The 72,089-nt window shown below is 36.3% G+C and overlaps 3 protein-coding genes across 5 annotated transcripts; all 3 read right to left on the bottom strand.

Annotated features, from left to right (window-relative positions):
* Window positions 1–22,456: 22,456 nt before the first annotated feature.
* Window positions 22,457–41,542, bottom strand: LRIT3 (leucine rich repeat, Ig-like and transmembrane domains 3). Its single transcript, XM_006188933.3, is given in 5 exon segments — window positions 22,457–23,712; window positions 25,302–25,607; window positions 38,157–38,629; window positions 41,426–41,457; window positions 41,459–41,542. Coding segments are annotated over 5 exon segments (2,019 nt in total). The 3' UTR covers window positions 22,457–22,588.
* Window positions 41,543–42,702: 1,160 nt separating this feature from the next.
* On the bottom strand, window positions 42,703–61,073 carry RRH (retinal pigment epithelium-derived rhodopsin homolog). Its single transcript, XM_006188932.3, has 7 exons — window positions 58,593–61,073; window positions 52,910–53,100; window positions 51,098–51,197; window positions 50,416–50,569; window positions 49,339–49,507; window positions 45,495–45,673; window positions 42,703–44,041 (listed from the first exon to the last, which is right to left on the bottom strand). The coding sequence occupies exons 1-7, from the start codon at window positions 58,696–58,698 to the stop codon at window positions 43,927–43,929; spliced, it is 1,014 nt and encodes a 337-aa protein (XP_006188994.1). The 5' UTR covers window positions 58,699–61,073; the 3' UTR covers window positions 42,703–43,926.
* A 989-nt stretch (window positions 61,074–62,062) lies between these two features.
* On the bottom strand, window positions 62,063–70,599 carry GAR1 (GAR1 ribonucleoprotein). Of its 3 annotated transcripts, none has more exons than XM_032461764.1 (7): window positions 70,464–70,599; window positions 69,579–69,813; window positions 67,942–68,096; window positions 67,412–67,471; window positions 64,423–64,561; window positions 62,745–62,813; window positions 62,063–62,379 (listed from the first exon to the last, which is right to left on the bottom strand). In XM_032461764.1, the coding sequence occupies exons 2-7, from the start codon at window positions 69,799–69,801 to the stop codon at window positions 62,366–62,368; spliced, it is 660 nt and encodes a 219-aa protein (XP_032317655.1). In that variant the 5' UTR covers window positions 69,802–69,813; window positions 70,464–70,599; the 3' UTR covers window positions 62,063–62,365. The 3 variants fall into 3 exon arrangements, with proteins under 3 accessions (XP_032317655.1, XP_032317652.1, XP_032317661.1); XM_032461761.1 differs by lacking the exon at window positions 70,464–70,599 and adding an exon at window positions 70,150–70,437; XM_032461770.1 differs by lacking the exon at window positions 70,464–70,599 and adding an exon at window positions 70,019–70,113.
* Between the last annotated feature and the right edge of the window lie 1,490 nt (window positions 70,600–72,089).

Below are 72,089 nucleotides of genomic sequence, written 5' to 3'. Positions count from 1 at the left end.
CTTTGCTCTTATTATATTTATTAAACTGTGAAGTAGTATCTTCTTTCCCTCTTCTACTTTCAGATAGAAATTATTTGACTGGAAAGCTGTACAAAATAGATGATGGAGAGAAAACATTTGAGTAAATGGTATATTTTTAAATTTTCAAATAATAGAGACACAAAGTTGCTTTCACTTGGTTTTTCTCAGCCTGACTTCCAATTGAGATGCAGTCACTTTGTATTTTTATTCAAGTTCAATTTATATAAAGTGAACAGATCTTCAGTGTAAAATCTGATGAGTTTTGGTAAAAATATATACACATTAAACTAATACCTCAAGCAGATATGAAATGTTTCCATTACTGCCAAAATTTCCCTTGTGCTCCTCTGCAGTCAGTCCCACCCACGTCCACAGGCAACCATTGTTCTGATTTCCATCATCATAGGTTAGTTTTATCTGTTCTTGAGCTTTATAGAAACGTAGTCCTGCAGTAGGTTTGCTTTTGTGTCTGACTTCTTTTGTTCACCATAATGTTTTTGCTGTTCACCCATGTTGTGTGTATCAGTACTACATTTTTTTTTAATTGCTGGGAAGTATTCTTCTGTATGAATAGATCAAAATTTGTTTGTCCATTCTCCTGTTGATGGACATTTGGATTGTTTCCAGGTTTGGCTCAATGACTGTTTTCATTTCTCTTCAGTTAATACCTAATTGCTGGTTCACAGGGTAGGTACATGTTTAACTCCATAATAAGCTGCCAAACATTTTTCCAAAGTGAGTGCTCCATTTTATACTCTCACAGGCAATGCATGGGAGTTCCAGGTGTTCCACATCCTCACTGGCATTTGGTATTGTCAGTCTTTTTTAATTTTAAATATTTTAGTAGGTGTAACAGAATATTACGTTGCAATTTTAATTTGCCTTTCCCTGATGAATAATGGTGATGACCATCTTTTCATATGTTGATTGATCATTCATGTATCTTCTTTTGTGAGATGTCTATTCAAATCTTTTGCCTGTTTCTTCATTGTGTTTTTAATTTTTTTAATTGATTTATAGATCTTTACATATATTTTGGATATAAATCTGATCTATGTATTATAAATATGTAAATACATATGTCAGATCTACGTATAAGAAATATTTTCTCCCAGTCCATGCTTATCTATTCATTTTCTTCATACTGTCTTTTCATGAGCAAAACATTTTAGGTTTGATTAAGTCCAATTTATCAATGTTTTTCTTTATGGATATGCTTTTTGTCTGTGTTAACTCTAATAAATTGTTACCTGCTTTAATCTCTCAATATATTCTCCTATTTTTTTTCTAGGCACATTTAGAGTTTTAGCTTTTATGTTGGTGTTTGTGATTCATCTTTATTAATGTTTATATATATTATGCGAGATTGAAGTTTATTTTTCTCCACACATATATTCACTGAATATACAGTTCAGTTTGGGAAGAACTGATATTCTTAAAATATTAAGCCTCCTAATCTATGATTATATACTTCTCCATTTATTTAGGTCTTCTTTAATTCTCTCATCAATGTTTTTGACTTCCCAGTGTAGAGCTTTACATATCTTTTGTTAAGTTTATTTGTATTTTATGTTTTTTGAATGCTCTTACAAATGAATAATTCTTCAATTTTATTTTCTAGTTGTTTGTTGCTCTTTTACAGAAATAAAACTGAGTTTTATACGTGGACTTTGTATCCTGCAACCTTATTATATGAGTTTTTTCACTGAGTCCAAAGCCTAATATTTTGCCCACAATACCAGAGGTAAAATTAAAAATAAGATACAAAATCATTTTTTTCCTCAAACATCAGCTATCTTTACTTGCCATCAGTCAGGAGCCACTATCAGGAAAAAGATGAGAAAGAAAAGCTTCCATCACGTCCTTATGAAAAGTAGACATGACTCCATTTTATGGAAGGTAAATTTGGGGTTAGAGAAGTTAAGGACCTTGCCCAAAATCTCAGAGCTATTAAGTGAAGATCTCCTTCAGACAAAAACTCCATGTCTGTCTGACTCTAGAGCGTGAGCCTAAACCACTACTCTCTAGGGCTTCTTTTATGTTACTAATAATGCTAAGATGAGTGCCCATCCCTCAAGCTGGTCCTGAGACCGGGACACCGACAGGAGCATAAGGGTTATCACAGCCATTCTTCTCTTCTCTTTTGCCAACTTCTTTGGTGTCTATGTTTAAAATTCCACTTGGTGAGATCTCTTTGGCTGCTGGTGAATGCCATAATTTGTGTTGGAAAATGAAGTAGCCTTTTTCAGTGATCCATAAAGGTATGCCTGGAGATAATATGAAAGAGAGGCAGTCATTAAATTAAGTAACTAGATGTTCTGATCTTCAAGGAAGTTAAAATCAGTGCTCAAGACAGAGAAGTCAAATGTGAGTGTAGGAAAACAACCTCAAGAATGAATGCAAGTGAGTATCTTGTTTGTGCAATAAGCAATAAATGGTGTTATTCCAAATTTTACACAAAGACTTTAAGTATATTGGAGAAAAAAAAGAGGAAGGAATTTAGCTGTTTTTGCTGAGACCAAGACATTCCTGGGGCAATTAAAACACTGAATCTCAGATCCTGTGATAGCTCACTTGAATTAAGTTTGTGTCAAGGGAAGGATCCGTTCTCATAGGTCACCTGTGGCTCCAATTTCCCTGGGTGCATTCACGTGTTCACTTTAGCCCTTTCATGAAATGTGCCTGCTAAACCAAGAATAACAGAATTATGTAACTCTGGCATTGTGCAGATGAAACCTCTGAAGTGCAACGTTTTTAAACTATACATCAGAATCTGACTGCCTTTTTTTTTTTTAATTAAATGGAACATTACATTGTTTCCACAGAGTAAAGGAGAGAGCTGTAATCTTCATAATTCCCTCAGAGGAGATTACCAGGTGTATATACAAGTAGAATCACAGCCTCAGACTTCCCATGTGTGCTGGGGCAAGAATAGCTGAAATTATCATACCTGGGTCTGAGGCCACAGCTTGTCCAAAATGTAACTTCCAGAAGAAAGAATCTATTTATAATTATGACCAAAATGAACAGGACTGAGGTTTTTGACTGCCTGGCCTATTCACAATATGACAGACTTTGGCAGATTCCTGGATTATATTCTTATTCTATATGTTGAGAAATGATACGTTTTGTTTCCCCCCTAGTTGGTAAACGGTTAGTTTAATATTACACATACGTTCATCTCATATCAAAATAAGTCTGACCTTTGAAGCCAGCATGCATTTGGTGCAACCCTTTTAGCAAGCAATTTGGCAACACATTTCAGAGCCATAAAAATATTCATAGGCGTTGACCATGTAATCTCACTCCTGGCAATTTCTCCCTAAAGGAATAATCTCTCCACTAAAAAAAGAAGTTATAATCATACAAATAGGTATTATAATGTTATTCATGGTAGCAAAAATTAGAAATAGCTTTCATTTACAACAAAAATAGTTAAATTATTATGAGAATATGATATAGTCATTAAAAAGGAAATGTTTACCACAATATTAACAGAAAAACACACTATCTCTTATCTATCCTACAATTACAGTATTTATTATTTCATATAACAGATAAGAAACACAGAAAAATTGAAAATAGCTTATTTGACCAGCAGTGAGAGTATGGGTTTCCCCCCTTTTTAATTTAAGATTGTGTTGTTTAAAGTTGTAATTTTAAAGGTGACTTAGTAAATTCACTGACCTTCAGATAAAGAGCATTAAGTTCACTTCTCTTATAACCTAAAAACCCCTCAGGTCTGCTGCCTCTGATCGTGCTTACCTTCTGACTACCTTATTTATTAAAAGGAAGATCACACTGGGAGTGTAATTCCCTTAGGATGTTTCCTTGCCTCCAGCAAAGCCACACTTAAACTATTCAAAATTCTATCTGGAATTCAAGACCTCCTAGGTAAGGATCCTCTATTGAGTCTCACTAGATCGTGTCATGAACGTTTGGGAGTCCAAAACATACATTCTGCTTAAAAATTGAGATGTAAATTAAGATAAAATAATTCTCAAAAAAAGCTTGGTTTAAAATTTCAAATCTCTGTATTGCCCATTGTTATCAAATTAATTTTAATCCATCATATTACATATTTCCAGCTTCGGAAGAGAAACACAAAGCCTCAACACTACGGATTTTCCCTGACAATTACTAATAAAGTAGATGTTTACTTGACATAATTATTGAAGCTAGGCATGTGTGGGTAGAAACATGAGCTTAATTAGTACTGTTTTATATGATAATTTCATATTTCTACCTTACTAAACTAGGAAGTTTCCCTTCAGTCTATTTTTTTTTTTTTGATGTATATGTAGGGATTTACTAAAGCATTTCCTTCAAAATTCCTTTTAAGGGTTGGCCCACCATTGTGTCTCTTCAAGATGAGATTTTCCATTACTTCTTATCAAGCTTGTCTGTTTAATAGTATTAAATGTTTCTCTTTTCTTCAAATGAGGGTTAAAGTAATAATGTAATGTGATTATGAATTTTTAAAACAAGTTTCCATGGGGAGTGTTTCATGTGTAGCAAGTATTAGATATGTAATAGTCTTGATCCACATCTGAGTCTTCAAGAACACTTGGTCTCATGACTCACCATTCTTTGAGAAAAAAGCAAATGCTTAGAAAAGGAAGCATAGCCCCCAGGAGGGTAGTCAAATATGGATTATATTGGCCTAGGGATTAAAAGACAAATGCAGGGCTTTGGGCTGCAAATTGAAGATTTTTTCATTTATGGGGGAAAGCATATTTTTTTATTTCCATATTTACTGAGAAAAGTACAAAAAACATAGAATCAAATAAAAAATTGGAAATCATTTTTAATGTATCAATGATAATTCATATATGAAAGTTTACAGGATTGTCTGGATTTAAAAAGTATTTATAATAGGCTTGGAATTTATCTGAAGGAATTGGTGGTGTTTGACCCTTTCTTGCAGCACTACAGGAATCAGTTTCTACTTCCTAACTCAAAGAACTCCTTTACTCTGAGGAAAATGTCAACTACGTTAATTAACTCATGATCACATAACCAAGAAAGCTTGAGCTGGGAATAGTACCTGGATATTATAAATTTCCCATTTCCTTTTATGACTCTAAAGTTATTACTGCTTGGTGACTGGCTTGTTTTTATTCAAAGTTATCTCAGAGGGAGCTACTCCAAGTCTCTTACCAGATTCCTAAGTCCTATGACCAGCCATACATCTTGTCAATACAGAGATAGTGCCTGGCATAGAGCAGACACTCAGTATATCTTTGTCAAGTAAAGAAATGAATGACTAGTAGGTTAAAAGTAAAAGGAATAGGAAACATCTTGTAGTGCCTGTGTGTGTGTGTGTGTGTGTGTGTGTGTACACATAAATATAAAGACTATCAAAAATCTACCCACAGGCAAATAGTTTCCAAAAACTCAATAATGGCAAAATCCTCCACGTGCCTGATAGTTTTGTCTTACCCTCATGGAAGTCTTTCCTAACATACAGCATCAATCCAAGGTAAAAACCTGCCTGATTCATTTGGAAAATTCTGAGGAATCCCTAAGAGGAATGGAGATGTATCACTTCTACCCTAGAAGGAAATGAGGCCAATGTACCCATGTGAGAAGCCCTGTGACCCCACACAACCTCCCAGCTGCCCAGGGAGAAAAGCCAACGTGTGGATGTCAACCTCGAATGCCAAGATGAGAGAGAGAATCTGGCGTGTGGCATCTGAGTCCCATAGCCAGAGACACACCCTGTTTTCTATCACAGCTGTCCGTGCTGTTCTTGGATGGGGACAAGGAGGAGGCTGACAGAGAGCAAAGTTGGAGGGCACAGGAGTGAATTTGGTGCCTGGGCTCACTTCAAATTTGAACAAATTGATTTTTGCTAGAATTAGTCCACTTTAAACTGGAACTTCATTTGATGGCTCTGTTCCTATTTTTTCCAGCAGGCCACACTGCTTGGAGCCATTCACACTGATTGACCCTGTACTTGACATTCACCTGGAAGTTACTGATAAAAACAATAAACAAATCAAGAGTTAGAGAACACTGCGGTCACCAAAACCCAATAATAGGCCTTTTACTTAGTTTGCTGTAAACATGCTATTTATTCTGAAGTGAATAAAGGAAAATATTCAACACCTAGCAATCTATTTCATGCTTTTTTAATGTTACTAACACCAAGTTAATCACATTCCGAAGAAGGGTGACATTTCTGGGACACAGAAAGAATAGCATTCATGGCTGTTTCCCCAGTGAGATTTACTGCCTGCAGCCAAGAACATCCAGTTGACTGCTTGAAAGAATGTATCTCACCTGAATCCCCTTGCATTGCATAAATTTGTTTTACACTGATTATGTTGAGCCAAATTCTATTGGACATTTAGTCAGCAACTCTTAACCAAATTCTGTTCTCCTAGTTTAATAGCTGGCTTCAGATAATTCACCGGCACGAGAGGAAGGAAACCTGGAGACCAAAAGTGGCTCTGACCTTGAATAAAACATTTACCTTTCTTTCTGGGTGTTAGTTTCCTTTTCTGTAAATTAAGAGGGTTGTACCAGATGACTTCTATGGTGTCTTTAGCTCAAAGATAGTATGTGCTATGATTGTCAGTGTAAGGGACTTCCAGTTACAGTTCATCGTTCATCCACTGAAAGGAAGAGAGGACAGCATTTCATAAGGAATCATGGAGAGCCAACCTCAACATTCTCTGTTACCAAAATAAGGAAAATGATGCTCACAGAACAAAGGTGCCCCAGCTAGATAGTGGCAGAACAGGCTGAGACCCAAAACTCTGAGGTATTGTCAGGTACTTCTACACTGTGCTGCCAAGCACAGTTGTCAGATCTCCTGCTGAAAATGGAAGTGTGACATTAGCTAAGGAGTGGAGGAGTCAAATGTCCTCCGTTCTCTCTGCTCTCATTGCTCTTTGCTAATATGTCTCCTAGCATTGACCACATTGCATTGTAATTACCTGGGTGCTTCTTTGAACAACAGACACACACATACTCCCCCGACAGGCACTTATGCACACTTTAGATTGCGAATTCTTTGCAGACTTTGTCCACTGCAAAGAGTTTTACACGTGGTAGGCACCCCATAAACGTTTGCTGGATATCACTGAGTGAAACGCTTCTATGAGAATGTATGCGAGGCTGGGGGTACCAATATTTACCTCTCCTCTGCTCCTTGTTCTATTCCCCTTCCAGATTTTGCTCCAAAAGCCCATAAACACAAACCACTGACACCTACATGGAGATCATGGTGACAGTCTTATTATTGGAGGTGCAGTAAATCTCAGCATACAAGATGCCCACGTGAAGGTTGATTAACAAACAATGACTGGATTCAAGACAAAAAGAGGCTTCATGCTTCCTTCTATCCTTGGGAGACACCCAAACAAAGAACTAGATCCACAAAGAGATTGAGTTTGCGGGAGACCACAAGCTGCCTCGGTAGTCATCCACACAGCCACAGAACAGACAAGTAAACCTGTCCTCTGTCCCAGCCGGGGTGTGCACATCACACGAGACCAGATGCCACAGAAAACATCTGGTCCCAACCAATTCACGAGGTGGGCAGTGGGGGAGGGCGGGTCTCCGGTTTGTGAGGACGCTACCTGGGACCAGGGCCAATTGATGCCTGACTTTCACCAGTCACATTAGTAGCTCCTCTTTCTTTGAAGAAAAGGCTTGAAGAAGGGGAGAGGAAAAAATAGAAAAAAACAAACACAAACAAACACCAAAAGGGTTCACCATAATACCTCCTTGCATTAAAATATCAAGATGGGAAAATAGACTCCCCCTCTTGAGAAGGATACAATGATTTAAATTGTGAAGAATTTAAATCAAATAAAATGTTTAAAATAAAATCCTTTTAACAGATTGCTACTGTTGTATTGGCTTTACAACTTGAAAGTTATTAAGAATATTTAGCTAATTTATATGAGCCCATTATTAATTTTTACTTTAGGATACATTAATTTTCCTTTATAGAAGTAATACATAATTATGCCAGAAAATTTGGGAAATTGAAAAAACAAAACAAAACAGCAAGAGGGAAAAAATTATTGCCCAAAGTCCCTACCATCTGAAGGCAACAACTTATAATGAATGCATTCTTCCTACTTTTTTTATAGGGCTGTGGTCATATAAATGGTAAATTTTAACTTAAAAAATAACACGTGTGTTTTCTGATGATAAAAGTAATGTGTATTCATTGTAAAAAAATTCTTGACAAATACGGAAAATAAAAATCACTCTAAAATCCACAATTAGTACACTATTACTTTATAGAAAGGAAAATGAAAAATGGCCACACCTGTGCTAAAGTTTTGCTTTACAAAGCTCTTAAAAAAGTCTCTGATTTTGAGTCTGCAAAGAAATCATAGTAGAAAGTTAAACTTCTAACATAAGCTTCTATAGTTATACCTCTAAGATAAATTTACAACTTCTAAGGTAAATTCCCTCCCTTGTGGGAAATTATTCTGAAAACTTTTTAGCACATCACTTTCTCAAATTTCTTAAACCCATTGTTTACACAATAGACCTAGAAGGAAGTGAAGATTATATTCAACCCAATGCCAAGTCCTAGTGGCTTCTCTGGGCTGTAATCTGAATTGATTATATAATCTAAACTGATTATAGCCCAGAGATGGGAAGGCTTTAAAACCAAAATTTAGAGACAACTTTATTTGAATCATGGCTAAGCTTTTAGCAAATCATATCAGTGAGGCATCATTAAAAGGCTGTAAGACAGTGGTCTCATCCTCAGCTGTGCATTATGTAATCACCTGTGGAGCTTTTAAAATCCCAGACAGGTAGGCCCAGACCAGTGAAATCAAAATCTCTGGGGGCTGGCATCAGCATATTTAAAAGCAGGTGATTCCAATGTACACTCAAGGTTGAGAATTCTGCTCTAGGGAAAAATCATCGCACTCCCACCCCCAATAATACTCAGAATGTATAGAATGTCTTTCACCTAAATGGCCAACACATCTGTCATACACTTGTCCCATGGTGTAGATTTGCAATAACCAGAGACAAAGTACATTTTTTGTCTTCCAATTGTATAATTTTTTCCAATTCTTAGTATAAATGTATTATATTTCAAACATATATAGTCTTATCCTTTTATTGTAAAGTTCCAAGAAATATTTTTAAATTCTCAAAAGATAATTATTATTCTAATAATTAATAATAAATAATTCTAATTCACTGAAATTTTGTATTCTGTGCTCCACTTCACATCATACATACCATACATTAAAATTGCATATAAATTAAAAAATTTAAAGTAAAATACTGCTATAATAAGTACAGAATATCTGGAGAATATATATGCAATTTGGGGATGGGGAGGCCTTTTTAAGCACAGTAATAAGGCTAGAAATAGTGTGAATATGGACTGATTTAACTACACAACAATGTAAAAGCTAAAAAAGACATATAAAAAACAACGGAGGAAATTTTGTGATATATATATAGCAGATTACAGTCACTATCCGTAGTATTTAAATATTTTTACAAATTAAGCAGGCAAAGACCACCAATCCAACAGAAAGTTCCAAAAATAAGCCATTCACTGAAGAACCATAAACAAACAAAATATATGAGCAGATATTCAATCTCAGCAAGAAAAATCAATCAAAATTGAAATAATAAAGATATATTTGGCCACTTATAGTGGTCTCCACTATAAGAAGACCTTGGTGGGGAAATAACTCCAAAATATCCTTTATCCAGATTCACCAGTTGTTAACATTTTGCCACACATGCATCATTAATCTCTTGCTCTCTCCAAATATACACTGAAGAAGAGGTCGCACACATCATAATACATCATGTCCCTTTACACCTCAGTACCACATGTGCATCTTTTATTATCCTTTGTACAGATTTTGTTTACTGCCATTGAGTAAAAAGATAATAACCTAGCTCAGACTTGTTAGATACATTAGTGGATATCAAAACCATGAAACTATTCTCCAAAAGAATTTCCTTGGTCATCATAACATTTATTAAACATCTGGCAAATTGGCAGACGTGGTTGCTTCCTTCTGAGAGTTTGGCTTCTAAAGCTTGACCACAGTGAAGAAACTTGTAGCCATAAATCAAGAACTTTATTTGAATTCCAAGAGGGTACGAGAGGGCCACTTTATCCATGAGCAGGCTGTAATGCACACACATAAGCACGAACACACAGATGCACATGCATATTTAAAGAAGCCAAGAAGCTGGGATACACCCCTTGAGCAATGCTTTGAAAATTAGAACCCTAGGTGTCCAATTTTACTAATGTGCAAATTGCTAAAGTGAAATAAGATTCTGCTAAGGGTAAAAGGATATCAGGATTGGCAGCAGAATGTGGGCAGGGAGGTGAAAGAGTCCCAAGGAAAGAGAATTCAATGAATGTTGAGTTTGTAAGTATTTTCCTGGGATAAGGAAACTACTCCATTTGTTCAGAAGAAAGAGAATCAGCTGCTTTGTTTGGACCCTGGCTATAGAAGTGGTGTGTTTGGACATATGGCATAGATCATCTTTAAACAAATACCAAAAATGCCTGCCTAAAGCAGTAATAGTCTAATAATATACACACACCACTGAATTCTATCTAGAGATGCACCTTAATTGCATTCATACCAAAATCAATTTTCAATTTTCACTACTTCTCCTTAAATGTTGGTCTGTCCTTAACAAGCTGAGGAACCTGATATAATCACTTAACATTTATTAACGTTCTGGCGTCTTTTTCAGTGTAAGTTAAACATATGAAAAATGATGATAATCATAAGCTCTGACAACCTGAAGAAAATAGTTTCATAACAGATTTCTATCTATAATTCAGAAGTGAGGCTTTAGCTGAGTTTCTATTTCCTACCTTCATTCTAATCTTTGATCTACTAGCTTATGTTTCTTTTCCTTTTTTTGCCTTTTTTAATTTGAAACAATTTCAAACTCACAAAAATGTTGCAAGTGAAATCTAAAATGTCCTTTATCCAGATTCACCAGCTGTTGACATTTTGCCACATTTGCATCATCAATCTCTTGCTCTCTCCAAATATATATTGAAGTTTGGGTTGCACACGTCATAATACATCACACCCCTTTACTCTGCAGCAGTACATATGCATCTCCTAAGAGCACAAATACTGATTTTTTTCTCTTATATCACCTCAGTACAGCTACTAAGGTTAAGAAATTTAATATTAGTGTAATACTTTACCTAATCAATCATCCTTATCCCAACTTTATAAATTACCTCAATAATGTCCTTTATACTTTTTTTCTCTTCAGAGTCCAGGCTAACATATTGCATTTAGCTGTTTTTTAGTCTTTGTTCTTCCTTTATCTGGAACAATTCCTGCTGTCTTTAATGACATACTTTTAAAGAATACAGGCCAATTATTTTCAAGAATGTTCCTCAGTTTGGGTTTATCTGCTCTTTTCTCATGATTTGATTCAGTCTACTGCATCCTCAGCCAGAATTACCACGTAAGTGATACTGTGTCCTTCTCAGGAAATTGAATATAGAGGCAGGTTATGTCTGTTGTCCCCCATCAGTGATGTTCATTTTGCTCTCCTGTCAAAGGATTGTTCTGGTCATCCACTGTATAGTAGCTTTTTTTTTGTCCCATTGCAATAATGAACAATCTGTGGGAAGATATAGAGAACCATGCAAATATCCTGATCCTCCTCAAATGGTTCCCCTGGGTTTATCATCTATTGATGATTCTCACCCAAACCAATCTATCCTACGATGATTACAAAATGGGACTCCTGATTTATCATTCAGCTTTCTGCTGTAAGGAAGAGCTCCCACTTCTCATCTGTCTGTCTGTCTGTCTATCTATCTATCCATCTACCTACCTACCTACCAACCTACCTACTGCTGTCTACTTATATTATCAGTAATGACTCATGGATTTCTACTTTATTCAGTGAATTACAAACTATTACTGTCTTTAGTTTTATGCTTAAATTTTCCCAGATTTAGTCAGGAGGAGAACCTTCAAGCTAGACTCAAGGGAGCTTTTGACATTGCCCTATCACTTTTCTGAGCACTTCCTTATATTCTGGCACAAGACGTTACAGGTTCAAATCTTGCCTTCCCTACCAGTCTTGAAGTTGGCTATTTCTCTTTCTCCAAGGAACTCTGGTTCCTCTTAGTGTGGTATAGTATTTAGAAGGCAAGATTTGGGATAGGTGTGCTCATTACTATTGGAGTGCAGTTGCTTCTAGCTGTTCAGAAGGGAGAACTAAGTGGGGGCAGGGGTCACATATGTACATAGATGAGATAGACAGATAGACAGAGATAGAGAGCTATAGAGATATGGATATGAAATAATCAGTTCATACCTTCAATTCCACATTCCAATCCACCCCACAAGGCTTTTCTTTGCCTTTCCCTATTCCATGTTTGTATCTTCCTGCATAGCAATCATCCTGCTTTCCAAGAATATCAACTCATTCACTCATGTACTTATTCCCACAGTGCATAAGAAATAATTTTAGAATTGCTACATCTATAATACTCTAAAAAGCAAACCAAAAAAAAAAAAAAAAGAGTTCAAGATTCATTTGGGCGTTGTTCTTTCCCCTTAGTCTGAGAGTATATAGTAAAAGGACTGTATTCAAAGATATTTGGAGTTTGCAGATACTAACTACTATATATAAAATAGATTAACAACAAGGTGGTACTGTAGAGCACAGGGAACTATATTCAGTATCTTATAATAGCCTATAATGAAAAAGAATATGAAAAGGTGTATTTTTATACTTTTGATGATGTTAGAACATCCTAACAATGATTAAGGGCACAGGGAACTATATTCAATATCTTGTAATAACCTATAATGAAAAAGAATATATACACATATAACTGAATCACTTTGCTGAACACCAGGAACAATGCTGTGAATCAGCTATACTTCAGTTTAAAAGAAGACTAAGGGTTGTCTTTCTCTTTGTTCAAATTTAGTTTGATATCTTTCAGGAGTAATTTTCCCTCATACAGATTTTGAATATTTCACATTTCACTTATTTCCAAATATTTTAGATTTCTTGCTTTTGTAAGCAGTTTTCTTTTCCAAAATATCTATATTGGTTATTATTTGCATATACAAAAGTTATTACTTTTGGTGTGTTAATTTTATTAACCTTGCCATCTTGCCGATTTCTTTTTTTTTTATTTTTTATTGAAGTGTTGATTTACAATGTTATTTTCAGGTATACAGCAAAGTGATTCAGTTATACAGCAAAGTGATTCAGTTATAAATATACCTATGTATTTTTTTTTTTCTTTTCAGATTCTTTTCCATTATATGTCATTACAAGAAATTAAATATAGTTCCCTGTGGTATACATTAGGTCCTTCCTTGTTGTTTATCTATTTTATATATAGTAATGCATGCCTGTTAATTCCCAACCCCTAATTTACCCCTCCCCACCCTTTCTCCTCTAGTAACCATAGTTTGTTTTCTATGTCTGTGAGTTTGTTTTGGGTTTGTAAATAGAATCTGTATCATTATTTTTAAATTCCACATATAAGTGATATCATATGACATTTGTCTTTCTCTGTCTGACTTACTTCACTCAATATGATGATCTCCAAGTCCATCCATGTTACTGCAAATGGCATTATTTCATTCTTTTTTTATGGCTGAGTAATATTCCATTCCATATATGTACCACATCTTCTTTATACATTATCTGTGGACAACATTTAGGTTGCTTCCATGTCTTGGCTATTGTAAACAGTGCTGCTATAAACACTGTGGTGCATGTGTCTTTTTGAATTACAATTTTCTCCAGATACATGCCCAGGAATGGGATTGTTGGATCATAAGGTAAATCTGTTTTCAGTTTTTTAAGGAACCTCCATATTGTCCTCCATAGTGGCTGCACCAACTTACATTCCCACCAACAGTGTAGGAGGGTTCCTTTTTCTCCACATTCTCTCCATCATGCTGATTTCTTTTATTGTTTGAGTTGTTTTTATTACTAATTCTTTAGGTTTTCTAGCATTACTATCCTGTCATCTACAAATAGAGATAACTGTACTTCTTTTTCTGTTTCAATTTTTATATCTTTGTTTTCTCATGTCTAATTGAGTTGGTTAATATCTCCAGTACTATCTTAAGTAATAGTGGAGATAGTAGGCATTCTTTTGTTGTTCCTGACATTGATGGGTGCACCTCTGTATTCTCATATTATGTAAAATGTTGGCTTTATATATGAATGTGTGTGAATATATACATGTATATATACACACACACATATACATGTGTATATATACATCAAATGTATGTATGTCTACCCTAATCATATCAATGGTGTTTCACATTTCCCAATCAATGATCTATGAGATGTGAGTATCATGTATAAAGCAAGTATCCACCCATTTTTACTTTCTTCAGAGCTTTTATTAGGAATGAGTGTTCAATTTTTTCAAAGGCTTTTTCAGAACTATTAATGTATTAATGATAGTAGTTTATATTAATAGATTTTCTAACATTGAATTATCCTCATATTTCTTTATAAACCCTTCTTGGTCATGATGTTTTCTTAATGTAGCGTTGAAATTCGTTAATTCAAATTTTATCTTGGATTTTTTGCATCAATATTTTCACATATGGGAGTGGGTATAGCTCAGTGGTAGAGTGCATGCCTAGCATGCTTGAGGTCTTGGGTTCAATCCCCAGTACCTCCACTGAAAAAAAAGGCCCACCTTTGGGTACCTAAGGAATAAAAATTCTTACATGATATATTTACCTGAAATTTTCTTCTTTTTAAACTACCTCTATCATATTTAGATATTAGTGTTATACTCACTTTGTAAAAAGAATTTGGAAGTTTTCCTTCATTTTCTCTGAAGCAATTTAAGTAGCACTAAGACTATCAGGTCTCTTTCTGCAGGATTCCCCTGTCTTATCTGGGCCTAGTGACCTCTATGGGATCACTTCTTAATAACTTTTTAAAATTTTATTATAACTGCTCTTCTTAAGCTTTCTATCAACACTTGGGTCCATTTGGTAAATTGTATTTCCTATGAAATGATACATGTTATCTAGGTTTTCTAAATTTTTTACATATAGTTATGCAAAGTAGTATTTTATGGCTTTATGTACGTGTCACATGAATTTTTTGCTGATCACTGCTTTAAAAGTATCTCAATTTTTATTTGTAGATTTTAAAATTCTCAATGTTTTTCAGAAATTCTGAAATTTCTGCTTAGATTTTAGCTTTGACTCAAGCGTTAATAGTGGACGATCTTTTAAAAATTTCTTAGTGGGAGGTTCTACTTGGTGGATTGCAGATGGTCATACATTTTTTACACATCTCCACTGAGAGGTGGGGTCTATTTACTTCCCCACTTGATTCTGGACTGTATTGTGACTTTTTAGATCAATAGAATTTATAGAACAGAATACACTGTTATGGATGTATCTTATAATAGGACTATCAGTTGCTGCGTTGGTCTGTTGAATCCCTGTATCACCACATAGCAGTCTGACAACTCAGCTAGAGAGACCATGGGCAGAGCCCCGAAACTACAGAGAAGGAGAGGGACCCAGCTAAACCCAGGTTCCCACTGTATTAGAAGCATATCGTTCAACTCAAGCCACCCCAGCTGACACCAGAGGATCAGAAATGAACTACCCAGTAGAGCTTCTTGCAAATTCCTCACCCACAAAATCATGTGCAAAATATAGTGTTTTATACACTACAACACTACATTTCAAGCCCTAAGTTTAAACCTCTTAGGATAAAGGGAAAACAGCTTTTTATCTTTCATAGCCTTAAAGGCCTGCATAACTGTGTAGAAGATTCTTGGCTTGCATTTTCTTGCTCTGATTTTTCTGAAAATGCAGCTCTTCTGTATGTGGCTTTTTAGAAGTCTGATAGCAGCCTAATTTCCTTAACTTTATAACTAATTTGATCTTTTTGCCTGGAGGCCATGAAGCTGCTTTTCTTTGTCTTTAAAGATGAATAGTTTTCATCTTTCTCTATTTGGTGCCTTGTGTCTTGCTTCCCCTACCCCCTTAATTCCCCTTGGGTTTTAGGAAGGCATGCATTTTGTTATTGTTGTTTTAAAGGGTCTTTTAAAATGCCTTTGAATCTCTTTTCCTACTTAACATTTTACTATCTGGTCTGTAATTCTTAAATTGTATCCTTTGACTCCCACATATTATTTATATAGCAGGCAGTTATCTTTCCTACTCCCCTATTTCTCTCTTCCTTCTCCTCCCATTTCTTAGTTGCATTCTTTCTACTCTGTCAGGACGTACAATGCTCACATACTATCCTTCCACCCATATACCTATTTTTGTTTCAGTCTTTGTTTTACAGTTAAATGTATGAAATGATTGATGTCAGTGCATTTGCCTTAATCTGCAACTCTCGCCCGGACTTCTTTCCTTTCTCTTTTTGCCGTGTCTCTGAAGGGTACCACACTTCTTTAACTCCTTCTCCCCTAGAAACAACGCTTTTCCCAGGCTTCCAACTCTGATTCCACTCACTTTCAAGCCCCTTTCCTGTAGCTCGTGCTGTGAACTACCAAGTCCCAGACCTGAGGTCAGTATATTTGCATGTGTCTGTCTTTCATTTTCTGGGTGTGATTTTTGTCTTGGCTTCAGCTGTACTCTCAGCTCTCCTCTTTCTTGCAGTCTCTTAAGCCTTCCCTCTCTTGCTCTCTGTAACCCCTAAGTTTGCAGCAATGGGAGGACATCTGTTGGAATTTGATGTTTATTTCTCTTACAGGCAATCTGAAGTTCATGGTATTCTCTATCTCCTACTGATGCTAAAAATATGGTCATGTATGTTTTTATTTGCATTTTTTGTTAAACTAATAGGCTCTTCTGGGAGGGAAGGATGCATGGAGGTAATAGGATTCAGGTGGTCACCATTTTCCTTCAGACTTGCTATCTTGCTTTTTGAGATGTTTTCTCTCAAAATTCTTCTGTACTCCTAACCCTTCTTTCTTTGCTCATAGGAATCACAGAGAATGTGATAAGGAGCACAACATCAATGGAAATTTATGTAATTACTTCAAGAATTTAACTCCTTGCTACTGTCACAATGTTAAACACTTGGGAAATTCCATAAGATAAAAACAACTAGCAACTTAATAAATGATATATTAAAATAATGGCAATGATAGGAAAATTGCTGCTTTTCTGTAAGTACTTAACTACGTTGATAAATTATATCAAAATAATACATTAAAACATTTTTCCTGAATAGTTAAGGAATGAGTCATCAGTGTTATATCCTACACGAAGGAGAAGAAAAATTACAATGACTCTCTCATCCAACCACTTAGTTGAAATTAACTGCATGAAAAGAGGACAACACAAACCTATCCATTGTGCATAGCCTAATTTTTCCACTGTTTAAGCAAATCAACAGTCAGGTATTTGCATACAATATCAATTTTTTATAAATTAAACAAAAAGAGACCCCTTTTTCAATACAAATATTAGTGTTCTCATTCCACTGAAACTAACGAATACACTTTTATTGATTTTCCTTTCTTTCTGCTATAGCCCAGATCATTGACCTTTTAGTCTGCAATGTCCTTCAGTGTGCCTTCTGCATCATTCCTGACTTCTGGAATGCCCAGGAATGTCCTGAGTAAATTTATGACAATATGGCTTACTCCACTGTTTTCTGACTCTGGTTGTTAGCCAGAAAAAATTGTTGTTTGTTTGTTTTTAATGTGGAGCCATCCTCCTTTGTAATCCCAAAATTGCTTCTATATCCATTGCAAAGAACAGTGTTTCTCAAAGTCATTACATCACCTGCATCATTCCCATGGGTTGAGTGTCAAAATGCAGTTTCCAAGGCCCCAGGCTGCTGATGGAATTTCTACCTGTAGAGCCCAGGAGCCTCCATTTTAACAACCTACCCAGATGCTCCATAGCATAGGCCTCCAGCACTAAGCTCCTAGGTCTCCCCACAGTCTGTGCTCCAGGTCCTTAACCCTTTCCTGCATGATAAAGTTTCCAGATGCCTGGTGATCTTAGTTGCCTTTCTATAGATAGTCCACAGTTGTTACCAGGGTCCTTCTTGATCTCGCACCCCAAATTAAACCTGATCCTGTAGAAATGGCCTATTAAGGCAGAGTACAGAGGGCCTCTTACCTTCCTTGATCTAAATATTACTTAGCGTAACTTAATGCTAGCATTTTTAGCAACTACCATACATAACTCTGTTGTTTCATAGAATGACTATTCAACTAAAGTCACAGATTTTTTTTTACTTGAACACCCGTATTTATGCTAATCCAAACTCAAAATTTTACATTTATCCCTGTTAACTTTAATATGCCATCTTCTTAAGATAATTTTGAAGATTTGGTTTCTTCGTCTATCATATAAATGTGTTCCCTGATGGCTTCACACCGCATGAAATTGTCTCTAGTAGAAATCCACAGGTCTCTGTCCTTTACCCTATTCTATGTGGAGCTTTTATAATCTACCTGGGTGAAAATAAGGAGAGCACCTCTGGGTACTCTGCACCAAGATGTTCAAAGGCACAGAAATGCCAGGCTTTCCTAAAGAAATGAGAGGGAATTATTTTATATTTTTTTAAATGATGGCGTAGAACGCAAATTCACATGGTTTTTAATCAAGACAGAGTAATTCAGAGAAATATCTCTTTTCCAGCAGCCACTTAGGACAGTTGCCCTGGTTTCTCCAGATGTACATGTTTACTTTCCCTTTCCATTAGGAATATTCCAAAAAAAAGTTTGACATGCACCAACATAAGGTGCTCTGTTTATTTTGTTCTCTGCAGAGTTGAGAAGTCTATTTACAAAAATGCTGAATTGAGTAGAGTAAGGGCACTCCACTACAGAATTTTTCGTAATATATAAAGCCATTTCTAGACATTTTTGAGAGGAGGCAACCCGTATGACTCCAACAAGTCAAGACAAACACTGGTAACTAGCTGCTATTTAATTTTCAAGCAGCCCTTTGATCTATCTGCCTAGTAACCTTATAAAAAATAAACCATATTAACTTATCAAATTTTGTCCTAGGTTGACATTTGTTGGCTCCTAGTGACCATAGCATTCATTTCTGCATGCTCAAAAACAAGCCTTTAATGATCTGTTGTAAAATCTGCAAACATGAATCAAGTTGTCTATAATTTCCAGAATCCACTCTGGTCCTTTAAAAATAAAGAAGAAAGTTACCCATCTGTGGTCTTGCATTATCTCTCCTATTTGTCATGACTTTTTGAAGACTACCAAACAGCAGCTCTGAGATTATAGCTGAAAATTCTGTTACCACCCTGGTACATAATTTATCTGGCCTCATTTTAAACATCTTGGAGTTAGTTCACTATTCCTTAATCTACGTTGGGCTAAGATTCTCACTTTTTGTAATTTGCTCTCCATATTCAGTTTAAAAACCAAAGGGAAGGAAAGAAGGAAAGAAAGGGAAGGGAAAGAGAGAAGGAAAAATAGGAGTTAAATGATGCTGCTACTTCTCTCATATACTTTCCTTTATCATCTCTAAGCATCAGACTTATTATTTCCTTGTTATTTTTGACCAAAAAAAAAGCCTTACGTTTCCTTCTGGTCAACTTTACCATTTTTTTTTTTGATCCTTAATTTATTTGGGGCCTTAATTTATGACACTTTTATAATAGATTTACTAATTTCTACATTCATCCTTGGCTACTCTCCTTTCTTTATATCTTTTGTACATCTCATTTGAAATTTGAGATTACTAAACAGCCATTCAACTTTCCTGAGCTTTCTCCCATTTTATTAGAATCATTTCATAATTATTCAGCGGAAGTTTGCATATGTGTGTGTGTATGTGTGTGTGTGTGTGTGTGTGTGTGTGTGTTTTAATCTCCCTTTGTTAGCCATAATCCCTTTTTGAGACTCAAGTCCCTGGGTCAAAATTTTGTTCTTTGAACTTTTTGTAAAAGTTTCCCCAGGCACCTGTCTAGCTCTATTCAGGGTTTGCCTTTCTGACCATTATAAACTATTAGCCTGGAGTTCTCAACATTTTTTATGTCATAGCACATCACTGATAACAGCCTCACATGTGACACACCCTCGCCACATATCCCAAGTTTTACAAACCTTAAATATATTTTGTCTGAAAGTAAAATAACGTAATCATATTTACTTACCACATCTATTGCTACATATCATTTATGACTGCTCATCACAGTGCATACAGTGATGTCAATAAATGGGCTGTGGCTTCTGTGGAATTCCATGCTGTTTGCTATAATGTCAAGTCTTTCTCTCCCACTCAAGGAAGCATACTGGTAAGAACATAAAAGCAATGATATCATCAAGATAACCCTGACCACGCTCCAATTTTTTAGAAGTACATGATTTACAATTTAATTTCTTCTACTCTGTGTAACAAATTACTTGCAACTCACCTCATCTGCCAAGTCTAAGCTGAGGGTGACCGAGGTACTTTCTTCTGCTGTTAGCATTTCTCCACACCAACAATTAGCTTTTCCTCCTTGGGCAAAATTAAGTCCAGGCTTCACTTGATTTTGATTCTGAGAGCAGTCAGTAATTTATCTCATCAGGATGGTGTGAGTCTCCTTTCTTGACCAATAACTTGCCTTTGTACAATCTGGGCATCTTTTGGCTCAGTAGTCTGTAACATTCTCCCACAATTATTTCTAATGTGGTCCTATTTTGGCAGTCTGTTTATATGAGCCTTTTAAACATGGCAGTGAAATTCCATGATGTCTTTAGAATAGAGAAATGTACATTTTTGCAATCTTTCAATTTAAAATAAATGATCTAACATAAATTGAAGCTTAACACAAAACTGCCTGCAAAAGGTATTTTTCTCAAAAATTCTAACAATGAATACTGTACTTAAAACCGTCAGATCACTGGACAATGCACATAGTGAAGAAAGCACCAAGGACAGAGAGGCTGGAAAGGAAAGCAAAGAACACAAGCAAGGGAGATTTTGGAGTTCTGCGCAGGCCATCCAGCCACGCTGGTCTTCTCTAAATACACAGATTGTGGCTAAGCTAGAATTCTCTTTTTCTTTTTAATTAAAAGCCATTTGGAATGAGCAGTTTTTCATTCTCAGGCTGCTTGTATTATAATTTCCACAATGTGTTACATTAAAACCAATTTGTTTCTTACACAAAATACAGTATTTTCTTAGAACTTATTTCTCAGCATATTTCAGGACTCCTGACATACCTTTATAAATTTGTTCTATATTCCGAAATCTTCAATGGAAAGGGAATATAATCTTTAGCAAATATGGTGAAAAACTTCTTCAAAAAAACTCTAAATGTTATTTATGAAGCCACTTTCCTAGATAATCATATGACCCAATCCAATTCAATTTCCCTCATGTTTTCAACCTAGAGCTTGACTAAAGAAATCCACTGAATCTGCTCTTTCAAAATCCTAAAACATCCTTTTTAGATCTAAAAAAGACTTTTGAAGGGAAGGGTATATAGCTCAGTGGTAGAGTGCATGCCTAACATGCACAAGGTCCTGGGTTCAATCCCCAGTACCTCCATTAAAAAAAGTCTAGTCACCCCCACCTTCCAAAAAAAAAAAAAGAAAAAAGAAAGAAGTTAAAAAAAAAAAAAAGAGCAGGTCACAAAAAATAAAATAAAAATAAAAAAGACTTTCAAAGTTCTTCCCTTGATCCAGGTATAACAAAACATAACATGGCAAAAGACAAACAGTTTAGCTGTGACCCTTTGGCTACTTGAATATCTTCTGTAAAGAAAGAAGTGATGGAAGTAAGGGAGAGGGACAGAAGAAAAGAGGGAAGGAGGAAAGAAGAATAAATATCAAAATATTAAAGATTACTTTTAAATGAGCACATTTTTTAAAAGACTCATTCAGTCTGTCAGCAGATAGATAGGAATGTAACAGTTATTGTTCTTTCAAAGTGGTCTCACCATCATGATTCTCTTTTTAAACTTATTTTTGCTAATACCTGTATTTCCAAGAACAAGGGAAATTTTTTTCTTACTTGCAGTATGAATACCACTACACAGTATTGTAATGCATCAGGTACCAAGAGCGGAGCCCTCCCTGTCCAGGGGCTGCATTTAACCTTAGTGAGAGCAAAAGTCTGTATGATCCCACTTCCACCTGCTAGGAAGTGCAGCAAGTGTGCACAGCAAATGCCAAAAAGCACTTTGAACAGGAATGAACGTCAAGGCTTGGCTGGTTATCCTCATCTTTCTTCACTGTCTCCAAAACTATCTTTAAAATTCAGAGTCCACTTTTTCACATGAATTAATTTTTCAGAACTAAAACATTATCTTAAATTGTATTATTAATTTAGCACTACCCTAAGAATTATTTCTCTGAACATATTCTACACAACAAAAATCAAGATTATTTGTTTTTCCAGTTCAGAACTTTCATGACTTTTTTTTAAAAAACACGCTTAAAAACACTCCATTTGTGATTTTCATGAAGGATATGAAAGTGTCCAAAGGTCATCCAAACAGAGGGTCAACTATACCTTTAGATCCTTAATTTTGTGGAAGAAATGTTGTGGAGCTCACATGGGCCTGAGCTGTAAGACTTTAGCAGTAAGACTCTGGTCCAGAACCCTCACTTTTAAAAGTCCCGAGATTCCACACTTGACCTAGAACAAAGCAGCAATTTTTCTGAATTGTCTCTGTGCCTTCGCGTCCAAAATTCCCCTACACTTTGAGACCTGGGGGACAGAGTCTCAAATTGGATGTAAGTCTCTTTTGCCAAATCATCTTCCCAGAAGGATTCTGATGCACACTGCAATTTGCAAACTTTGTACAACAAGAAAAAAATCAATGGCAAGATAATGACACAGGCAGCACCACTCACCACCATAAGGAAAAACCCTTGAGAATCACCTTCTTCTTCAACTCTGTCAGTAGAAAAGGTGATACACTGGTCTTTCTGGGGAGGCATTCCTTTTGGACAGACACATGCTATATATTGCCGACCAGGCAACAAGCCATTTATGGTGACCTGGTTCTTGCTGGAGTCTGCATTAAGCAGCAGCAGGTCCTTCTCACCATACTTGGAATACAACACGGTCACTTCTGAGTTCTGTGTGGTGTTAATGGTGTTCCACGTCAAAATCACACTCTCTTTGGTCTCACTGACCACCTGGAGGTTTTCTATTGTGGCATTCGTCTCCATAGGCAGGGCTCGATCCAGCAATGCCGACTCTTCTCTTTTACTTGCACTAGCTAGGGGAAGCTTACCGCCACCTATCTCCACCTTTAAATTTCTTTTTCCATTTGGGCGGAATGACTGCCACCTGGCCATGGTGGTGCTTGTGGAAATTCTAGTTCTTAGAGTTGTGGTTGAAGAAACAGGGGAGGAGAAGAAAGGAGATAAGGAGAAAGAAGCGGTGGAGGGAAGAGACGAACTAGAAGTAGGAAGAAAAGTAGAAGAAGCCGGGGAGGAAGGAGAGGAGGAGTAAGGCCACGGAGAGGATGATGAATCAGGCAGAGATGTAGATCTTCTAGATCCTGGCTGGACCTCTTGCTCCAGGTGATCCTCAGTTCTTCTTTCAGAACTGTCTGATGATATAGCCGTTGTGACGACACCAACCACTGTCACAGTAACCACAGCTTCTGACATCCCAGCCAAATTTTTGGCCTTACATTTGTAATCCCCAGCATCCATGTAAGAAATGCCTGTCAAGCTTATTATGGACCATCTGACTCCCTCCCCTGGAGATTCCTGAATTACTGGAAAAAAAAAAAAGCACACTCTATGAGAAGAAAGAAAGAAAAGACTCAAGCAACATGCTGACTGAAAAGGAAGCAATATTTGGTTCTATATGCGTACTTCTCACAAAAGCCAAGAGGGAAATGACCCACTGTAAGTCTCTGATAGCAGGCGATGGTTCTGTAAATTGTTTATGTGAAAGTCTAGGACATGCTGGGTGCCATGAAGTCTGTATGGGAAGTGGTATTTTAAAAAGACACAGGCTGAGAATTAAGGAACTTCTGCCTTGGTAAACTTTTGTTCACTAAGTAGTATGTGATTCTAGATAAGTCGATTAGTGTCCTTAGGCCTCTGTTTCTACATTTTTTAAATAAGAGGATAAGACAAAGATCAGAGATCTCTTCCAATTCTAGCTCACTGTGATTCTGCAGATGTTTATCACAAGACTTTACTTAAATATGTCTCAAAATATTTTTTCATCGTGGTAGAATGCCATTTATCCACACAGTCAGAAAGTACAGCAGATCATTTTCTGGCATGGAGGAGTCATAATTTGTATTCTTAGTAATTTTCCACTGCATATTTAATTTAGATAAACTAGTAAACCATGGGGTTTTTAAATTTGTATAATAATATACAGTTTTTGCAAAATTGGGATTTTACTTTCCTAAACACTAAAATCTGAACATATTTCCATTCTGTCTTGATTTCTGAAGCTTTCTGAAAAATAATAACATACCGAGTGATATCTCAGTAGCCAGAATTTAACTCAGTACCGTAAACTGTGGGCTATTCACTCTATCTATTTGTAACAATATTAGGCCTTGACTTTTTTTTTTTAACTCAATCAGATTTCATTATTTCAACCTCAATTTAAATTTAATTTGGAAGAGTTTTAAACTATATTCCTTTAATCATCAGACTACCACTGTTGAAACTAAGGCCAAAGCACTGATTTGGTCACAGTAGGATCTAAAAAGTCTAGGTAATCAACATTTCTAAAAATTATACTTTTGCCTCATAATAAGGTTTCTATGTAATTTATTATTTAAATAATCATTCAAAAATAAGAAATTTGTATGAAATTCCCTTAAAGAAATCATCATGGTTATACATTTTAAAATGAGCAGTATCCAAGATGATGGAGCAAAGATAAAGACAAAGGTCTTATCTGCAACCATCCATCCATAGCATCATGTTGTTCTCCATTTAAGAAAAAATCAGATTGTCTAAACTCATCTATGGAGGTAATTAAGTAAACTGAGGAAAATATTAACCAATAAAGTGTTCCTTTCAAATTTCCTTCATCCAACAATCTTGGCATATCTTAGGAATTCAATTTTCATTAATTTTGTTTGTTTTGGGGGGGAGATAGTTAAGTTTATTTATGTATTTATTTACTTTAATTTTTTTTAAATGGAAATACTGGGGATTGAACCCATGACCTTGTTCATACTAAGCACGTACTCTACCATTGACCTATACCCTCATCCCATTCTCGGCATATTTTAGTAGAAACAACCAGCCAATTTCAAATCTTACAAAAACTTGAGATTAAGTTCAGTCATTTGTAAACTCCTTGTTTCAAAAGCGTGAATTAAGAGGATACCTGTATAATTAACTGGCGAGCTTTCTGGTCTGCTCCACGTGAGCTGTGGGGTGGGGTAGCCAGTGGCATCACACCGCAGCAGAACATTACTGCCCAGAGCAGATGTGATCTGGGTGGCCGAGGTCATCACTGATGGCTTTAGACACTGCTCCAACTCAGCCCGCTGGAACAAAATCCCTGCGAGGCGTTCGGGTTCACTGCAAATCATCAGTGGATCAAGAAGTACTACTGCAGGGTCAGCAACTTTTGACAATGCCATTATTTTGGAAATGTGACAGTCACAGAGCCATGGGTTGTCCTGCAGACCTAAACCAAAAGGGAGGAAAAGGTTGATAAATGTTCTCCTGATAACTTACATTTACATCGCAGCCTTGTGGGATAGCATTTCTGCACTGTGTCCCTAAAAACATAAATGTTTTGAGGGATCAAAGAGAGTCATCTCTCTGTCAGTTTTGCCCTGCACTCCAGCCACATAAATGAATGTAACCTGTCAGTTCAGATCATTAATGATCGTAGCTAACAATGAGCATTTACTCTGTCCTAGGCTCTGTTCTAAGCACTTACCTGTATTACCTCATTTAATCTCAACAATCCTATGAGGAGGTGAATATTATTTCCCCATTTTAAAGATGAAGAAGCTAACAATATCACTAATTATCAGAGAAATGCTAATCAAACTACAATGAGGTATCACCTCACACCAATCAGAATGGCCATCATTAAAATGTCTACAAACGATAAATGCTGGAGTGGATGCGGAGAAAAGGGAACCCTCCTACCTTTGGTGGGAATGTAGTTTGGTGCAGCCATTATGGAAAACAGTATGGAGATTCCTCAAAAAACTAAAAATAGACTTACCATATGATCCAGCAATCCCACTCCTGGGCATATATCTGGAGGGAACTCTAATTCCAAAAAATATATGCACCCCAATGTTCATAGCAGCACTATATACAATAGCCAAGACAAGGAAACAACCTAAATGTCCATCAAGAGATGAATGGATAAAGAAGATGTGGTATATTTATACAATGGAATACTATTCAGCCATAAAAAATAATAAAATAATGCCATTTATAGCAACATGGATGGACCTGGAGATCATCATTCTAAGTGAAATAAGCCAGAAAGAGATAAAAAAAAATACCATATGACATCACTCATATGTGGAATCTTAAAAAAGAAAAAAGAAGATACTAATGAACTCACCTATAAAACAGAAACAGACTCGCAGACATAGTAAACAATCTTATGGTTACCAGGGGAAAAGGGGTGGGAAGGGATATATTTGGGAGTGTAAGATTTGCAAATATTAAATTCTATGTATAAAAATAATAAAAACAAATTTCTTCTGTATGGCACAGGGAACTCTATTCAATATCTTGTAATAACCTTGAATGAAAAGGAATATGAAAAGAAATATATGTATGTATATGTATGACTGGGACATTATGCTGTACACCAGAAATTGACACATTGAAACTGACTATACTTCAATTTAAAAAAAAAAAAGAGATGAAGCTAAGACACAAGAGAAACCAAATAATCTGACCAAGATCATGTAGCTAATCAGTGTCAGAGTCAAAATTTGACTCTGAGAATCCAAGTACCTTAGAATGTCATAAATACAATGATAGAGAGGTTTCTAGGGTATCATGAAAGCATTTATATTATTACAAGGATTACAGGGTACTGAGAGGCACCTAACTCAGCCTGCAATATATTATGATTTTGTGTGATTTTAAAGTATACTGAGGTAGTACAAGTTCTATGTTGCAAAAGGATAGAGTGAGATGCAGACAATGTCAGGAGATAAGACTGGAAAGACTGGTAGAGGCTAGAACATGGCTTGGCATGAATGTCATAGGAGGTGGCCATGGAGGTGCATGGCTCAAATTCCCCTTCAGAGAGAATCAGCAGCAGGGAATACAGCTAGCTGACGGCCTCCAATTACAAGTCCCTTCAGGGTCTGCCTCAGCTTTCAGAACTGCCAGCCAAAGTGTTGTGGCCTTCAAAGAGGCTGGCAGCAAAAGCTTAAAGAAAAGTGGGGAAAATGTTATGAGAAACTAGAGGTAAGAGGAGCCTTGTTATAGAGTGGTAGACAGTTCAGCAACACTGTCACCTGTGGCTAACACAGACAGTAGAATATGTACTCAACAAAATGAATGTTCTAGCTAAGGATATCTGCACAGTGTTGAAACTGCTGCCTGGTGCCTTTTGCTGCTCATAGTAAAATGTAAAGAAGAAACAACAGGTAAAGGAAGGACTGTTAAATGTAAAGGAGCTAAAACTCACTGGATTCTATAATTAAACTGTTTCTTATACCCAACCTCTCCAAAATTCTCAATTTAAGAAAGGGCTTCAGAGCAAAAATCAAATCCAGGGTAGGTGGTTCTGTGAAGTTAGGTGCTCAGATCTCAGAAGGATCAATGATGGTGCTTCAGAGCCTTCAGTCAGACAAAAGTCTCTCAAAGGATATTAAGGATGATGTCCCAGCAGCCTTACATAAAGTCCAAGGTTGGAAAGGGTTTATTTCAAAAAGATTTGTGGTTGTGGAGTGAATTATATATTGATTCTTAAAGAGAAAAGACAAAACTGAAAGTCAAAAAAAATCCAACCATGGTGAAAGATTTAGCTGTTCATTCATAAATTCTAGATTTCTATTTATGCCTACTTTTATTGTAATAGCACTTTGTGACTGATTCATGGTTCTCTGCCAATGTTGGTACAGTTTGCTGTTTTTCATTATCTTCTACACTGGAAATTTCTTTTCTTTCATGGGTAAATTACCTTGACCTTCCTCCTCTTACATTTAGCCCTGTGAATCTACGATCACTTCTCCAATACTGATTTAAATTCTACTCAGCCTAACAACAAACATCAAATTCATTCTGTCATATAATAATTAATATATGTAGGATACTTCATACTTTTAAAACACTTTGACCTGGGATTCCAGATTTTTTCTTTATAAAATAGTAACAACACAAGTTGACAGTTATTGATTGCTTCCTATGTGGCAAATACTGCACTCATCAAGAATTGTAAAAGATCTATGTTTTACCCTGCTTTAAGGTGACAGGCTCATTCCAGTTTGCCATAGTTTTATGGGTGTTGGCAGAAGACACAAGACTCCTAGTCAAAGATGAGGAACAGTTTATGATTTGCAGTTCTGGAAGGAGACATAATTTTTATTATACTGGGTAGTAAGCATTTTTATCCTTTGTTCTGGAGGGAGACATATCCCTACCTTCCAAAGTGGCTCTCTACTCAAACATGCTTGATAGTTCAGAACAAAAGGCAGTCAGTATCTGCCTCTGCTCACAAATCATTATTTTAAGAATGAGAAAATGCTCAGGTAGGTTAAGGGATCTGCCCAAGGTCACACAATCGGATACAGTTAGGATTTAAACCTTGATATCTTGATCTTAAAGCTCCCATTCTCAACAACCGTGTATATGTCTTATATGGACCTCAGGAAGATAGTATGATTCTTCTAATTTCACAGTAGAAGATATTAATGCACAAAGAAATTACTGCCTTGAGTTAGTAGATAGCTTAAAGTCCTGACTAAGTCCCAGGTGTTCAAGGCTCCTGGTCTCACACTTCTTCCACAAGAACCCATCTCTTTGTCACCTAAAAACATCTAGAGCCATGGGTGGCAGCTATAAGTGCTGTTGTCTCCAAACAACAAATGTTAAAGCAGCGATATTTGGAGCATAAATGTCCGCATAGGGAGACATCCAAGAGCTATAACATCAACAGTTTCATTTATGCTTTGAAACTGTTATAAAAATGTATTAATGGTGACACAAAATTCTTTTAAAAAGTTAATCTAACTGGTTATATCTAAAAATCATGTAAACCTGGAGTAAATATTTTTAAATCCTTCAAAAATAAAGTATTTGTTTGAGCTATGAAACATCTAAGGTCAAGAGTATAACATTTAAAACCTGAATAATAATACTGGTCTGAGGGCAGGTCACCTTCAAATGTTTTTTCTTCTGGGGACAAAGGTACAAGAACTCTCTAAAGTTAAACTATTACTTGTACTGCATTCCTTCAAGTCAATGCATCAACCACAGTTGGCAATTTGCATTAATTAATTTATTTTATATAAGTATTCCTGGATAGGGGCAAATGAACTTTGCCTTACTCCTTTTCTAAAAGGATAGTTTTTCATGCATCACAGTAGTTGGATTAAACGTGCTATGCTTTATGAAACATCAGCAATAAGTTCTAGTCCAAAAGCTAATCTGCAGACTCAGCTCTTAAAAGGCAACGACCATGCCTCAGTCAGCTCTGTGGAGGCAGCTGCATTTAACAATTCAAGGGGGTGCCAGAGCAATTGGACATCTGTTTGGGAACAAATAAACTTCAATTCCTACCTCACATTACACTCGAAAACTATTTTAAGATGGGTCATAATCATAAGCATAAAAGCTAAAAATTAATACAAAAGTTAAAATGATAAAGAAAGAATATCTTTGTGATCTGCATGTAGGCAAGTATTTCTTAGATGGGACACAGAACTCACTAACCAAAAAAAAAAAAAAATGATAAATCAGATGTCATCAAAATTTTAAACTTTCTTACTAAAGGCACCACAAAGAAAATGAATAGAAAAGTCACAGACTTGAGAAAATATTCATAATGCATGTAACTGGTAAAAGACTTGTATTCAATAATAGAAAGACAAACAACCTTAAAAATTATACAGAAATATACCAATGGTCAATAAGCAAATGTAAATGGTCAATTCCATTACTTGTCAGGGAAATTCAAACTAAAACAACAATGTGATACCACTCCCTGACATATCCACAACAAAGAATGACTGAAATGAGAAAGACTGACTACCTCAAGTGTTGGTGAGGATACAGAGCAGGTAGATTATGCCAGTAAGAGTGTAAAACAGTACAAACTCTTTGGAAAACTGGCAGTTTCTTAAAAAGTTACATAAATATAGCCATCCTATGACCTAGCAATTTCAATCCTAGGAATTTATCCAAGAGAAATGAAAACATGCTACATAAAGCTTTGCACAAGAATGTTAATAAGCAGCTTAATTAATAATGCTAAAAACTGGAAACAGCCCAGGTGTCCAACAACAGGAGAAAAGATGAACAATTGGTACATTCATGCAAATGAGTATGACTCAGCAGTAAGAGACTACCAGTACATCCAACAACATGGATGAACATATAGCCGAGTGAAAGAAGCCAGGCACAAGAGTGCTTCTTAAATGATTGCATTTACATGAAAAATCTAGGGTAGGAAAATTAACCTATGGTAATAAAAGCAAAAAGAGTAGTTCCCTGGGCTGGGGGGAGATGGACTGAGAAAGGGCACAGGGGAAATTTCTGGCATTATGAAAATATTCGTATCTTGATGAGGGTGTGGTTTTGTGCAGATACATGTTTATCATCATTTGCCAAATTGTACACTAAAGATCTACTGCATCATACCTCAATACCCAAATTTTAAAAAAGTTTAAAAAATGAAAGTGATGTCTTTGGAGATGAGCTGTGAATTTGAAGCTTGACTCTGCCTCTTAACCAGCTGGATAAAGAAGGTGATGACACCAGTGTCAAGTGGAGTAATACATGAAGCTACGAGAGGCTTGCGTAGGGCAAAATGGATCCAAAGGTTCTAGAGCAATAAAAGATGATGGGATTGGGACTGACAACCAAAATCTGTGGGAGTTAGAAGGTGGGAAGAGAAATGATGGTCACAAAATTTGAAATCTGAAAACAATGCATGCTTGGATTGGGCATATTTATAGATCTAGCACAGTGGCTTCATATAGTTCCTCCTGAAGCATGTGCTTACAGTGGTTCTGATATATCTAAACAACAAGCTGATAATTTATGAAAGGGGTTAAGAAGATCAAAAAAAGAGAGAAAGTGATGACAGTTACAGACCCACCTCATGGTTTGTCCTAAAGGCTGAGATACTGCTAGGCAGTCCTCAGAAGAGTGGCTGGCAAGGAGTAAGCCTTAACTGTGTGGATTTGTCTCCTCTACGTCTAGAAAAGAGTGGGCACATCACAGTGACTGAGGAGTGTTTGCCGAACTACATTAATGCCATTTTATAAAATTCTACAGTAATATTCATGGCCACCACTGCCCTTCTGGCAAATTCCGTTCTGAATAGAAGAGCCCATTACAATTGAACAAATGTGGGTACCAGTAAAAAGCACTCAAAAAAGTATTTTATACTCTCTCCCACTGCAGGTTTTTTCCTCCAAGATAAACAGTGTTGGGCCTTAATGGAGTCTGCCTATGTAAATATTTTCTTATTCTTGAGAAAGAGGCCATGGAAATTTACCTGTATTACAAATCAATAATGTAGTTTCATGTTAATTTAAATGTTTACTTGCAGGACACTAGTTTATGTTTTATGGATACATTAAAGGACAATTTTATTAAGTTGATATTTCTATTCATGCAGAAGAAAGGAGGAGTAACTGAAAAGCATCTCCCTAAATTCTTTTTTATTAAATAAATAATGTGATTTAAAGAGATCAGTAAAATAATACATATATGAGGAAAATAAATCTGGTAGTTTTACATTTGTATTAGAGTGGGGAAGGAGTGGGGAAGAACATGGGGTCTAGACTCAAAAGGCAACCAAACCCCAGCTTCATCACTATGTGTGTGGTAAGTGAATTTGGGCAAGTGTTTTAACTTGGGCCTCACTTCTTCATCTATAAAATGGGGATTAAATGGTACTTACCATGGAGTTAATGTGAGTCTAGAATAACTTATATCCATAAAATAAAAGAACTAGGCTTAGCCCTGAGTAAGCATCCCATCAATATTAGCTATTACTGTTACTATTTCAAATAGAACCTGTTAGCAACAATAAACATAAGGCAATAAAAATGAAATGAAAATGAAATGTGTCCCACTATTGTAGTACAGAGGTAAATTCTACAGGGCACCTGGAAAGATATGATTGCTACAGTTAGACACTGACTTCTACCAAATCTAGAGCCAGTTCTCATCACCATATTTTAATGATGAAATTGGAAGATTCAAATGTAGTTAAAATATCAAAACAATCAAACTAGAGAAGTCTTTCTTTATAAGACACTTGCATCTCAGTCATAGCTGCTATGGATTATTGTTGCACTAAAATCATAGCCCCAGACATTGTCTACCTCATAATCTAAAGAGCCATCACATAAACTTAACATTCTCATTGCACTCCTGTTAGCAAGATGGAGTAAGTCCCATCATCTCCATTTTCCAGATGAGAAAACTGAATTTTTTGTGTGTGATTCATAAACATGAACTAGTCTTCTTTTGAGAGGGTAGCACTTCTTTCCCCACTTTGTTACATAGCAGTCATGGCTTTGCTAAGGTCAGCTGCCACACATGGCTGGACATATTTCAAAATATCTTTTGTGATTTGTTATCATGATTATAAAAGTAATGCATGCTCATTGCAGAACATCCTGAAAATATAGAAAAGCAGTAAGATGTCAGAGAATAGTTAACCAGTAAATGTAACTTTTTAGTGTTTTTCTTTGAAAATGTTACAATATTTATGATCATGCTTTATGCACAATTATATATTCTACTTTCTAAATTTAATGTTATACTGAAAATATTTTCATGTTAGTTTTAAAAGAATCTGAACCATTCCTCAACAAAATATTAGCAAACCAAATCTAATAATACATTAAAAGGATCATACACCATAATCAAGTGGGATTTATTCCAGGGATGCAAGGATGGTTTAAGATCCACAAATCAATATAATATATCACATTAACAAAATGAAGGATAAAAGTCACATGATCACTTCAATAGATGCAGAAAAGGCATTTGACAAAATTCAATGTCCATTTATGATAAAAATTCTCAACAAAATGAGAGGGGATGTACCTCAACATCATAAAAGCCATATATGACAAACCCACAGCTAACATCATATTCAGGGATGAAAAGCTGATCCTCTAAGATAAGGAATAAGACAAGAATGCCCACTCTCACCACCTTTACTCAACATAGTATTAGAAGTCCTAGCCACAGAAATTAGGGGAAAAAAATCTAAAAAGGAAGAAGTAAATCTGTCACTGTTTGCAGGGGACATGATACTATATATAGAAAACTCTAAAGAACCATCAAAAAAGTTAAAACTAATACATAAATTCAATAAATCCACATGATACTAAATCTACATACAGAAATCCATGGCATTTCTGCACACTAATAACAAAATTATCAGAAAGAGAAATTAAGAAAACAATCCCATTTAAAACTGCATCAAAAAGAATAAAATATCCAGAAATAAATTTAACCAGGAAGGTGAAAGACCTATACACTGAAAACTCTAAGACACTGATGAAAGAAATTGAAGACAATACAAACAGATGGAAAGATATCTTGTGCTCATGGATTGGAAGAATTAATATTGTTAAAATGTCTGTACTATGCAAAGCTATCTACAGATTCAATGCAATCTAACCAAAATTCCAATGGCATATTTCACAGAACTACAACAAATAATTCTAAAATTTGTATGAAACCACAAAAGATCCCAAGTAGCCAAAATAATCTTGAGAAAGAACAAAGCTTTATGATGATTCCTGATTTCAAACTACACTACAAAGCTGTAGTAATCAAAAGAGTATAGTACTAGCACAAAAACAGGCACACAAATCAATGGAACAGAACTGAGAGCCCAGAAATAAACATACATATATGTTGACAATTAATTTATAACAAAGGAGTAAAGAACACACAAAGGAGAAAGGACAGTCTGTTCAATCAACAGTGTTGGGGAAAAAGCCACATGCAAAAGAATGAAACTAGATCACTATCTCATACCATACATAAAAATTAACTCAAAATGGATTAAAGACTTGAATGTAAGAATTGAAACCATAAAATTTCTAGAAGAAAACATGGGTCAGACCTTACTGACATTGGTCTAAGTGATGTTGTTGTGGATCTGACTCCAAAGGTAAGGAAAACAAAAGGAAAAATAAACAAATGGGACTAAACTATAAAGCTTCTGCACAGCAAAAAAAGAAATCAGCATCAGAACAAAAAGGAAATCTACTAAATGGAAGAAGATATTTGCAAATCATATATCTGATAAGGGATTGATATACAAAACACATAAGGAACTCATACAACTCAACAACAAAAACAAATAAACAACCTGATGACAAAATGAGCTGAGGATCTGAACAGGTATTTTTCCAAAGAAGACATAGAGATGGCTAACAGGCACATGGAAAAATGTTCAACATTACTAATTATTAGTGAAATGCAAACCAAAACCACAATGACATACCATCTCATTACTATGAGAATGGTTATTATCAAAAAGACAAGAAATAACAGATGTCAGAGAGGATATGGAGAAAAGGGAACCCTCATACACCATTGATGGGGCTGTAAATTGGTGTAGCCACTATGAAAAACAGTATGGAGATTCCTCAAAAAATTAAGAACAGAACTGCCATATGACCCAGCTATTCCACTTCTGGGTATTTATCCAAAGAACATAAAAACACTAATTCAAAAAGATATATACACCCTGTGTTCACTGAAGCATTATTTACAATAGTCAAGATATGGGAAAAACCCAATGTCCAACAATGGATAAAGATATGGTATATACATACAATGGAACACTATTCAGCCATAACAAAGAATGAAATCCTTCCATTTTCAACAACATGTGAATGGACCTTGACAGTATTATACTAAGTGAAATATGTCAGACAGAAACAAATACTGTATTATATCACTCATATGTGGAATTCAAAAAACAAACACTCACACCAGTCAGAATGGCCATCATTAAAAAGTCCACAAACGATAAATGCTGGAGAGGATGTGGAGAAAAAGGAACCCTCCTACACTGTTGATGGGAATGTAAATTGGTGCAGCCACTATTGAGGACAGTATGGATGCTCCTTAAAAAACTAAGAATAAACTTATCATATGATCCAGCAATCCCACTCCTGGGCATATATCCAGATGAAAATATAATTTGAAAAGACACATGCACCCCAATGTTCATAGCAGCACTATTTACAATAGCCAAGACATGGAAACAACTCAAATGTCCATTGACAGATGACTGGATAAAGAAGATGCGGTATGCATGTATGTGTGTGTGTGTATGTGTGTTTGTATGTATATGTGTGTGTGTGTGTATGTGTGTGTGTGTGTGTGTGTATACATATATATATATACACACACATATACATATAATGGAACACTACTCAGCCATAAAAAAGAATAAAATAATGCCATTTGCAGCAACATGAATGGACCTGGAGATTGTTATTCTAAGTGAAGTAAGCCAGAAAGAGAAAGAAAAATACCATATAATATTGCTTATATGTAGAATCTAAAAAAAAAAAAAGGACACAAATGAACTTACCTACAAAACAGAAACAGACTCACAGACATAGAGAACAAACTTATGGTTACCAGGAGGTAAAGCGGGTGGGAAGAGATAAATTGGGAATTCAAAACTTGCACCTCTTGGGGAGTGATGGAAATGTTAGCTATCTTGATTGTGGTGGTGGTTTCACTGGGGTATACATCTATCAAAATTCATCAAATTATGCATCTGAAATATGTGTAGTTAATGTATAGGAACCATACCACAATAAAGGTGTTAAAAATAAATAAAAAGTAAAATATGAAAAAACAAACAAACAAAATAAAACAAAAACAAACTCATAGATACAGAGATCTGATTAGTGGTTACCAGTTGCTAAGGAAACTGTTGAGGGGTTGGTGAAATGGATGAAGGGGATCACCTGTATGGTGATGGACGGTAACTAGACTTGTGGTGGTGATTACTTTGTGGTGTATACAGATGTCAAATTATAATGCTGTACATCTGAAACATACAATTTTTTTAAAAGAATCTAAACTCTAAAACATAAAGCTATTTATCTCCATGAACAATGAAATTTCATAACACTTATCCATTTAATCCCTAAGTTCTCATTCAGATTTAACTCACAACTGAAAAATATCACTATTCTAGAAATTATTTCCTCATAGTAACATTAGGAACTAATCATTAGAGAGCTATTAATACCAATTTAGTAATATGATTTTATTTTCTACTATATATCGCCATAGGGTAATTTTATTAGAACCAAGAATTGCTTCCAAAGAAACTTTAAAAAAATACACAGAGAAATAAAATCTCAGTGTTAGTTAAGACAATTTCCACCCGTTAGCTTTGCTCATAAGGATCAAATTAGTGACTAGAATGAAGTAAATAAATACTACAGTATGGGTTTGCATGGTTCCTATCAGAGTGTTTACTTGAAGGACCCTACAACTACTGTTAAATTCAACTAATTTTTTCCATAACCCATCCCACAATACTTCTTTTATTTTTTTAATTAAAAACATTCGAAGGACTAGATAAGTAGTGGGCAAAACATGAAATAACTATATGAGAGAAATTTATGTCACTTTTTCTCTATCTGGCTAATACTCATATTTTAAGTCTCATAAGCATCATAATGCATATACATTTCAAAGAAAGTAATACTAAAGCCATTTAGTGTTGTCACAGTACTTTTTTCCCAGTTTAAAAGTTTTTTGTTGAAGTATAGCTGATGTGTGATATTGTATGTTACAGGTATACAATACAGTGATTCATAAGTTTTAAAGGTATACTCCATTTATGGCTATTATAAAATATACAATACTTTCTTCTTTATAAAAAAAAACTCAAATTTATCTTTTATTTTATTTACACTTTACTTCAGCAGATGCTTGGCAGGCAGTATTGGTCAGGAGGAATTTCTGGCACAATTTCTTAACATCTAGTTGCTTCTCATTCCAAAAGTCTTATAAGTCTTTCACTGGCCAGACACTCAGAATTTCTTTCATCCTTTTGAGAACTACAACTTCTGTAGTCATATGGACATAATTTGTGAAATGAGAACACAGCCTTATTGAGTGAACAAAATTTTAGCAAATCAAACTGTTTGGTCAAAGCCTCAGGCTTGTGTCTCATACAAAAGTGGAAGAGGCCTCACTGCCCACAGATACCACTGAGAAGGGTCTCAGGTCACTGATTTCAATCAGGCAACCACATTTACTGGGCATTCATCATGTGCAGAGTACCCTGAAAGCACTGTGAGAAGATACAAGAAAAGAGAGGGGCTCCCTGGAAGGAGCTGACATGTTAAAGACCCAAGAAAATATCCATAGACCCTAAACAAAGCCAGGATCTAAATATACAAAGCTGCACTGAGAGACCAAGTCCATTAGGACACTCATCTGGGGCCAGTAAAATAACTGGTGTCTCCACTATTTCTTTTTAGATTAAGAAAATTTGGAAGCTATTCTTCCTAATTAAACCACTGCTACCTCATAAAGATGCTGATGCCTTACTCCCACACCTGATGAGCCTCATCAAGAGCTGAAAAGAAACCAGGGCAGAAGGCTGGCCATGGCAGAGTAGGAAGCACGTATGTGCTCACAAGAATCAGTACCAGTTGGTAGATTTTGTCACTCTTCTTCAGGCTCTCTAAGAACAACGTTAGTCACTCAGTTTATGAGGCCAACTCCCTTCCCTGCCCCAACACACACACATACACTGCTGCCCTCACTCCACACATGTGCATGCTCATGCACACGCACACATACACACCCCCCACACAGAGCCATTACACCTTACACAGGGCAGACTGGTAAACTGACCTAGGTCAAATGGTAGAGTACTATTCCATTGAAAATGCAAGTACAGAGTAAAACTCCAAATTCAATGGACATGAAAATATTGAATAAATGAAGGTACACAGAGCAAATTATCTGGACCTGAGAAGCCCAGAGACTCTGAACTTACCGAGAATAATTCTTCTTGGTGAAAGGTCCAGGCTTCTGGACGATATTGTAACTAAGTGGGACCAGCTTTCCAGGAAATCTGGTGGAAGTGTGGTTAATCTGTTGCTTGATAAATCCAAGTAGGCGAGGTTCTTCAGGTACCTGACCGCCTCATTTGGCACACTGGTTATTCTGTTATTGTGCAAATCCAGGGTCCTTAGACGGGGCATGTCCCTCAGAGATGTCCAAGGAAAAGCAGCCAGAGAGTTTCCATCCAAGCGCAACTCATGCAGCTGCTTCAGGTTGTAAAAGCTGCTGGTGTCAAGGCTGACCACAGAATTATAAGTCAACCAGAGGTACTGGAGCTCCACCAGGTAGTAGAAGGCCTCGGCGGGGATTCTACGGACAACGGTCTTCTCTATGCGAAGCTTCACAGTGTCCACAGGGAAGTTCGTAGGTACCTCATTCATATCCAGGTCATTACATAGCACCGACCTAGTGTCACAGAGTGGAAGGAAACCTGCTTTCTGAAACTCATTTGAAGAAATAATACTTATTTGAAACATGCATCAATTTTTCATCCCCTACTCGTTTTTTGAAAAAATCTCTTCAGCCTGGCTAACCTGTTCATTAATGATTCGTCATTATCATCATCTTCTAGGTTGAACCATATGAAATGGTCATTTGAGGTGGTTAAAAAAATCGATCAAGTATCAGCAACTTCATGGGATTCAGCCTGATTGATGGAGCTCTTTATGTGTCGGGCCTGTGCATCGAGGATCACATCCATTCCCAAATTTAATCATCACAATAGCCCAATGAGCTAGATATTGGGTAGTAGGTAAAGGCACCATCTCTAGAGTCAGGCTGACCTTGGTTCAAATCAGCTGCCTCCTTTGTGGCCATGGAAAGCCACTTCACCAATCACTTAACTCATTTTCCCATATGGTACTATTATTGAAACGGATGGAAATTTTTACACCTTCCTGGCACATAATAAGCACTCAATGGGTGTTTGCTACTTTTATCATCAATCTCACTTTTACAAATAAAATAACTGAGGCCCACCAATATTAGGTAACTTCCCAAGGTCACAGAGCTAGTGGTTACACAACTACCTTTCAAACCCATATCTGTCCAACTCCAAACTGCACACTCTTAATCTTTTTAGGAAACAGACCATTTTAAAGGAATCCCTCTTGAAGTTATAAATTGATCCTTTTAAAGATCATACAAGAAGGAAAGAGAGAGAGCAAGAGAAAGAAAGAAAGAAAGAAAGAAAGAAAGAAAGAAAGAAAGAAAGAAAGAAAAAAAGAAAGGGCAAATGTTCATACTAGATGTTTAAAGTGAAGCTCTATTTTAACAATGTGACCTGTGTGTTGCTTTCAGCCTAGAGAATAAACCAGAAACTACAAGTTTATTTATTTTTTACCACTCACTAACTTAAGTAACCTTGAGCAAGTCACATTGTGCTCTTGTTTATTGGCACATGTAAAACAGGCATAGAAAAACAAGCCTGCCCCATGTATGGGTGTAAGGTATGAAGGATCAGAGAATTTAGATTCATTTTAACCTGAAAAAGAAAAGATTTATCTCTCATTATATATTAATCCTCACTGGATTGCTGAAATTGAACAATAAGAAGTGTTGCAAACCATCTAAATTATAATGCATCACATAGTTAGTTATAGTACATAACAATAAAATGGCCATTCAGTAAAACACATCACATTAAATTAGTGAATTCTGAAAGCCAGCCTATAATGTAAAGAGGGAAACAGCAGAAGCCATGAGGTACTGATATGCTGGTCATGTTGTCTCCTCTCTTTAACTTTAGGAGAAGAGCCTACGGAATCCTGGGATTCTCCAGATACACCTGTTACTCTTCACCTCTATTCTGAATCACACATTTCAGTGCTGCTTTATACCAGAATGATCCAGTTTCTCCTCACTCAGTCAGCATTCCAGTACACTGGGATGGGAGGAAGCCTGGACTGGAAGCTAAAAGACCCAGCATCTTTATCAGCCAGTCACTGCAGCAACTCAACACTGTGACCTCAGACAAGTCATTTAGTCTCTATGTGGTTTAGTTTATTCATTTAGAAAATGACAGTGGTCGAACTAGATTATTTCTGGAGTTCTTCTCAGGCATAATATGCTATGAATTTTATAAAATCCACCAATAGTGGGGCCACCATGGAGAAGGAAACATTTCTGTGATTGTTTTCCCCAAAGTAGCCTGGCCTGCGTCATTAACTGTTGCCTATCTTCTGCTAAGTAGGTCTTTAATTTGTTATATTATTCTCACTGTGTTTAGCCACCTAGTGAATATCTCGGAGATACCAAGAGTTAGTAAGGTAAATTTTATACCGTATCAAAACAAACTACTCAAAAACATGTGTTAATTGTTATTTATTTGTATAAATTTGTAAGACATAAATTGAGCAATTCTTTTAACAAATTAAGAGGCTCACTGTTCACTTTAACCGAGTGACAAAAAATCTGATTTTGTTATTAAATATCTTCTCAAAAAAAAAAAAATCGAGGTCTACTATGTTTAGCTAACAAGAGTTTTTTTGCTTTGCATTTAACTTCTATTTAAAAGGACTCATGCACATTATGAATAAGTATTTATTCTCACTTCACTTTTTTTTTCAAAAAAAAAAGTAGATATTAAAGTAACGCAGAGGTTAAGTAATTTCTGTAAGGTCCCACAGTGTCTGCAACACAGAGTTGACACGTTTCTTTCAAACTTCTCTTCTTTGTAAACTCCAATATCTTAAAATGAGAAATTCTGATTAGAAACCTCTCTAATTTCTCTTATGTGTTCTCCTTCCTACTTCCTAAGCTCTATCCAGTTGGCATGAATAATCCTCAAAATGAAATGGAAAACCCTGGAAGCAAATGATCTGGGCATGTCACACACCTTCTGATCGGCCCTGCCCTCATGTGCTTTCTATAATCAGGCTGAGCTGGCCACACGCATTTCAGTGGTTTGACCTCCTGCAAGGTTCGTTTTGTGAATATGAGTGCCATGAATATTCTTGTAACACAGAAAGCGTCTGAGAGTCTCAAAGAATTTGAGGGGCTTTGAAGGAACTAAACTGCTCTAAATGAAAACAGTGGCGGAGTAGGCAACCAGGATTAACACAATTAAATTAAAGCTTATCTACATTAAACCTTCTCTCCTCTGATTTCTGATCAACAGTTTGCTTTCAAATTAAGGCCATCTGGTTTGAGTCCTTTTCCTCGCAATCATTAGAACACTTAATAGCAAGGAGAGAAGCGTACCTCGATCCCATGCCGTCATTTCTGCCGTGAATTGTCACAGGTGCACTGTGAGGGACATGAACAGCTCACTCTTTCCAAAAAGCTAAGCGCAATGCACAGACTTGCAAAGAGACGCATGGCTCCTTTCAGAGGTTATTTGGACAAAAGTTAAAAACCAAATCCTAAGCATTCAGAAACTGGTGTGCTAGCAACACAAACGGCCATTTAGCAACAGCAGATTACACAGGATTAGCTGAGATCTGTAGTTACTTAACCTTCAAGTGTATCTTGCAGCGGATCAATCCACCTAGCCTTTGAATCTGGTTTCGCGGTGAGTTCAGAAGTAACATATTTTAAGGGAAATGAACATCAAACATGTGTCAGGAAAATTACCATAGTTGCCCATACCTAGATTTTCAAAGAAATGCCTATTATATCTCTTTCCTATGGATATAATTGCTACGATACCTCGAAGATACACATAATGTTCAAAATAATTCAATGTCTTAGCAGATGTTAGAAAATGCTGTAGATTATTTGCATGTTATAACATGATAAACTTTACTTTTTGCTTTTTACTGTCATGCATAATATTCAGTTTTATGAAATTTAGCTTTAAAGATAGAAACATGACAAAATTGATTTAGAGTAATTTATATTGCCACATACTGGCTAGCCCCAACAGCAAACTAAGCAAAGTCTAATACCTAGATGTTTTTAGGCAAGATGCCTCAATCCACCACTGAATTGGCAGCACTAAGACTCTAGTGAGAGTTCATCCTGCATTTCTCCCAGGTCATCTCTGTGCAGTGCAGGTTCATCCCAATACATCTGTTTTTTAATGAAGGCCATTATCTCTGTTCAAGAATGTATTTTATTCCAAGCTAGTTGCCTAAGTTATAGGCAATCAAACCCAAAGCTCAACTCTCATGTCAGGCTCTATCAGAAAATAAAAATTAAATTAAATATTTTAAAAACTACCTCCATACACATAGCATAGAGAATCCACAAGAACATTCAAGGATTAAGTTTATAAATATATAAGGTATTTAATCTTCTTTGGGGGTAGTTCTATTCATCATCTTTAAACCAAAAACTTTTTTCTAAAGAAAATTAATTCTATAAAGAGAAGAATATTATGGGAAATACTACTTAAAACAAATACGATGCATATAGAAACAACAGAATCAAAAGAATTTTCTCAAAATAAAATCCTGTGGATTTTCAGGTTCTGAATAATTCATTTGATCATCAAATACTTACTGAGCAAATACTCTGTGCAAAGCACTGAACTAAGTCCTAGGGATACAAAGGTACCACATGTGTGACTGGGCCTCTGATTAAAAATAATGATAACTAGAAAACTTGAAACAATTGACCAAATACATAGTTCTGTAAGAGCAAGATTGCAGTAGTGTAACTTTAGACATGGGAAGAAGCAACAAGCAGGAACCAGTCCCCGGACCATAGCAGACTAGTAAGACAAGCTGGACCAGAGGCTTTTGGCTACCGTTAACAGAGCCTAGTCCAGTAATAGCTCACCAAGGAGCCTATCAACCAAATTGTCACCCAACCTGGGAGTAAGCATTCTTAGCACCCTGGGACAAATTGGTCACGAAATGCCTCTCAAACTTTGGTCAAAATTGTAATCAAAAGAGAGGGGATTATAAAATAAAGAAAGTTGCCCATTATCGTATTCTAACAAGAATCAAGTCATTACCCACTGCTGTCACTGACTGTACAACAAACCCCGAAAAGAATCCAGGGTGAAGATCAGAATGAGACACTTCGTGTTCTGGGAAAACAGGCAGAACTGGCCCTCAGACAGGTATTTTCAGGAGAAAATTTTATGAACCCAGTTTCTTGCATGTTTCCATACTTAGAAAAGCACTAAAAGCATTAACTATCTGTTCCTCATGTAGCCTTCAACCAAGATGTGTGCTGGATTGCACATAAATAGTGGCCTCCCTGCTTTCCTCTCTGGAACAGTCCCCAGAGCTTTCTGAAAGACTGTCTCCTGGGTTGTAATCTTCAGGTTGGCTTGAACAAAATTTTCCGTCTATTTCTTACATTGACTATTGATTAATTGCTCATTAATAAAACAAAAAAAAGGGAAAAAAAGAACAAACATATAAAAACTCCCACTCTGATTAAATTTAATTCTAGTGCCAAATATATGGAAATACATATACATAAAAATGGTAATTAAAATGCAGAGTACATAATCGTATGCAGATTATATTGCTATATAAAATATGTATGTGCATTGACTGACATGTGATTTAAAAGCAATAGTGCTTAATATTCATTCAATTATTTTTGTTAAATAGTATGTTAATAATTGCCAATGCACAAACAGAATAACTATAAACTACATCTGAGGAAGTTTTAGTCTATTAGGACAATACTCTATGTCTGCATTTGATCAAAATTGGCTCATATTTAAAATGAAATTAAACCATTGCAAAAAAAAAAAAAAAAAGGAAAGAAAATGTTTTGATAATGTGTGCTTTCCTCTTATTTCAGAGTCTTCCAGGAGTCAACGGGTTTTGAGGTACATCCATTGGTAAAATACTTGTCATGGGCATTGCTTGGTGAGTCTGACATTTGAACATGGCAAGCATCGCCCTCCGAAACCTACAATAAAAAAGGGAATATCTGGCATTATCTCATATTGACTTGGAACTTTTGAAGTAGTTACAAATATGGCTAAGGTGCCACTACTGCCAATTGGCATCTCCAAATAAATTTCTGCCTCCAACTTGAACATCTCCTATTGAGACCTTTTATAAACGTGTAAAGTATATGGTACAGTTAAAGACCAATTTTGCACCACTGATTATAAACACTGAAGACATTTTAAAAATATTTTATTTATTTTTTGAAATCTTTTGGTGGGAGGAAGTAATTAGGTTTAGTTACCTATTTATCTTAATGGAGGGACTGAGGATTGAACCTAGGACCTCGTGCATGCTAAGCATGTGCTCTACCACTGAACTATATCCTCCTCCTAAACGTTGAAGACATTCAATAAACATCAATAATTATATCTGTTTAGGATGGTGCTTCTAATGTCAATTGCAAGGAGTTATTTATTTGAATTAAGGATATGTATTTCAAGCATTTGTTCTGAGCAAAAGCCTAGTTTAAATTAAGGCTTAAGAATAACTGACCTTTCCAAAAGAATTACCAATAGACTCTGAATTTTAAATGTGTTCTTTATTCTTCTTATGTGGTCTGTTTGGTATTAAAAGTTTTTATGTTTCTGCATGTACCTGTAGCTAAAGCTGCTTTCCCAAACATGTACATAAATACACAAGTTTAATAGAAGCAGCATGGCATTCCCAGATCAAATTACTTCACCTCTACTGAGACTTCAGATCAAATATTTAAGCTGCAGTAGATTGGTTCATTCCATCTTTAAAAAGCAACAGGAAATGAAGTAGTCTAAGCTTCACTGAGAAGGCAGGAAAGAAATTCTTGCTGAGAGTCTCCACAAAGGTGGAAGGGGAAGAATCTAGAATATTCTGAATGACTACATACTCCTGAAGCCCTTTATGTTAGCACTGAATTTCTCTCTTGGATTTGAATGATATGTCTTCCTTCTAGTAAATATACAGCTATGCTATCAACTTAGGGAGTCCCACATTGCCTCGCCTTGTCCATTTTCCAGTAATGGAACCACTCTTCTTTGTAAAACCGACTCCCTCTGTTTCGAATGGGGTAAACATATGAACCAAGCCGAGCTCACCAACAACCTTCCAGGGTCTTTTCTGCCAGAGAGCCCCCTGAGATGAAAGCATCTGGGGATGCTTAGCTGGCAGAACTTGGGTCGTAAGTTACCCGTGATCATCTTGCCTCCACGTGGGAAAAGCCTGTCACAGAACTGGAGCCCTAGACATGTAAGATCCTAAATGCTGCTTTAGTTTCATGAACCAAATAACTTCTACATTAGTTTGAAGTGAGCTTCTGTTATTTACCTCCCTAAAACTTTTAGAACATTATCTGTTGCCTTCTTAACATTCTTTCTGTATATATAATATATATATATATATTTTTTAAATTGAGAAGCATTTTAGACCTGACTTACTTTTTATTAGCAATCACATAAATACAGGGATTGTAGAAGGTAGAAGATTTTGCAAACAGTGGAGCTATGATGGCCATGGAGGGAGGAATCTTCTTTGGGTCACCAAAGGAAGCCCATAAGCACACGATGGAATAAGGGGACCACGCCAGCAGAAACATGAGTATCATTATCACAGACATCTGTAAAAGAAATCAATATTTGCCAAGCCCAATACCTAAAATATCAAAATAGCTACTATATGTAAAGCTGCGTGAAAAAGTATCTAGATTGGACCTTACGTGTATGTCATTGAAGACATAAAGGAAATACTGAATTTTTCCCCTCATTGCACTTTGCTTATGTGCCCAAAGTCATCTATGATAACAAGGACTTGTGAAATGGGTAGAATGTTACACAAATGTAAAGAATGCCCTCTTTCTTTTGGTGAGCTAGGGCAGAATGCAAAAGCTAGCTTTGGTGAGAGGCAGATGAACCCACTCCTAGCCCACTTCCAGTAATTGCGGACTACTGGTATTGTGCTTTTTTTCTCACAGTCATCTGTTAATCTAAAAAATAACTTTCTAAACTCATTCTGGGAAAAAAAAGTCCTATACTGAGTTCAGTGAATTCTAATACAGGCCATTTGAGCTCAATATATAATAAATGATATATAATACATACAGTGCAGATAGTTTTGTAAATGAGCTCCCTTTGCATTTTGTTTAAATGAAAAATTGTAATTTTACATTGTTCCCTTCTGATTGCCCACTAAAATGATAGAAAAGGTATAAAAAGACACAAATCCATAACATCTGAGAATCACAGATTAGACAAAAGCTTTCTAAGAATTAAAACCAAATAACCATTGGACAAGTGGTACATTCCTTATCAGACATGAATGATTTAAAAACAAATTTAAAAAAAATTTCCCAGGAATGAGGGAAAATCAGAGACAAGCTAATCTATTCCTCAGAACTACAGAAGTCTCAGGAATTGGAGTCGACAGCTCTGAATGCAGGGCTACATATGGAATCTAAAACATAAAAATTCATTGAAATCTGCAAAAAGCAGCAATTAGACTTCTGAATCCCCTCCCTATTCAGCCAAGGAACTGCCCCTTCTCCCCTGAAGAACCCCAGAGGGTCTGTAAGAGAGGGCAAAGCAAGGAAACTCAGGCTGGGGGACACTGGACTGGGCTGAGAGCTGGAGTACTGTTCTGAAAAGAGGGGTGCTGCATGCTGCCCCTTCCTGGCACTGAACCGTGAGAATGTGGGTGGATATACTTGTACCTCCCACCCAGGAAGGTGAATCTTCTTGTAAACTGACCAGCCCAGAAGAAAATACCCAGACACAGATCATCAGAAATCCCCCCACTCACAAGACATATCCCAGCAAAAGAGCACATCCAGAACTTACAATCAGCTTTTTAGTGCATCAGTCTTAAATATGCAGGGACAGTCATTAATGACCAGATATTGAGGAAACATACAAACTGACATGTAGAGACCAAAAGGTTCAGGAACTCAGGGGAAACAAAAAATTTGTGATGAACAGAAGGAAAATAAATATATACACAATATCATCACAGAAATGAGAGATGACACACATGCATTAAACAAGAAGAGGCTATCAAAAAGAAGTATAGTATATAAAATAATGCTCTAATTTGAAGATACATGCACCCCAGTGTTCACAGTAGCACAATTTACAATAGCCAAGACATGCAAACAACCTAAATGTCCATCAATGGATGAATGGATAAAGAAGATGTGGTATATATACACAATGGAATATTACTCAGCCATAAAAAGGAATGAAATAATGCCATTTGCAGCAACATGGATGGACCTAGAGATTATCATACTAAGTGAAGTAAGTCAGACAGAGAAATGCAAATATCATATAATATCACTTATATGTGGAATCATTTAAAAAGTATACAAATTAACTTATTTACAAAACTGAAATAGTCTCATAGACATAGAAAATAAACTTATGGTTACCAAAGGGGAAAGGGTGGAGTAGGATAAATTAGGAGTTTGGGATTAACATATATAACATAGATAACCAACAAGGTCCTACTGTATAGCACAGGAAACTATATTCAATATCTTGTAATAACCTATGATGGAAAAGTATCTGAAAAAGAATAATTTATATACATATGTATAACTGAATCACTTTGCTGTATACCTGAAACTGTAAATCAACTATATTTCAATTTAAAAAAGAAAAAAATTTTTAATAAAATAATGCTCTTTATCTTACCTATAAAAGTGAAAGCAGAATTTTTAAAATGCAATGGGAAGGTTGAAATGCATGGTCAGCCAGGCTTTAGGGTGAGGTAAATGAGGCCAATTGTGTGAGTGCAGAGTCATAGCCTGTCGTTATGTAATATTTTATATTTTGTTCAATATAGATCTTTTACATAAATTTTGATTTTTAAAAAATACTGCATTAACTACTGTTTTTCTTTAGTTTTTTGGTGCCTGCTTAAATTTTGCACCCCAGGCTTGAGCCTCAGTCTTCTCAATCCCAGACATGGACATGGTTGAGGAAATCTCTCAGAAAGCAGAAACAAAAACAAACAAAACCAGAAACAGGGATAATGTAGTACAGAATATTTAAGAAAATTAGAAGATAAATCCAGGAGATTAAATACCCAAATAAAAGGAGTTCCAGGAAAAGAGAACAGAAAAAGACAAAATAGGAGGTGAAACTCACCAGAGAAATAATACAAGGAAGCTCCCAGAAGGGAAGATCTAGTCTCTACATGGAAAGCACTCACCCAGTACCCAGCACATGGGTGAATAAAAAGCAACACCAAAACACATCAGCATGAAATTTCAGAAAATTAGAGACACAGAGAAAAATCACAAGCTTCCAGAGGGAACGCAGATGACCAGCATGCTATCAGCCTTTTCAACAGTGACACCAGAAGCCAGGAGACGATAGAGTAATGCCTTCAAAATTCTTTGAACATCATTTTTATACTTAGAATTCCACACCAAGCAAACAATCAGTCAAATACGATAGAATTAAGACATTTTCAGAGGTGTGAAATCTTAAAAACTTTATTTTCCTACAATTTTCTCAGGACTCTACTCCAGAATGTATTCTACCAAATGTGAGGGAGTAAGCCAAGAAAAAGGAAGCCATGCAATCCAGAAAACAGGCGATCTGACCAAGGAGACAGTCCCAGCTGCTGGTAAAGGAGATGTGAGGATTCCTGGGTAGTTGTCTTAAAGAACAGCCAATGAGAGCAAGAGATCTGGGGGTCTCAGGAGGCTAGCTTCAAGGAAAGGATAAAGTCAGTCTAGTCCCTGATGCATTTGAAAATACTAAGAGGAGACTGGTGGAGAGTTTAGATGTGAATTACGTGACAGGTACACAGAACAGCCAGCAAACAAAGCTCAGAGGAGGGGAGAGAGACGGAGGGAAGAAGAGAAAGAAAGAGAAAAGGAATGAATTATTAACTCCAAGGGGAGAAAAGTTATATATAAAAAGAAATATAAATCATAGAGCCCTACAGAGATCTGTAATAAATAAAATCTAGATAATCACAATAATGTAAAGACTCTTGATCTAATCAAATACTAACATTTCACTGACAAGATGAGAAAGAAAGGTCGGTGGTATAAGAGAAATTCCCTTTGTCTATCTACAGAAATCAAGAAATAACAGAAAAAAAAAAAAAACCCCAAAACATCAGATAAGCACATCATTATGAAAGATGATGGCAAATACCAGACAAAAGGGCCAGAGAGTAAGAATCGAGGGTTGGGAAGGTGACTGCTGGGGCCAAGGAACCACGTTCGTGGAAAAGCTTGAGCACAAATATTTTTTAAGGATTTGAATGTCTTACCTTTGTTACATCTACCTGATCTGACCAATCTCTGTTGAGGTACTCAGTGCAGTTACTAGTTGCACGACATTTAATGGATCGAGTGACATGGTAATAGCAGTAAAACATCACTATCAAGGGCACAATAAAATTGATTGCAACCACCATCATGGTATAAGAAACAAAAGATCTGAAAATTTAAAAAGGGAGTAATTAAATCACTACTCGTTCAATGTACTAAATAAATAGAGGAAGGGAAACAGAATAATTATCAGAAATTATACTGGCACTGCCCAGCAGTCATTATATTATTAAATAGCTTAGAAAGTACATTTGACTTTTAGTTCATTTGGACTAGGGGTTGGCAAACTCTAGCCTGTGGGCCAAATCCAGCTTGTGGCCTCTCTTTGTGAAGAACAGTTTATTGGAACCACATTCATTTATATACTGCCTATGGCTGGTTTCACAGGCAGAGGTGAAGAGCTGCAGTGTAGATAGTCTTGCCTGTAAAGCCTAAAATGCTTATTTTTCGACTCTGCACAGAAAAAGTTTAAGATTTAGATTTAGTGCGAGAGTTAGAAATTTTTTATTTGTTTCTCTGAGTCATCTTTCATTTCCTTTAATGAACTAAATTATTCCCCTTTCCCTGGTAAACACGGAAGAGCATCACTAATAAGCAAGCAAATCTTTGCAGTGACAGTGCTTTTGTTGCATAATTCTCGGAAGATGCTTTATCACCAGATCATCTAGTGATCTGGGCTTTCTGTACACTGTCTAGCTCCACTAACACTCTTTTTACCCCTCAGGTTCTACCTCTAAGGTGCAGACATCAGAAGGATGCTCTGCACCCCCTTCTCTGCAAGAGGGGAGAGAGGAAGGAACAGAGCAGGGGGACAAGGGGAGCTGGATGACCTTTCCTTGCAAACAAGCATAATTTACTTTTCTCAACTCATCTTTGGCTAGAATCACATCGTCTGTACCAAGGAAGCCGTTTGCCACGTTCTGCATAAGAAACAATTGATCTGAGTTTTAATTTGAAATGGTGAGAAATGTCTACATTACAAACATTTGATTAAAAAGTGTAAACATGTCTCTTACACATCATTTTGCCGCCAGTTTATGGTGCAGGTGGCCCCAGTAGGATCTGGGGCGTAACCAGCCCACCCAATGATAGGCATTGAAGCCCAAAAGAGGCCATTGATCCAGGCCCCCAGAATCATGCTGATGTAAGTGTTTGTGGTCATTCTTCTTCCTATGAACAAACATGGAATTTTAGAGTCATTTCCCAATGATGAGATTCATATCTTCATTTTGTTTTAACTGATGATTCAAAGTTGTTATCAAGTAGATTCTTTGCAGAGCACTCTAATTCACACAAAGCCTATCTACATGAATTCACATTCTGGAAAAAAAAAAAAAAGACCTTTAAGCTGAAACCTGAATTATAAAAAAGATCAGCCAGAGGACTGGCCTAGGAGAAGAACTTTCCAGGCCTAGGGAAATAGCATCTACAAACACCCCAAAGTGAGAGGATCCTAGACCATGCTGGAAAGGCAGCCAGGGGCCCGGTCATGTGGTGCCTTGGAGGCTGTGTCATAAAATTTAAATTTTATTCTAGGTTTAATAGGTATCATTGAAACTTCCAATCAAGGATTATCAGAGACTGATCATGTCTGTAAGCCATCACATTTACATTTAAAGTGAATGTGTGTTGAGTGGTACCTGGACAAGAAATGGGTTCACTAAGAAAACTAAGGGAAAGCTAAGAGAAGTGCTGTACCTGCATCAGGACGGCAAATGGTCAGGTATCGATCCATGGCCACAACAGTGAGCAATCCAATACTTGCCATTCCAAAAAAGATATTCAAGCCAGCATAAATCTGAAAATCAAAATTGGAAAGAATCCACCATTCTGCACACCCTCCCCCAAAAAATTTACACTTTTATCCCATTGCTAGAATATATTTAAAATACACTGAATTTTTTTTTTTTACTGATTTAAAAATATAACATCTATTGTTAAATGTTAAGTTGTTCAATAAAGGGATTTATAAAAAATACTTTGGGACTTCACTAATCAAACTTTTTAGAAAATATCAAGACTTAAAGTAAAACTTCTATACATACTCTATAAGAGTGCAAAAACAAGCCATAAATTAGGTGCAGTACATATCCAACAAAAGACTAGTGTTCACAAGATAGACAATTCAACAGGAGGAAAAGACAAACAGAAAAACAGGCTATTCATACAAGAGGAAATCTGAATGTTTATGATATAAGATGTACAACCACATTAAATATTCAAAACATGCAAATTATATGATACTATTTTACTACAGATTTAAAAGTCTGACAATCCCAAGCACTGGGGATAATGTAGAGTAACACAAGTTCTCATAATTGGCATAATTATTTTGGAGAGCAATTTGGTCATATTTGATAAAGGTCAAGATGAACATTATCTACAAACCAAACCATCCCTTCCTAGTAATGTACCTAAAGAAACTCTCACATATTGCAGAAAGAGACATACATAAGAACATTTATTGAAAACTTGTTTGTGATTTAAAAAATGGGAACAATGATCAATATTAGGAAAATGAATAAATACATGTGTATGTTCATAAAATGGAATATGTGTAGCAGTTAAAATGAGTGAGTTACAGCTATGTCCATCAACATGCATATACTTCAAAAACATAAGATTGGATAATAGAAGAATAGCATAATAATATAATATATAATATAATATAATATAACATAATATAATAGCATAATGCAAACAATATATTATTTATACAAAATTCAAAACATTCAGACAGTGTCAAGTTTATGAACATATAATATGTAGTAAGATAGAAAAACATTCATGAGAGAGAAAGGAGTAAGATTGTGGATGGTACCGCAACAGACTTCAACAGTATCTGTAAAACTTTATACTATTAAAAAAAAGCAACCTGAAGCACATATTGCAAAACATTAAGATTTGACAAAACTGGTTGGTGCACACATGGGTATTCATTATTTTCTCGTTCTCTCATCTTACCCTCTATATATAGCTTAAAATGGCAAACTGTTAAAAAAAAAAAAAGGCCAAGTCATTAATGCAACTTAACATTAATTTATTTTCTTATCAGTAAAACTCATGGATATATATAATAGGCATTCTCATGGAGAAACTTCCATGGGAAAAAGTCAGCAAATCGTAGTTTAACTACATTACTTATACATTATGATATAGTCATTAAATATTATTTCAAATGAAAGCAGGGTATTTCTTTTTGAATTTGCAACACACAAGTTTTTATTTGAATATGCGTATGTTCACTTTTCTTCTCTAGGTGAATGCTTATTTTTTGTTAGTTTAGTTTTTTTCCTTTGGATTGGGGAAATTTTGAAACTATTATGGCTAGTGATTTCATTTCTCTTGTTAAAGAATGTATTTCCGAGTTACCCCGGAAATTTGCAGAGGACACCGTATCTGTTATCCTACGTGATCTTATTTGATTGAAACTCTTGGAATTTTTTGAAGACACAAATTACATCTTTTTAATCTACTTTATTTTGCTTTGATTCTTAAGATCCCCAATACCTGACATCCTGCATATCCAAATTTCCAACTTCCATACAGATCTGAAGCAGCAGACATGGGATAGCCAATGCTACTGACCCCTATATCAGTAACAGCCAGGTTAATGATAATTGCATTTGTGGGTGTCCGAAGCTCCTTGTACTTAACGAAGATGCCCAAAACTATTATGTTGCTGAGAATACTTATCACACCTGAGAATACAAACAAACAAACAAAAATCACACACTTTGTTAATTTGAATTTGTAAAAGTATTTTTTCACAAATATTTAAGCTCCTTCAAAAACACAGCAAATCCATTTTGGTTTACTTATTTGAAGAGCTCCAGCTGTTTGTAAAACTAGTTGTAGTATCTTCACAGCTCTTTTGTGAAATAGAAATATAAAAATTAAAACACAAAGAATCTGCTGATTTTTAGGATACGTTTTTAGGATGTATGTATGATCATACAATCTCCTTTGGCAGCTTAATTCCCTCCTCCTCCTTCCTGATGCCTGAGGCTCTTCTTTCTCTATAGTTTTTCAAGCCTCAGCTGTCCTAACAGCTCTTTGTCACTTTCTAGCCCTGATCCATGCTCCTATCCCACATCCCTTTTCATACAACTTATTGCCATTAAACGTTTATTGAGCATCTATGATATGTAAGATCATACGATGTTCTAAACTTGAAACTCAACATGTTCAAATCGAATTCTTCATCTCACACACACACATACACACACTCCTCTATAGAAGAACGCACACTGCAAGGTTTGGTCCAGAGAGGAAGTCAAAGCTGGCTTTCAAGTCCACTGAGAAGCCTCACAGGTGATATCACCCTAGTCAAGTCTTCACAACCTGGGATCTGATTCTTAGCCCTGCGGGTCCAGAAACTCAATGTTGTCTGTGCCCCAGAAGTGGCTGGATTCAAGTAGACTGATGACTGAACTTCTTAATCTGAATGCCAGTGTATTAATTTACAAAAAGAAATTGCTGAGTGGACTGGATGTGCCTGACTAATTAACCCCTATATACGAAAAAGGATGCATATGCTTCCCATAAACCAGATGTGGGCCATACTAGGTCCTAATGCTGGGGATGGGGGATGAATAGATTTGAGCTGAGAGAGGCTAGAGTCATTACCAGATTCCTATGGGCTAAAGGAGGGGTAAGCAACAAAAGGAACAGAGTTGTGTTCACCAGCATGAAGAGAACTCTAGTGGAGCAGCCCCCAACTATTGCCGGAGAGAGGGAAGGTTTCCGAGCACTGACACACAAAGGTGTCAGCTAAGGAAGAACTTCTATTCTGTATCTTGGCACCTTGGTCAAAACTTCGGTTTAGTATCTTATTAACCTAATCTTCCAGATTTCTATTCTTTCCTCCTGTGCTGCTGGCAGAATATGCTCGCTGCAACATAAAATTAACCGAAGCTCTTTTCCTCAAAACCTCCAATACTCCCCAATGTCTGAGGAATAAAATTCCACATGTCCCAGCTTGATATTCCAATCTGTTTTCACCCTAAGCAAATTTCCACACTTGTCAAACAAGCCCTCCACTCTAGTGATTTATCAAATACACCAGGTTTGTGGTAAATTTCAACTCCTATTTTCTCCTGCTTAGAACACCCTACTCCTTTCTTCTACTTATCCAAATGCTACTCATCTTCAAAATTCTGTTCGAGCCCAATTCTACCCCAAAGGCTTGTCCTACCACAGTGATCTCTCTTCTATAAATCCTCAAAGTACTTGTTTTCATACACTTTATCTTACATGATGCTATATTACTTAACTCTTACATATTCCTAGTCTTCCCATGTAGCTTTCAGGCTTCTAATAACTTCCATGTTGAGTATGTGACATATAATAAATTTATTTAATAAACAGACAACAACTAAAATTCATGTTGCTTAGTATCTATTATTCTTACAAGCATAATCTGGCACAATGACAGCAAATTTGATGATTCTTTGGCTCAGTTTTTTGCATCTAATATTGTAGCTCCAAAAAGCTTAATGAATTAAAGAATCTTTCTGGGCTAGCTATAAATTTGATGATTTTAAAAATTCAAGTAAAAAACACAGTGCAGTAAATTGTTGCCTACCAACGATGCAACCAGAATAAAGTAACTGTACTTTGGGGAGGTCTTAGATATAATAGGGGGAACGAGATAAACAATTTAGCCCTTTTCTCTATTTGCTCGCAACTGTCTCAAGCACTCTGCTTTATTTTCTAGCTGTAGGTGTTTCCTAATGAGTAAACCAGAGATCATTTATAGTTAGGTCTAAATTCAGTTAATTCCCCCTTGGCTTCTGTGGATTTCCTCCAATCTCTTTGGCAGATCCTTCATTAATCTACTTCCTGGCCTTTTTTCTTCATCTCTACCTTATTAAATACGTGCATTGCCCTAGACAAGCTTCTGCCCTAGACCTCCTTTCTTTTCACATTCAACATACACTGAGTGACTTCATACATATCCAAAGTTATATACTGATACTTTCCAGATCAATCCCATGAAATTTAAACCCACGTGTCCAGCTTTCTATGTAACTTCTCTCCAAATGAACTCAGAGGTTTTCTCTTCTGCCCCAAATCTGTTCTTCCCCAAGCGTTTTCCCATCTCGGTGAATAGCTTTACCATCTAACCAGCAACCCAGGAAAGAAACCTAGTTGTCACCTTTGATGCTCCTTCACTTCTTCCCTAGTCTCCACATCCAGCCATCAATTCTAACTTCTAGCTCTTCAATGTGTCTACTTCTTTCTGTCTCCATTGTCACTGTTTCCTCCTCAGGAGCCTTCTTAATCACACAGTAGCCTCCTACATGGTCTCCTAGCTATGACTACAGCACATTTCTAAAATGCAAATTGGATCATGTCATTCAGTGACCCCTATTGCCTTTACAGCTTAGGTTGTTTATTATCTGGTATGGAGTCATCCTCCCAGCCTAATCTCTCTTACCCTTCATTCTACAATTCATCCACAATAAATCTATTTCAGATCCTTAACTCACCATGCCCTCTTGGCTCCTGGCCTTAACTGAAGAAACAGAGAGTTTGGATAGTAGAAGTTTGTACGAGCTAAAATTTAAGAGAAATATTAAATTAAAAATTAAATTTAAAATGAAAAATCTAAAACGGCTCTCCATAAAAGTAATAAATGAAATGAATGCTTTGACTAAATTCTTTATCTCATAGTTTTGGTTTTGATTTGGACATTTAAGTGAGCTTTGTTATATGGGGGCAGGGGGTTAAGGGACCAAAAGTACAATAAATATTTAAACAAAAACATGAAGAGGTTAGATGTGCTCCCTTCAGTTCATCTACTAAAAACACAAATACATACTCATGGTATTGATAAAATTGACACTTGTGGATATATGTGAGGGCTCCAGAACCAAAATATCTAAGTTCAAATTCTGGTGTAGCTACTTAGTAGATGTACATGTTGGGCAACTTATTTAAGCTCTTCATCTGTATCAACAGGGAAAACAAAACTAATTCACTAACTGAATTAGTATAAAGGTGAATTATTCCATGCATGTAAATATTTAGAACAGTGCTTGGTATATACCAAGTATTCAAATAATAACATTAGTAGTAGCAGCAGCAGCAGTGGTGGTCTTGGTCGTAGTCGTAGTAGTAGTTGTTCTTACAGTAAGACTACAATGACTATTACAGGACTAAGAACCAGAGAGAATGTTTTCTTAACAGGAAATCTTTTTGTAACCAGATCAAAAGAGATCGCTTTTCTTGGTCCTCTACCAAAAACTAACAAAAATTAACTAAATCAAGTTTGTATACAAAATATTCCTATGTAATTGTGACATGGAGATTACCTCTTTAAGTACTTATTTTTTCCTTTTTGTTGCAACAGCAACAAAAAACAACCAAAATAAAACAGAATTTGTCTAGTGCTGGTATTATCATACACAGGTATTCAACTGAAAAAGTTAGCATGTAACTGGAAGAAACCTAAACGTCCATCAACAGAGGACTAGATAAAGATGTGGTATATACATACAATGGAATACTACTCAGCCATAAAATAGAATGAAATAATACCATTTGCAGCAACAGGGATAGAACTAGAGATTATCATACTAAGTAAGTCAGAAAAAGAAAGACAAATATTATATGGTATCATTCATATGTGGAATCTAAAATATGATGCAGAAGAACTTATTTACAAAACAGAAATGGACTCACAGACATAGAAAACAAACTTACGGTTACCAAAGGGGAAAAGTGGTAGAGGAGGGATAAATTAGAAGTTGGGGATTAGCAGATACACACTGCTACATATAAAATAGATAATAAACAAGGTCCTACTGTATAGAACAGGGAACTGTATTCAATATCCTGTAACAAACCATAATGGAAAATAATATGAAAATATATACACATATATTATACACACACACACACACACACAATACTGAATCTCTTTGCTGTACACCAAAAACTAACACATTGTAAATCAACTATACTTCAATTTTTTTAAAAAGTTTGCATGTCATTAAAATTTACAAAAATTAACTGAGGAACCATAATTTCTAGCACAGACAATACTCTAATTGTGAATTACGGGAAAACTAAGCAATTATTAAAAAAAAAAACTGGGTACAGTAGAATTTGTTATGCTTTTACTCTACTTTTGAACATATTTGAAAATTTTCATAACTCAATAAAAAAAATAATAATAAACCCAATATAAGAGTTGCTTCTAAAACTCATTATTGAGCATAAAGTTGAAAATGAAGTGTCTGCTCAGCATAAAATTAAGACTACAATTCAACCTATACATAAAAAAGATAATCAGAGAACTTCCACTCTCATTTTCCCCATCCCTTTTCTTCAGCAAACAGCCTTTTTCTTATTCCAGTATATGCATCATTGAGTGTGTGTAGGTGGGAAGAAACAAATATTTATCCAACATCCACTATATATATCATTCAGGTATATTTGTGCATTATTTTACTTTTCACAACAATTGTGACAGGTAGCTTATTCTTATCCTCATTTTACAGATATGAAAATGGAAAAATAGAAAGATGAAGGAACTGGCTCACTGTTGCAAAGACACTAAAAGATTAAATACAAAGCTCAGGAGTTTTCCAATACAGCACTTGAAAATGAGCTGAATTTTCAAACCTTGTCCTGACAATACACTCGGCTCTCTCTTTTTACAACTTTAATTTCCTTTCCAGGATCTTTCAATCTTAACTAGATTCTACCACCGAGGACAAAACTACAGAAAGTATGTGTGAGAACATGAAATGCCATAAAAATACATTTTTGCCATGGAGCACACTCTTCCCCAATAAAAATTTGACAATGTAATAACCAAATAAATGATCATAAAAATTATTCATTTTATATAAAATATTTCTCAGCCCCACTTCACTGCTGTTTATCAAAATTCAAAATAACTTGTGACATTAACTACCATTAACAATTCTTTCATCTATCCTCTCACCTACATTCTCTTATTCGATCTTTATAGCCAGGAAATAGAGCAAGTATTATCCTTATTCATCACACGAACCCCAGCTCAAAAAAAGATAAGTGACTTGTCGAGTTTGGCCAACAATATAGAACTTGAAACATTATCTCTGAACCCATGCTTTTTCTACTACCTTACGCTGAAAACCTCTGCTTTTCTTCACTCATTCGAAAGCAAAATGACTATTAATGGAGTAAACATCCATACCTGCTGTGATCAAGTAAGCTGCAACAATATTGTGTTCAGCCTGTGAAAAGACCGAGCCATGTTCATTTTTAGAGTCTGAACTGTTGCCTAAATTATTCATTAGCATTTCGGAGGGGAGATATTGAGAGAGCCTTCATAATGAGCCTTCAGTATCTATGAAATGTTTTAAAAGCCACTGAGGGAAGAATTTTCAGAACCAATCATTTCCACTTAAAGACCTCAAAGAAGGGCCTTTTAATAGAGGCCCTCCTGTAACAAATTTAATTGGGCTAAAGAGGAAAGGATTTTAATTCCCAGGACAAGGGAAAAGCTTATTAGCAAAATGAAGAGAAATACCAAGCACCACATATTTTAACTAGTTTGGGAATCAGCCTTATATCTAAGGAGCTTTTCAAGTGCACACATCCCATTTAAACAATAAACAAACTCAGAAAATCAGTGCAGGACCTCATTTAACTGATTTCTACTGGAAATCAGTTCTGATATTAAAAGCCAGCCTTAGCCCTCCAAAACTATTCAGATTAAGGTCCCTGTTTTCTGTTGACCCTTTCAAGTTTTCTATTTCGGTTCCTTCTGTTTTTTCCCAGTAACAATTTAGAGATAAGTAAAGAAGTTAATCGCCCCCATCCTTCCAAATCTCACTTCCCTAAAGGCTATAATATTGTCTGGTGTACATTCTTTCTGCTTTTCTTTGCTTATACAACATATATTCATATAACAGAGGTTTCCTCTACTTTCTTTTCACTTCTATTCTTTTAAAAAATGAGGAGATATGTATACATAAAATCATTCTGTAATTTGTTCTACCCTAAAGCCAAACCATAAATTCCAGGTCAATAAACCTAAATCTAAGTAATAGCTATATATTTCAAAGCATGGATACAGCATGATCTATTTCACAATCCACCTCAGTTAATTTATCTTACACTTTGATATGCATAATTTTCTGGTAATAATCACAGCATATACCTATTGAAGTATCTAGATTCAGTCATCCACCTTGCTAGGTACAGGGCAATTCTAATATTCTGGATTATCTTGTTATAATTCAAAAAGTGGGTTAGGTGAGTGACAATCTGGCATGGACATTTATTGTTAGAATCTCTACCACCTTTTCCCTTCATGTTCGTTATGTCATGTAATATTAAAGAAATCTGATCCTTTTCAATAGGGAATTTCTTAAAAATCAGTAATTTAGAGAAATGCTAGATGTGCCACAGTTAACAGTGTAAGCACATCACAGAACCACTAGAGGGCTATATTTACCCACTTAATTTAATATTATACATTTTAGAATGGCATAGCAGGATAATCTTTTTGCCTCAGTTCTCTCAGCTATATACTTGTATACACTGAAGAAGCTGAACCAGGTTGGTTGATCTGTCCCAGATCTTATAGCTACTAGTATTCACATTTTTATAAATGTAAAGTAATTCTGAAGAGCATCTATACTAAGAAAGTGAATCTCACTAGAATTCCAATATCAAAATACTTGCATATGACCCTAAAGCAATAAACATAATCTAAGAGGAACTCTCCCTTTTAAAAACTGGGTTTTAAGTCTCTCTCTTTTTTTTTTTTGCATTCACTATGCAGAATAAAACAAAAATGTTTTGAGTTTGCTCTGGATCATAGCCGCTTCCTTTTCTGTGACAGATTATGCCTAGTTGTAGCACCCACTTAAAGTTTTCCAGAAATAATTATTTCTATTCATAAGAAATGAAGAAAAATAATTCCAAAGATGGACAGCTTTTTGCTGTAGATAAAAAATTTCACAGATTATGAATGTGGTAGGTGCAAAGTACTTTTTTATGCTTCCTTCATGAGTGATACAGAAAAGCGATACTGGGATGAGGCTTAGAGCACTAAGAAACACAACTATAAGCTTATCATGTTTACACAGCTCATGATTCTTTTAATTTCATAAACTTCAACTGGCCTAAAGTCAATCCTCCTTTCATAGCTCTTCCCAAATTTTCAGGAATATTAGGAAATATTGCTTGTTGTATTCCACTAAACTTTTTTAACGCTATGGCAACAAGTGCATTTTATTTTGGCATGATGCAAGCATTCAGAAAGTTAACCACTCAAAAGATTTAATATGTGAATAATCATCAAAATGTCTTTTACAATGGAACTTAGTGATACCACAGTACAAATGCATTAATGTTATTTAGGCTCCCTAAGCATATGAACTTGATTCAAAATCAAATGCCCCAAAGGAAACCCAGAAAGAACCACTATAAGGAAGAAAAGGGAAAAGTAAGATGTGGAAATAAAAGTTTAAAGATGGCTAATGACTAAAACATATACCTAAAGTAAAAAGTAAAATCTCAAGTGGTTTGTCTACCAACCTGTATATTATTTCCATCATAGCCATTTTACACTTTTTTTAAATGTTTAAAAAAAAAAAGCATTGGAACATGATACTATTATTTGTCCTTGGGACAATACCATTGCCACTCTAGTGCTATGTCTTTTGCAATCCAAGAGTAAAAACTCTGACCCTAACTCTCACTGAAAATTTCAACCCAAGGATTCTAAATCAGCCTCCTTTCCCAAGCTGTAAAAGCACACTTTTTCCTGTGAAAAAATAATTTTCAACATTTGTTCATTATATATACTTTATGGCTTACATATTTATTAATCCTGCTGCAATTCCATTAATCGAAAAGGGTAAGTAAAACTCCAAATACTGACTTAGGCAATACTATATGCTACTCAAACAAGCATCAAGGGTTAACCAAGTATTAGGTATAGCATGCTAGAAAATTTAAGAAAAGATATGGCAACGTCATTCTTTCTGAGAATGAACACATGAAGGGGGGAAATTCAATGGCAGGGAAAATTACCCTATATCACAGTATTCTAACTTGCTTTCATGGCTACATCTTGAAACTACATTAGCAATGAGGACCAAACCAATTTCATTTGCTACGTCCCTACCCAGGAATCTGAACATGCAGCAGGGAATCAAATATTTATTTACGGTGAATAACATCTTAAACCCGAGTCCCTTAGAAAAGGTAAAATAAAAACATTCATTAAAGCTTTCAACATTCCAACTATGTTAAATGAGAGAAATTAAACATTTCTTCAGAAATGTCTTGGACTTTTAGTTCTCAACTTGAATAGAGCTGTTCCAACTTTAATAGATTCATACTCAATACTGAAATTTTCTAATCAATTATTAATTGTTATTAGAGAAGCTGCTTTACTAACTTTGATTTATGTACTAACACACAAAAGGGAAAATACAATAAAGGGTACTGATGTTCTCATATGAAAAAGGCAAACATTTTGAAAGGGAGTGTTAATTTATAAATAATGTTGGAAGTACTGCTCCACCAGCCTATTTTTTTAAAAAGATCAGTTATATATGTAAACAAATCATCTTTTCTATCTTAAGTCTACTGGGTTGTTCCTTTTAACCTCAAAAATAGCTCTGGTGTAATAAACACAGCTTTAAATAACTTAAAGGAATAAGATACTTTATTTTAAAAATTCAAATATGCTTCAAATGAAAGCGGTCCCTTTATTAAACACCCACACAGTTCCAAACATTGTACAAAACATTAAAACACTTATTCATACTCTTTTAGAGCAAAATTGCCTGTTCTGCCGCGCTCATTTTTGCATGATGTTGACATCTGAGTTCCCTTATCATAAAGCGATCGGTTCTTCAGGACTGGCCCAAGAAACAAGTTTCTGACCCACAGAAGTATATCATGGAGGCAGAAGTCAACTGGTGAAGTCTCTGTCAACTGTTACACTTAATGTCCTCTTCCTGATTAAGAGAAAATGAAATATTAAGGGTACAGAAAAATAAATTTTTAATAACACTATTACCCAAAAAAGTTTAAAATCAGCATTAGTTCTTGTAAGGTTTATTACCCAACTTACTTTACCAAATTTAACTGTCACTTATATTACACTTTTTTGCTTTTCAAATTAAATATACAGCAAAATAAATTAGAAGTGGGTAAAAAAATTCAAAGGGAAAAGTGATATAAAATGAAGGTATACATTATGCTATGCAAAGAACACCATGGTGTTCTATATACTTGCTGGCAAACGGAAATAAAAATTAAAAATGGTAGGCAATACCATTTCTAGAAAGTCGGTCATTTTATGATTATTTTTCTCACTCACCTCTGAAACCACCACCCCCTCTTCCTCCTCTGAAACCTCCACCTCCACCTCTTCCTCCTCTAAAACCACCTAAAAACAAAGGAAACATTAATTAAATAACAGTAATCTACCATAATCTAATAAGCCCATCAATACAATTCTTACAATTATAAATAGAGACTCACATATTTTATCTTGCAGAGTTTTTTAAAAGATAGTTTTATTTTTTATAGTAATTTCCCAATACAGCAGCAGGTTAAAACCCTAGGTCACAATTTTTTAAACAAGTTTTCTGTTTTAATAAGTTAGAAATGCTTGTTACTTTGAAGTTCAATTTAGTCCTATCGTTAAATATATGAGTACCTCAACTTTTGCTTCTGGTACATACTTTTTTTTTATTGAAAAGACTTTTTATCTTAAGAACAAAAGAACAAAAAGTAGCAGATATGAGTGGTTTGGCTCTGGGGATACTACCATAAATATAATGTTTAAGGTTAATTGAGCTGCATACAGACCATCACTGATGCTCACATGCTGATGAGCCTTGAAATTAAGTTTTTAAAGCATTTTTCTATCATCCAACACAGTTGGCTTCCTATTGCAGTCTCTATTTTTATTTTGGAAGCTAACTTTGTAAAGAATGATAAAATACAAAAAGAAATTATAAAATGAGGAAACAAACATACTCCCAAATTACTGATATAAAAAAAAGGTTTTAAGAAAACAGACTGATAGACTTGTGAAAATTTTTTAAATGGTATACATGAGTCTGAATTCAGAATGGGAATGAGGGGATCTCCATTCATCAAATTCTCAAAGGGATACTCCTCAAAAATATTTAAGAAAGAAATATGTTCATGTCTCTTAAGAGATTTCCTCCAAGCTATCCAGACCCAAAAAGGTACATTTGTGGAATGAAATGACAGCTGAGAGGCAAAAGTGAAAGCAGAATTCTCTCCCGCCTGATCCAGTATCAGAAGTTGTCCAACCCTAATTTGCAGCCCCTCTTCTTCACCACTTTGGCTCTGCCCATCATCCTGTCACTCACCCACCACACAAGTCACAGATCTAAGCACACCCAATGCTGCACCCACCCTCATCCCCCACCCTGCTCATCATCCAGCTGCCCATAATGATGAAAATACCCAAACTCTGGTGAAATATATATGTATATGTGTATATATATATATATATAAATACTGCAATCAAAGCAGTGAATTTATTGGTAGTAGTCTCTGACATGACATCATAAGATATGAGGTTTTTTTCTGAGCTGCCAATTATCTGATTAGGACAAATAATAAAGATATCACCTAACCTCACAAGGTTTTGCTAAATATTAAAAGAATATACTTGGATGTTAAAAGAATAAATGACCAGCTCCTGATATATAATCACCACTCAATGATGTTCTAAAAAACTAAAATTCAGTTAAGATAATCCTGGACTTTATAAAATGCTCATCAGAACATTAATAACCCAGAGAGATGAAATCCCTCAAAATAATACCTTTTTTCTTTTTCAGTAAGTTACTGAAACTAGGTATCATTACTGCGGCAATCAACCAAGATTTGAAAACAGCTTCACTAAAAAATTAAACATAAAGGAAGTTTGCCTATATACAGGATTAAATTGTACTACATAAGCTGGCTGAGACTTATTAAATGTCATTAGAAATTTTCCCCCATAGGTAACTTACCACCTCTACCACCTCGGCCACCTCCGCCTCTTCCTCCTCCTCGACCACCCCTGCCACCGCCTCTTGGAGGTCCTTTCTCACCTGGAGGTCGAGGTAAAAACCTCTGCAATGGTAGCAGCTTATATGGGTCTATATAAAACTGGAAGTATAATAGAAACAATAAGCATGATGAGTTGGGGGGGTGGTACAGTACAATTATCAAGAACCTACATGCTAGACTCAACAGCCTGGGTTCAAATCCCAACCCTACTACTTACTACTGTGAAACCCTAGGCAAGGATTTAATTTCTTTGTGCCTCAGTTTTCTGATCTGTTAGATGAAGATAATAAGGAGCCTACTTCACATAATCCTTGTGAGGATCAAGAGTAATGTATAAAAATAAAGCACTTAAACTCAGCATACAGTAAACATTACATGAATAAAAATAAAAACCAAGACCAATTCAATCTCATTTCTCTTTAAAAATAGATAATGCCCTCCAAAAATTAACCACATTATCACTAACAGAACTGCCACAAGAAAAATGAAATTACTAAAAATGTAGCATTAAAATTCAAAATGAAGCACTGACATGCTGGGTATTTCAAGACTTTAATAAAAGATCAAATCAGTAACTATTTACTGAACAAAGTAATGGAAGATATGTAAAAATTAACCTCCCTCCTCCGTATTTGGGGTTAAAGAGGATATTCTTCAAGATAATGAAATATAATAGGTGTATTACACAATTTTACACAAAACACACATGCTTCAAATCTGTAATGTATTACTTGTAATAAGATGTTTAAATCCCTCTTTAGTATCACCCTACACTCTTTTGCCCTTCACAAATACATCCCTCAAAAACACTGTCTAGTTCTGCACTGTCCAATATGGCAGCCACTAGCCACAAGTGCCTATTTAAACTTAAATTAACCAACACTTAAAGTTCAGTTTCTGAGTCACACTAGCCACATTTCGGGTACCCAACAGCTACAAATGGCTAGTGGCTACTGCATTGGGCAGGGATTTCCACCATTAAGAAAATTCAACTGGACAGCATCAGTCTAGAGACTAAAATAATAACCTAGGCTGATAAGGAGGGAATGAACAGTAGATCTTAAAATAAGAAAGGAAGAATGTACAATTTCGCATCTACGATAAAAAACACTAAATAACAAATGCTCAAATAGTGATGTGAGAAAAGGCAGGCATCCAGATCAAATTCAAGTGGCTATTACAGACAAATCCTTTTCTCAGGTCACCAAATGAGAAGCCTGGCTCTCGGGACCACCTGCAGCAGTGCAGTTTCCCAGTGGGTACTTCTCAGGGTTTCTACAGCCAGTAGCCATACACTAGCAACCAGGCACTGTCCCCATCTCATCTACTATTCCAACCTGGCTTATGAGCCTACCACTCCATTGGCTCCATGATCTGTTGACCTCCAAGTTGTTAAATCCAATAAATACTTTGCATTTTGCCACTTGAGCACTTCTTGGAGACATTTTGTTCGCTTTACTTTGGTGACATCACTTTTATGAAACTCTCCCTGTTGGCCTCCTCCTTTACTGGCAATTACTGCTCAGTCTCCATTAACAGATATAAATAAATTTAAAGGTGCCCCAAAGCTCTGTTCCTCTCTCTCTCTCTTCCTAGACTATATCATACACTGTCTATCCAATGACAACTTCCCAAATCCATCTCTAATCCAGACTCTTCCTTTGAGTTCCTAACCACTGAATATCTCACAAATGCTTCAAACTCATTATGCCCGAAACTAAATTCATTATCTTCCCCTAATTTCTTTCTTCTCTACTGTTGCCCATTTTAGTGAACTGTGTGTGATACCATCCACAAGATGTTGAAATCAGACATCTGAAAAGATGGTGATACTTTTTACTTCAACTTCAATAGCTAATCAATTACCAAGACCTATCAATTCTACTTTCTGTATCTCTCATAAATCCAACAACTTTTTCTCCATTTCCACTGTTACTACCCTAGTCTAAAATATTTCTTCCAGGACTAAAGCAGCAGTCTCCGATGTGGTCCCTTCACATAGAGTTCTGATTTCTTTCCAGGTGCTCTTTTATTTTTTCAGTGCCCTCTTTTAAATATAAATTTAACCATATACATCCTTATATTTAAAAACAAAATTAAAGTCTAAATTCTTTTCATAACCTGAAAGCCTTAATAATCTATCCCCTGCCTACCTCTGTAACCATTAATTCACAACATTCCTCACTCCTCCTAAATGTTCTATGTCCAAGCTCTACCTCTGCCTATTTTAGATCCTTGAAGTGGCTTACTATCTGAGACTTGCCTACTTATAATGCACTTCCTCCTCCTCTTTGGCTAGTGCAGTGGTTCCCAAGTGCTAGCCTAAACTTATCAAAATCATCCAGTTTTCCTTTTTAAAACTGAATCCTTGTCCCTAGGACCCACTGGGTTTAGGAGTACATCCTAGAAATACATCCTCTAAAAAGCTCCCCCAGGTATTGTGCAACCAGGTTTGGGAGTCACTCGTAGTCAACTTGCAGGTCTCAGCTTCAAGCTCACATCCTCAGAAAGCCAATACACTAAACTTTGTCTCATTACTAAAATTGTCATAGCAGCCTATATTTCTCCTTTACAGCATATATTATGTTACTGAAGTATCTGTAAAATCATTTAATATCTGACTTCTCCCAGATAATATAAGCTTCATAATGTAAGTTATACTTAGAACACAAGCTTTCCAATGAGTTTTATATAAGCTAAAAAAATATACTCTAGCAGTTACAGAATTTGCTAATATGACCAAGGATTACTTTCTGAAAAACTGAATTTGATAAATTTGTTTAAAGATTGGTAAGTTCAATGTCTAAAGTACAGAACATCTCAGTTTAAGAGCTTCACTAGTGACATACTGAGGGAGTAACAAGTGCCCTATGTAAAACTGTCCTAATAACTACCTTAGGTCTTTTGCTTATAAAACCAAGGATCCTACGTATCAAAGGCTTGACTCACCTTCTGTAGTTTTTTAAAGGAAGATGCCTTCATGTTTTCTGACAATTTAACTGAAAAATACTATTAACTCTATTAAGGAATAAGCAATTAAGATTGAAGACGATAACCTTCTGAATTCATGTGCAATTTTAAAAACAGCAAGTTTATAATATATGGAAGTATTTAGAAAAAGTAAGAAATGAGTTTCCAAGTAGGAATGAAGTTTTCACTTTTGTTTTAAAACTTCCAATTCCACCATATTACAGTGGCATCATCATATCCAAAGCAAAGTACCTCAACCCTGTGACACTTATCCAAATGGCAATCATTTCTAAAACCTTCCAAAAAGGAAGTCGCACGTATAAGGCCTACCTTCTCAATATATGCGGAAACACATTCTCCTCTCTTGATTTTCCCTTATGGTCCAATGTTAGTAATACTCTGTCCAATTTAATGAAGAAACAATTTTAATTTAATCAATACATGGCTCCAGAAAAGGCAAATAATAACCTTTCAATGAGATGGCTACATCTTCCAATTAAAAAGGATACAAAATCTCTAAGTTGTCCAAATATTTCATCCACTTTTCCAATCTGTTCTTTATTTTCTAAATAAACTGGAGCATTGAAATAAGGCACCTTATTTTCATCTGTGGTACATTTACAAACTATGTCATCTTCACAGGGGTGCAGGAACTCTCCCAATACTGAAAGAGGACAAGAAAATGTTACAATATAAAACAATTTCAAGTGATACTGACCAACCTCTTCTGGAAGCTTTCTCCTTGGCTACCTGCGATTTCATCGTATCTGTTCTCCTCTGAGGCAAAAAAAGCCTTCCTGGATTGGTCCACAACATACTAGCTATGTGACCCAGGGTAAGGTTCTTGCCTTCCCTCTGCTTCAGTGTCCTCATCTTTAATGTAGGGGTAGTAACAGTACCGACACCTAACATCTAGTATTGTGAGGATTACATGCAATGATAAATGTCAAGTGCTTAGAAAGTACCTGGCACATTGAGAACTCAACCTATAATAAGTTATTTTATTATAATAACTATTAGTATGTGATTAAACTATGCTTCATTCTACTGTCTCTTCTTCGATCTCTTCATCCCTAACTCTAAGTCAGTCTCTGTTGATCTCCTGTCTTTTTTTCCCCGCTTCATAACTTCCCAGCACCACCTCTTCACCAATGACTTCAGTCTTTTCCAAGGAAGTCTAGAACCTCAAAATACTACCTTTATATCTAACTTATGGTTAACCTAAACAAAAATACTCGTCTTATTCCTACAAAACCAACTCTCCATGCCTATCACCCCAGCTCAAAATCTAGACCCTTTTATTCTTAGTATTAACCAAGTTCTAGTGACTTTGTCTCCATTAAATATCTCTCCTATCTAACACTTCTTTTCTTTCCTCATTTCCACCATGCTCTCAAAGTGTCACGCATGGACTATTATAGGCTAGGCTTGTAGGCTAGAATCTTTGACTCTAGCCGCTAACCTCTTTAAAGCATCTTGCATACCAATCCCACCTACTCTTTACATTAGACTCTGTTCATCCTTTTTCCTCTTTGATGTAGGCTTCTACTGTCAAATCTGTCTACCTTTCCATGACTTTCATCCTTCCTCACTGATAATTATTCCAAAACTGCTCTAATTAGGCCCTTTTCTTGACTTTTCCGCTGTAGTTTCCCTTCCAAGCAAAATTTTTTCCTCATTTCTCTTACTGCAATTGAAAGCATGGGCTTTGGAGTCAGAAAACATGACTTGTATCTCAAATATATCATTTAAGATCACTTATCACTTGATCCTAGCAAAGAAACTTAATTCTCAATTACAGTTTTCTTATCTGCGAAATAGGTACAATAGGAGTAAGCGCATATTATCTATTTAATGTGTTCCTTTCAATCAAAGTTCAATCTCCACCATGCATTCTAAGTGTCTTTCAGCTTTCTTGAACTGCCCCTTACATACTACAGCACAGCTATTATAAGTCAGTTTACAGACCCTCCGTAGACTTGACTCCCCAACCAAGCAGCAACCTCCGTATGACAGAGAGCTGCTAGACCTATCTTTCAGCAACTGGCTTCCAGTCAAACAAAAACTCACAACCTCGGTTCCTCGACCCCGCTCCACCTCCCCCGCCTCCGCCCCCCAAGTAGACCAAGCTTTGAAACCGACATACAAACTACTTGTTCTGGAGGTCCTTGGTCTTGGCCTTTGTTAAAGCCTCCGCGGCCACCCCCTCGTCCAAATCCTCCTCTGCCGCCGCCGCCGCCTCTGAAATTACCGCCGCCACCGCCTCTGAAATTACCGCCGCCTCCACCTCGGAAGTGGTTGTTGCTGCCGCCGCGACCGAAGCCGCCACCTCGATTAAAGCCTCCACGACCTCCGCCTCGGAAAGACATGCTCGCTCCTACCTGGTGAAAAAAACAGTGCGTGCCTTTCGATCATTGTGGCCTCCTGGGTACAGCGCCGAACCCCTCTGAGCTTCGGTCGGAACACCATAAAAGGGGACATAATAATAATAGCAACCCTGCCACCTCACCCACGGCCAGGCCGCCAGTGACGAGCCCGAAGAGTGTCACCTCCCCATAGCCCTGTGAGCTCGGACCAAGCACTCACTAGCCGCGTCGCCCCCGGTTAGTATCTCCTCCCCCACCAGGCAGCAAGGTCCTCGGTCGCATTCCCTCCCGCCCTACGCTGGGTTCCGTGTCCAGCATTCTCAAATCTCCCAGCCCTCTCCCGCCACTCACCGGCGCCACGTGCACCTCAGTCCCGGGTACGCACACCCACCCGCCCGGTACTTCCGCCGCACGAGAGCCTCCTCGGCCACCGTACCGGCACAAAGCGGGGGGTGAGGAGGTGGGGGACCGACTAAACAGTCGAATAACTGGGTTACAAAACCAGCCGGCCACCGGCAGAACCAGCAACGCTGTCACTTTTCCGAAACAACGTTCAGCGCTGTAGGAGTATCAATAAGATCTAATTTCAACCGCTAACGTAAGACAGTTACGTCTACTTGCCTACCGCGAGTAAGGAAGTGACGTACAATAGCGGCGTCCTTTACCTTAGGGCGCTGCAGGAAGTGCCGCCGCGGGGTTGCCCTTGGAGATGGCTGGCGTCAGGGACAGCCTCTCTCCCAGCAGCCCGGCGGGGTCCTGGCAGGAGCGGATTGGCCGTGCGTTCTGGCTTCTCAGGTTGCACTGCGGTCCCGGCGCTCGTCAGTTGGTTGCCAGCTCCTGCAGCTGTTCCGCCCGAAGCTCTGAGGAGTTTCGAGCCGCGCGCTGGCGGGAGGTGGGTCTGGTCGCGTCGGAACTCAGTGGAAGAGAATGTCTGCGTTCTTTCGAGTCGCTTGTTTCTTCCGGATCATTTGAAGTACGCGCAATTGTGGGCTGTCCTATGCTGTCGATTTGTCCTACGGTTTCACTAAAGGGAAAAAAAAAATGCGTGCGTGCATATACTTTTAAAATACTATGTTATCTGACAGAAAGCTGATTATATATTTTTATCTTTCGTACCAGATAGTTTATTCTTCTGTCAAGTACGTTTTGAGCACCGATAGGCTGTACACTGTCGATACTACAAGCCCCTCTCCCCTTCTGTCTTTAAGCCTTTAGTATCTGACTTCCGCTAAAACTTTTCTCCCAAAAAAAGCTAGCCATCTCCCATTTATTAAATTTGGTTGGTCTCTTTTCACTCGAATCTTCTGAGACCTTACTTTAGTATTTAACACAGTCAACCGCTTCTTTGAAAGAGGGTGGGGATTGGTACCTTTTTCAGAGGGTTATTTTCATATTGGAAGAACTTCGTAAACCTAACTGCGGAAATGCTAGGAATCACAATATGTCCTCTCACTAAAGTATAAGTTTCTTGAGAAAGCACCTAACAGTAATATAGAAAGGAAATTTGATCAATGAATTTTTATTCAGATTTGTCAAATGTACTTTAAATTCTATACATCATACAGAGGAAGAGTTATTCATAACTGCCCTGCTCTGTTTTGCTTTGTTGATGTTCAGTGTTTTCTCTCCCTTTGATACTTCACTGTTGTCTCCAACTCAATGTGATGAAACCACTGAATTTTTATGGGGCTTTCGAGATTACATGGTGCCCCTTTATTTTACATGTAAGGAATTGACATTCAGAGAAGCGAATTGACTTCCTCAGCTAGTTAGAAGGACAAACTAGAACCATAGATTCTCACAGTCCTCAGTCCTTTTCTGCACCACCACCCACAATCTCATTCCTTCCTCTTTCCAAATTACTCATCATTCCAATTCCCTGTTTGTCCTCATGGTAGCATCATACTCTTGGTTTCCGAATCTGTGGACTGAAACCTTTGAGCACCCTCCTTCTCTACCATCATTGTCACCATCCCACCCAGCCTTGGTTGCAGTCTCTCTTATTTAAAGATATCAATTTCTATTCATTCATTCTAAAGTAGCTTTGTACTGTTGTTATAAGCCTCCTGTTGTCTCTGTCACACTTTCCTCTGTTATTCCTACCCTGAATCACCCAATATAATCTACAACTCAAAACTCCAGAAATAATTACAGAGAACTACAACATCCTCACATTCTGAGCATCTTTGTTGCCTCAAAATAAATGATTCTGGTCTTAACTTTTCTTCCATCTGTACTGCATATGATGACATACTGAACTTATTAAGTTTCCTCATACCAAAGCCATTCTC

The sequence above is a fragment of the Camelus ferus genome, chromosome 2, assembly GCF_009834535.1.
Source record: "Camelus ferus isolate YT-003-E chromosome 2, BCGSAC_Cfer_1.0, whole genome shotgun sequence".
In the NCBI taxonomy this organism is placed as follows: domain Eukaryota; kingdom Metazoa; phylum Chordata; class Mammalia; order Artiodactyla; family Camelidae; genus Camelus; species Camelus ferus.
This window is presented reverse-complemented; position numbering and strand designations above follow the sequence as displayed.

What these genes read in the sequence shown, in the direction of transcription:
- GAR1 (XM_032461764.1), bottom strand. Translation starts at nt 69,801, where the DNA reads ATGTCTTTCCGAGGCGGAGGTCGTGGAGGCTTTAATCGAGGTGGCGGC. An exon ending in ACCTCCAGAACAAGTAGTTT is followed by an intron (nt 68,097 to 69,578) that starts GTATGTCGGTTT and finishes GTCCTCTTTCAG; the next exon opens with TATTGGGAGAGTTCCTGCAC. An exon ending in TTGGACAACTTAGAGATTTT is followed by an intron (nt 67,472 to 67,941) that starts GTATCCTTTTTA and finishes TAGAGTTAATAG; the next exon opens with TATTTTTCAGTTAAATTGTC.
- RRH (XM_006188932.3), bottom strand. Translation starts at nt 58,698, where the DNA reads ATGCTAATGAATAATTTAGGCAACAGTTCAGACTCTAAAAATGAACAT. An exon ending in CATTTGCCGTCCTGATGCAG is followed by an intron (nt 50,570 to 51,097) that starts GTACAGCACTTC and finishes GTTTGTTCATAG; the next exon opens with GAAGAAGAATGACCACAAAC. An exon ending in TATGTGATTGCTAATAAAAA is followed by an intron (nt 44,042 to 45,494) that starts GTAAGTCAGGTC and finishes TTTTTATTGTAG; the next exon opens with GTTTCGGAGGGCGATGCTTG.